The sequence below is a fragment of the Hypomesus nipponensis genome, chromosome 14 (assembly GCF_054491055.1).
Source record: "Hypomesus nipponensis isolate SF chromosome 14, ASM5449105v1, whole genome shotgun sequence".
In the NCBI taxonomy this organism is placed as follows: domain Eukaryota; kingdom Metazoa; phylum Chordata; class Actinopteri; order Osmeriformes; family Osmeridae; genus Hypomesus; species Hypomesus nipponensis.
Window position 1 is genome coordinate 18,046,368 of NC_140374.1, and position 60,948 is coordinate 18,107,315.

Genomic DNA, 60,948 nt, shown 5'->3' on the forward strand with positions numbered 1-60,948 from the left:
CATTGAATTCTGTTTAAAGTTGTGATAAAAACATTCTCTTGGTTGCTCACACAATGCTATCAACATCATGGAGCAAGCAGCAGCTTCATCCAGTCCTGCACCAGATGGTTTCTTTCCAGTTTGTTGTTTATTGGATTGCCTGCAGACTTTTTGCCTTTGGAGTCATTTTCCAGTCCTGGAATTAACCTCAGGATGAACCACAGAGAAACAATCTGCACAAAGGAAACTAGATCATTTAATCAGCAGAAGAACATGGATGGTCTGTACATTGCCCAATCAGAGGCACCGACACATCAACATGTATCTTAGGGCCCCTTCCAGAGGAGTTCCTGGTATTCCAGGTACAGTACGTTAGTTACAGTACTGTACACACATGAATCCAGCCCATTCACTCACAAATCAATTTCAACCAAAACCACACCAACCTTCCCCCTTCTTCCAACATTACAGAGGTCAGTGATAAGACATGGTTCAGTCCAAAAATCAACTGCAAGGAGATGCAGAGATGCAAAGAAAACAGGAGCACTGTGAGCCGACACTCCAAATCGCACCCCAAAGTGTTGGTGTGTCAGCCGCGGAGCCCCATCACACTGTAATCAGAGAGGCAAGGAGCAGAGACAGCTCTATCACCTCTGTGCTGGAAACACAGTGAACCACAAGCGACAGAATCAGACCAGAAGATTGGTATTCCTCTCAGTCCCAGAGAGGGACAATAGACCAGGAAACAGAGAGTGTGTCTCAGGTGGAGCTGAACGGATTGGGGGATGTGATGTGGACGATGGTTTGGTAGGGGGTGTGAGGCAGAAGGGGACAGCTGGGAAGGAAATGTCTAAGAGGAGTGTCAATGTGTGCTTGTGTATCTCTAATGAGAGTTTCAGACGGCATTTCTCAAGGAGCTTGACGCCACCTCTCTGCCCCCCTGGCCAGCTGTGCCCCCAGGTGGTCCTAATGCTGTAGGACACCACGGCTCAACCCACTCAATTAACTCCACATCTATCTTAAACCCCCCATCTCCTGCCACTGGATCAAATGAGTTTGTATCTTGATTTGACACCGACATGTATCCTAGAGGGGACTGTGTTAGACATTCCAAAACAGATTTTGTGTTCAGTGAAGTTATGGAATGTCTCTTCCATCACAAATGGAAAGCCCAGCGGATGCTATATTTTCTCCTGTTTTATTCCATGGAATAAATCTGCAGCTCTCCTTTCCTTCCAACGCTAAGGAGGGACCCAGTCTTAGCTGCAGGACTCGTTCAACCGCCACAAAGAAACACATACACACGCAATCTCTCAAATGTTCCGCCACATCTTGCTTTAAGAGGAGTGTTAAACTGGTGTCAAGTCTCTCAGCACCCACCTTCCACACACACTGAGCCTTGGTGAGCTGTGTGTTGAACTTGGGCAGCCCATACTTCCTGCAGAGCACTGACAGGCACAAACAACATGTCAGCAGCCATGGAGATCTGACTAACACTTCCCCGGCAAGCCTGTGCAGCAAACTTGTGTGGATGAATGATAACAGATTGGTGTTCGTTGGCTGGGTGGACAAGAAACTGAGAATGAGATGTTGGTACAATCTGTCAGCAATGTGAGACTATGATCTGGTAGTGGAAACTCAACTCAGGGTGAATGTTAATGTTGGTACCTTGTAATGTATCTTAGACTGTGGAGTGGATTGAAGGCCGGAGTTAGGATTGAGGTTAGGGAACCTAATCTAACATAGGCTGCGCTCACACAGTACACACTAGAATGAAACGCAAAAACAAAACTATTCTTCTGAATACCAGTATTGATAGGTTTTGAATGGGGATATTGTCTATGTGAATGCCTGATGGTGGAGCTCTGAGAGGTTACTTTACTTTACTACATTGTGGTTAAGGGACCAAACAAATATGTTTTTGGTTGAAACCCGGGCCCTGTAACGTAAACTGGCTTTTTCCATCCCTCCCTCCCTCCCTCAGTCATTCAGCTGTCTGCCACTGGCTGAGGCATTGCTGTGGTCACACAATGAAAGATGGCAGCACAGTATTACTGCTGTGACTGCTTCAGATATGTGACTAACCCGGAATGATCAAAGACTCAGCAACTTTTCTGTGGCTGAACGCAAGCCCTGTTTCACTTAGATTAGCACTTGCCGCGTACACACACACACACACACTCCCGCCACCAACAAATCAAATCAAGAAAGGAGGAACACGAGTTTGGCCTGAACCCAGACACAAGCTCCTCCAGAGGCTCCTCCACATCCGTGAAAGAGGAGACTTTAAAACTCTCATTGAGAAATCAAGCTGAGGGGGAGAGAGCATCGTCTACTCAGTCTACGGCTCGCTCTCTTAATGGCCCAGTGATCCATAGCACTGCAGCTGGGGAATACCTAGCCCAGGTCCACTGGACCAAAATGTCTGGCCAGCATCCCTCTCCTCAAGGCTGGGCTAACAAAAACCTTGGAAAAAGCCAGCTGGACATGCCAGACAAGTTGGTGTGCCATTAGGACACTGCTGCCAACTCCTACAGTACTGTACCCAACTCCACAAAGTCCACTGCTCTTGTACAAACATTGTCAGCATCCATCAGGCTTTCCATTAGGGACATGATTGGTGGGTTCATCAAGGATGTGGGGTCATAAGGCTGAGTGGTGAGGGAGTCGGGCTAGTAATCAGAAGGTTGCCTGTTCGATTTCTCGCAATGCTAAATGATGTTGTGTCCTTGGGCAAGGCACTTCACCCTACTTGCCTCAGGGGGAATGTCCCTGTACTAACTGTAAGTCGCTCTGGATAAGAGCGTCTGCTAAATGACTAAATGTAAATGTCCTGTCATAGCAGGGAAGGAACCCCCTGGTCAGGTCCAGATCAGAGGAGGAACTGCATCTCATCCACCTCCAGGCCCTATCCCAGAATTAGTCAACTGTGTCCACGCATTGTTGAAAGTTAGTGTGGAGAACTTGAATCAGTGAAAGGGAAAGAAATCAAAGTTTCTGAGTACCAGAGTTTTTTTCTGTTCCTAATGGAGCTTGAAGGTTGGAAATACATGGCTAACATTCTTTTTTGTCTAATCTATTACCCCACAGTAAACATTTCTCCACAGTTGGAGGGTGAAAGATGAAGTCAGGATTTGGCTGCAATGAGCAGAGGTGAAAATTGAATTTGCATGCTGTTTATGTTATTGTAGTGTGATTCAGAAGGGAGAGGCAATACTTTCAAAACAAACAACCTCTTTTCTAATCAAAAGCAGGGTTATCTCTCTACCTCCGGCAGCTAGCTTTCTATATCCCCCCTTTTCAGTCCCTCCTTCCCTATCTCAGGCTCATTCCCCTCTCTACCTTCACCCCTTCAGCCCTTTCCTCTTCCAGCCCTTCAAGTTAATGGACCACATTACAGGCAGGCTAAAAATAGCCCTGCCGCAAACTCAAATCTCTTTTTTCCTCTTTCTAATGCTTTCCTTTTTCTGCTCTTCTTTTTCCCAGCTCTCCAACGAGGGATCCATGGATGACCGATGATGTACGATGGACGGGGGGGGTGGGAGATAGAGGGGGTGGGGGTGGGGGCGGGGCGGGGCAGATTGTTGTCAGGTCATACTTCACCCAACGGCCACACCAGACCGCAGTACGTTATCTGGACCTCTGCGCTGTTAGCCTTGGGACCAGAAACTCAGGCTGTCTCATTCATCCCTCCATCATCCCTGCATGTTAGGGAGCAGCTCCTGGGCTACAGGGCTCAGTGGAGGGTTGGTAGCAGGCTGGAAGGCTGTATTAGCAGGCTCGAAGGGTGTGATTGATCAGCGACCATGCTACTGGAGGTGGCAAAGGGAGAAAGAGACAGGGAGAGACATGCAGAGAGAGGGGGAAGGAGAGAAAGAAATTGAGATTTTGAAAAAAAAGAAAGGAATAGAAACAGAGAGCGTGAAGAGAGAGGAGAAATGGAGATGAGAAGAAAGCAAGACAGCATCCCATCCCAGGATCCTCTCCTGTGGGGTTGCGCTGATCATGTACTCACAGCATTAGCTTCCTTCCAGTTCCAATCAGAGGATCTGACAGTGGGAGGCAGAAAGGATGGTTTGAGTTCCGCAGCCCGAAGCGTCGCAGGTCACGAGGTAAACGCGCAGCATAGACAAAATTCAAAATACGCAACGCGAGTTGCATCACAATGGTATATGGATAAGCCAGCAACACACTCATTCGAGGAAATTATATTGCGTATATGTGTGTGTGTCTCAATACATTATTTCCCTACCCGCATTCCTGAAGTGAAATTGATTTAGATTCATTCAAGAAGGAAAAACATTTAAAAAGCGCTGGAAATAATGTCGCTGTGAGGCAAGGGAAAAGCAACCTCTCCCCATCCTCTCCTGACTTCCTTTTCTTCCTGATGGTGAACGTCAAAAGCGCCAGCTCATGCATGTACATGTTGTTTGGCTGACTGATGTTCCATTTACATTTAGTCATTTAGCAGACGCTCTTATCCAGAGCGACTTACAGTAAGTACAGGGATATTCTCCCAGAGGCAAGTAGGGTCAAGTGCCTTGCCCAAGACACAACTTCATTTGGCCCAGCCAGGAATCGAACCAGCGACCTTCAAATTACTAGCCCGATTCTATACATGTGTGAGGTTGTCTCTTGCTGTGGTCAAGAAGTCACGCAGCAGGTCTCAGACAATACACATATAGATAGGACAATGTGCACTTTAACCTCTGGAAAGAGCAACCTGCAGAAAATAGTCCAAACGATGAGTTATGACTGAACCACCTGTGTAGTGTTCTTCCTATGCCTTAAAGTTGTGGAATGTATACCGTTTAAGGACATGGTGGTTACTATATTTGTATGGTCCAGCTCATGCATATAAAGTTCATCTGAGTGACATGTTAGTGAGTCATGCCAACCACTTTGCCTGTCGTGGTGACCTGATCCGAGCAGCTCGATTAATAAACTAAGTCAACTCTCTTTCATTGTGGTGCGTTCCCTGGCCCATCCTCCAACAGAAAATCATCTAACATTCCGTGATCACAGTTCTATGATATAGGCCTACTGGGCACTGTAAGCCAGACTCAGCCCGCTCCACTTGGTACAAACTGACTCTCACCATATAACGTGGTGCAAAGCAGGCAAATATGTAAGCAGGCAGGTTCTGAATCAGGCAGCAAACAGCCTGATGCAGCCAGCCAGGGCAGAACCATTTCAAATCGCAGTTTTGAGATGAGACAAGAGCCTACTGTAGTCGTCTCCTTGGAACAGGAAAAAAAGCTTCCCTCAGCAGAAGGCTGCTGAGTACTGTGAAATGAAGCGTCTGCATTGATGTGACAGGATATGATTGTATTTGTCATCAGACACACGGAGAGCACCTGTGGCACCTGGCGAGCTCAACGCCACCATGCTCAGCAGCAGCAGCACCAGGCAGATGCCAGAGAGGCGGGGTCGCAGCAGGGAGGAAGGGTGGAGGGGCTGGCTGGCAGGGCGTAGCCGGGAGCTGTAGGAGATCCATCTTCTCACCTGGCGACCTCATTTAAAGCCCCGTCAGGCACAGTTAGAGGGCTCATTTTGCAGAGCGGAGAAGCAGAGGAACTGGGAGAGCTGCCTCCTGGCCTCAGATCTAACTTGGAACGTTCTAGATCATCTGGATTCACACAAGAGCGGTGACTCGATTTTTTAAGGCATGAATACATCATACGTTGACGCCTTAGTACATACGCAGCCTGGGAGAAGGGAGGGAGGAGTGCAGATCTGACTCGATGTTTCTGCTCCACACATTACAGTACACATCCAGTAAAAAGCCTACTTAAAACCTTGAAACCGATTACTGTACTGTTACGTTTGTTTCAACATAAGTGGCTGGGAGACGGAGATAGTAACAGCACTTTGACTACGGCACAGAAAGCATTCAAGCTCACCCGCCTTATTTAGGGCTGAGAGCTCCTAATGCCTACTTATGGGTGTGTTAAATTACCTTCACCACAGTTGATGGACAAAAATGGACCCAGATAGATTTTTATTGAATTAAATTGTGTTACGGCTTCAAGCTTTCCACAGGGTTTGTGGGTCGCATCTTGAGGTAGAGTCAGTAAACCCACTTCCTGGTCCCTTGGGACCCACCATCCTTCACAGACATGTTTACCATCAGCTAGTCTCTAATCAGCCCCGAGCAGACTCCCAGAGTCTGATCTGGGGTAGTGTAGACTTCACACAGGGCATGCGTATACGTGTTTCGGTATGTGAGGGTTTGTGTTGATTTGTGTTTTGCATGTTCATATGAATGTGAAGGCTTGCTTGAGTGGGTAATATCCCAGACGCCGCAGGGATCCCACCAAAGCAGCCAATCTGAACCAGCGCTGATCCCAGAGCTGTGGTAACCAACTGTCGCTGGGTGTGGAAGGGAATCAGGGAGGATCATACAGACTAGAACACAGTGTGGTCTCACTTTCGCATCAGATGTAAAATATAGATAAGACACTGTCTTGTATGACCTTATTACCTGTTGTGGGGGATTTCAAAGACTCCAAGGACAAACTGTATCGACACCACCTTTAAGGAGTATGCTGATATTGTTCGGGCTTTGAAAGGGGAAAAGTGCTCTAATTCAAAGCTCTGCTCTGAGACCTCTCTGTTTCTCTGTTGTCCATCTCTCCCTCCCTCTCTGTTCAGTCCTCCTCCAGGGGAACAAGAAGACCTTATAATGTCAACCACAACGGAGGGATCAGCCATCAGAAAAGGTTTATTTTTAGCAGTTTGAGGTCAGGTGTCCTTGGGGCCAGCGCAGACTTCTGTGGCGGGAGCAGCCCTGATTTAACTAGTTGGAGGACAAAGACAAAGAGACAGTTGTGGAGGAGGAGAAAAAAGAGAGAGATTAACAGTGAGACTTTCACCATGAGGGTCGGGTATGATCAAAACCAGATAGATGGGCACGTTAAAAGTATGACGAGATCAGCTGAAGGCCTGTGATGAAGGGCACCTGTCAGGTCATGGTTATGAAGTGAGAGGAGTGAAACTGCTCTCGAAGGGGGAAAACTGTGGACAAACAACATGATGACAGAGAACAGTCAATTGCTGAAGTTTTTGTTGAATACTCACAATGATAAGTAAAATGTTCAATAACTGACATTCAATAACCATTTGATGTTTTTTAATTGTGTAATGACAGGACGTGCAAGTCGGTCAATATTTAATTTGACTGGTTCAATGCTGAACTGTGTTAGGGATATCTGTCTGATGAATATCTCTAGCAGAAAACAAATTAAAATATCTAGACAACATGACAAGGAGGGAAGACTGACAGGCCTGCATGATGGCTGCCATGGGTAAATATTCCCCTATCCCCTTTGGTGTTGTTCCACAGACTAACAGGAAGGAAGCCATGCTTCTCTCTATCCCTCCATCTTCCTCCTGGGAGATTCCTCTAATCTATCAAATGTGAATGTCCATCTCTAATTTGTCCTTTGCCATCATCCTCCTATCTGTCATCTGTCGCCATATAACCCAGAAGGATCATGGACAGCCTCTTAGCTCAGCCTCAGAACTGAGGCTGGTACAGCCCAGACAGCCTCTTTCTACTCCTCCTGTTCCTCCTTCAGTCTGCTTTCTTTCCTTGCTGTGAAAGTTAGGGGAGAAGGTTAATTTACTAATGAGACATCATCAGCGATCACCATTAATAGCAGCTAATTAAACACCTAGCTGGAACACCACAGGGCTTTCCTGGTTCATATATGAAAAAGCATCTAAATATCACCACTAAATACTTAATCAGGGGAGTAAATATTCCTCTGATCTTACTCAGAGTAGCTCAAATAAAAGGATGACTAGTTATTTCCACAAATTTGACTTTGTCATTAATGTTGTCATTCAATCTTCCCCGTCTCCACCCACCCCAACAGAGAGCAACCAGCATGAACCCTTGGTCTATGCTGAGATGCATTTTAGTTGTAAACAGAGATGTCACACACTCATAGCACTCTCCCTACCCCGCCATTATACATTACATTACATTTAGTCATTTAGCAGACGCTCTTATCCAGAGTGACTTTCAGTAAGTACAGGGACATTCCCCCCCGAGGCAAGTAGGGTGAAGTACCTTTCCCAAGGACACAACGTCATTTAGCACAGCCGGGAATCGAACCAGCGACCTTCAAATTACTAGCCCGATTCCCTAACTGCTCAGCCACCTGACTCCCTTCCTCTCTATACCCCCTTCCTCACCCCGTTCTTCGCCAGTTGGTGCTTTCTTCCTGATGCCGGCGATGAATAACTGGGGGGAGATGAACGTGCAAACTGAAGATAATTCGGCCACAAGCCCATCAGCCTGTCATGTTCCTAGACATGTGAGAGTCTAATGGAAATTAGTTGATATTCAGGGTGAATGAGGTACTTTGTGTTCATACTGGCTTGATAGGAGGTAGGGAGATATGGAGGGAGGGTTGGAGTAAGAGAGGGATTGAGGAAAGAAGAGAAAGAGGGAGATAGTGAGAACTAATGAGCTGTTTTATAGCCACATCACCCTGCATACTGCGCAGCTCCTATGGACCATTAGTCATTGAACATGACAATAGTAACGATGATGAACCATGGTCCGTAGGCTACTAAAACAAGCTCCAATCACAAAGTAGCATTCTGTATTTGCAGAAAAGCTGTTTATTTAAACCTCGCCTGCTGTAAAGAGAAAATATACATTGTTGCAAAATTAACAATACTACTGTGTTATAAAAAATATATTGTGAGATAATTGATAGGTAGTGAAGACACTGTCAGATGTGTTGCTTAAGAAACTCAACACAACAATACAGATCATGGTATTCTGTCTTTAATGGTCTGGATCAAACTAAATATTTAGACTACCGTGTTTAACCTTTTAGCGAACGTAGAGCCTGGGGACTAGGCCTACCCTGTTGTAAATCACTTTGGATGGTAAACGACTCTGTAATGAGTCATAACAAACATGGTGAATGCCTGAAGCCTGGTCAGGCTCTGATGAACATCAGAATTACGTTTCCCCATGTGGCCTGATCGGGTTCTCCGGAGGTTTGTGCTCTCCAAATGAAAAGTGCCACCATCGCTCTCTGTGACGGTACCACATCAACAAAAAAAAGAACTTCTCTGAAATGTAGTTTGAGTGTTTCCAGAAGTCTGGGCGGGGGACTGCATTGGTGGTTCTGCCTCCGATTCTCCTTCAACGTCTCAGGCTCTCTGTAACGAGGTGGAGAGCAGAACTGATCACAGCAGACCCAACGGAACGAACTCACTCTGGTGACACGCTGCGCTCCTGATGAAAACAAACAGAGACACACTCTCCATTATGAGACGACTTGATGAATAAAGCTTTGCAGAAGTGAAATGGCTACCTCACTGAGCAAGATAAAGAGGCTCGACTCTTTCAACTGGAAGTCTCCATTTGTCTTTTCAGCTTGGGTGCTGACAGAATTGGCATCTGACCCGATGATCTGACTGATCTGGTCCACAGAGAGATTGCTCAGGTTTTCGGTTCAACTCTGCTACACCCACTAATCCAAGATTGGCCTATTGGAATCAAATGAATCAAACTCAAATATCCATCATTTTTTCTCCTCCATGCTTTATGGTGCTATGGTGCTGTGACTTCATGCATGTCTATGAAAGGTCAAGCTAACATCCAGGACTGGGTCAAGGTTGTAAACCCCAATCTGGTCAAACCACACAGTCTGATCCTGCCAAATCCCTGATGAGAAGGAGAAATCTCTGGTCTTGCACAGACATAGCCATGAAATACTAGCGGAACGCAGGCAGGCCATCGGACAGGCAAGCAGGGTGAAAGAGAGAAACGGAGAGAGAGAGGGGAAGAGAGTGAAAAGGAGAAACACTCTTGTTCTCAGACAGTGGGAACCAGTGCCTGTGTTTTCTTTAATAGACTTTGTCTGTTTTGAGGTCTCACTGCTGGAACAAGTAGGTCACCGTGACAACTGCCTTGGAAAGTGCTTCTTAAAATAAGAACGTGCATGGCTGGTTGGGAAAGAAGTCCTGGAGGGGAAGGCAGCTTGCGTCAGGGGGACCTGGACTGAGCCTCGTCACTCAGAGAACCTCCACCTTGGTTTAGGCACGCCGCACTGCTGCAAAGTCAAACACACTGATTGACTATTCAATAAATGTTTCATCAGAGCCGGGGAGTCCCCCAATGCCCTGCTGACAACGTTTCTCATTTCGCTCAACGTACCAGCAAAGACGGAGTCGTGTTCTGATGAAGCCTGCACAGCCTGTCAGAGCACCAACGGCAGCAACGAGTTTAGACCCAGGTCCCTGCTGTGCGTGGCCTATGAAATATGCATCTACCATAACAGCATCAGCAGTAAAATGCTGAAGAAGAGAGATGAGAATGCAGAGATGAGAGAAGGCTCTGACAAAAAGACCGCGGGATGAGGTGTAAACATGCAACCCTTTTTTTTCTCCCTTCCTCTTTCTTTCCCTCATGCTGTTCAGAAAATGTGATTGCTCATTAGTTCATTCAGCCACTCAATGTTTAAATTCTTTATTCTAGTCCCGAATATCACCACGCCACTTTCTTGTCACAACACATTTTAAAAAGCAGCCAGGAAAAACAACTTGATCCCAAGATAAAATCCTCCTTTCCCATACCTCTCCACCCAGTCATCCTACGGTCCTCCATTTTAGATTCCGTCTTTTTCTTCCCTCCTACCTTCCTCCACCACTCCTCCGTTATCATCTACAGGGACTGTCCTGCTCTGCTCTGCGGTAACTGGTTGGACAAATGGCAACCCCTAACCTCTGCCTGCTCTGTGTGGATGTAAGAATGCAAGTGCGTGCGTGTTCATGAAATTGGACTCCCGCCGGCTCTGCAGTGCCTCGCCCTCACAGCAGAGATGGGGCTAGGAGGCTTATGTCTGTGCAGTGTCATCCACCACTGCCAACAGTTTACACTCATGCAAGATTAAACAGGCATCCGAGGAGTAGAGAGGAAAAGAGCAGCAGTCTTGGAGGAGTGGCTTCCATTTAGTCCACTTTTCTCAGCAGGAAGTGATGTTTGCCATAGGAAGTAGAGGTGACTAACCTGAGTTACGCGGTCATTTCAGAGTCCTGCCAGAGAATCAGTTCGTCTTTGTTGAAGGACTGACAAACTCAGCGTGCCATAAGGGGAAGGTGAGGGCCAGAATAGCTGCATCATGTTGTGTGTTTGCATGTCATAGTGAGCTCAGGGTACGGTCACCATGCTGCCGCCGTACGACACTGCAGTCACACAAATTCCCAGCTTTTAACTTCACTGATAGCTCCACGCTCGTGATCACAGAGGCTGTGACAAGGTGACGCGAGGCCGCCGTTGAGGCTTTCTATCCGATGACAGGTTTGTGAGAAACCCTTCAATTAGGAACAGACTGCTGCTCCACTTGTCTGCCTTCATCACTCAGAGGACGGAACCAAAGAAGACGTTTTCTAAATAGACAGACGTCCCACGCCCCAGAGTGTCGGCGTGACAGATGCACGGTGCGCGTGCGTAGCTGTGCACATGCGCGTACGTAGCTGTGCACGTGCGCGTGTTCAGAATGCTGACGATGAGCTGATGAATGTGACCAGGTTGGTGTGTTCTCTACTGGGTGTGATCCTTTCTGCAGCAGTTAGTAATGAGACTGGAGCCAGGGGCATCCTGTCTTCAAGACAACGCATTCTCACTGCAATACTGCACAACAGACTGCAGTAATGACATCCCCCGAGTAACGTCAAGTTTTTTGCAACCTTAATGAGGTGATGTGGAAATTTGGCCTGCTCAACTTTTTACATGTGGTCTCAAGTTGGAATATTTCAGGAACCGTCATCCACAACTGGTCATGCGATCTCAAAAACGTTTTCCTGGCATTTAGACACATCCCAGTCTTACTGACGTGACGGTCTATGCCTGTTCATTCTCATCCCAGACTGGATGAGCCTGGTAGCAGCTGGATATGGGGCTGGGCTGTGGCGGTTCTATTCTGAGAGCTAACTACACTAGATGGATCATCTGGTAATTATATTTGACTCTGTCATCCATCTCTACAACGACAGCCCACACACACACACATACACATGCACGTTTATGTACAAGGACCAGTACAATCAGATTAGGAGTCTTCATTAATATTGGCCACTCCATTAGTGTTGCCATAGACACCAGTCTGGCTTTATATCAACATGGAACCATTCTTTTCAGACCGTGGTGTGTGTTTGATAGGCGTGTATGTGTGTACCAACCAACCAACCAACAAACACACATCCCTTCTGTGAATCACTGAGCCTTTGATCACAGCTTTTGGTCTGACGCCGGTCATCAGTGCTGGCAGACTATCAGCTAAAACAAACACTCATAGGCTAATTAATAAGGCACATGTGTCCACAGCACACATCAGTGTAAGAAAACTCCAACTACTTCCAACTGTCTATCATCTGAATCAGAGCGAGTCAGCCTCCATACCTTTTGAGGACACTAATCATTTTACCGTAGAGCAGCAAGGCTGAAAGACAAACTGTAGATGCATTGGGAGGGTTGCTATTGTATTGTGGGCTTACTGAAGCTAACTACATTCCAGCAAGGTTGATGTGATCTTTGGGAAGGGCTCGAAAGCTGCTCCATGTGCAAAGCCTGGCAGTAAAAGGGATGTGTTGTGTCTCCGAAGCGACGAACAACAGGGATTATCCGTCTCTCTACACTCTGCGGGAGTAATGAAGTCCCCAGATCCTCTCTCCTTCTGCCTCGTGGTCAGTTTGAACCACCTGCGCCCCCTGGCAGGGTCGGGGTCTGGGACGGGGAGGAAGGTGTGCATAATGGATGATCCAGCAGGCCGTAAGTCAAAGATACATCTCGGTAGGGCTTGGCTCCTCTGCTTCTCCATGCACTTTCTTAAAGATGATTCTCCATTTGAGACTCAGGAGAAATGACTCACGACAAGACTACGAGCTGTATACATGTTATTACTGAGCAGATGGAAGTGATACGTCATTACATCCGGCTAAGTAGCCCCTAATAGAGATGACAGATTCAACATGCCTGTTTGCCCAATAGGGAGTGCCAGAGAAGAGGAGGAAGAAGAAGAAAGGGGGATCTGAGGCACACAACTGGTGAAGGTGACCACAGTACGTGTTTAAAGTAAGGAGCACACCATCTTCAAACCAAAATCCAATCCAAACTGTGGGCTGTCCATCCCTGGGGTGTGGAGAATGAGCTGCCATGACAGTGAAATGGGGGCGATGTTCCAAGCAACCCCAGGAGCCAGTAGGAACCGCATTGTGAACCCGCCGAGGCGTATCACAGGTGGAAAGCTGCAATTTTACACCAGCTATGTCCGACACACAGCACACTGAAATTCCTGTTGGCCGGTTCTGAGATCGCCTTGTCTGCACTCGTGGGCAAGGATGAGACAAATGAATAAGTCTCGAGTTCAAATGAATAATACAGCTTTTCCTTTCTTTTCTTAATGTTGGAATTATTAATTTAAGCTAACCACATGAGGCCACAGACTTTAGTAAATGGAAATACCATTGAACACTCGTTAGGCATATTGCTCTCCAGGGCAGATGTGTGGAAGAAATGTAGATTTCCTGTGTGCTTACATTATTCACTAATCAAGAGAACTAGTCATTGGATACTAGTTAGTATGTTCTCATGTAAGCTTGCTATTAATAAGAGTAGATTGTGTCTATGTGTCAGGGTTAATAGATGTTTGAGATCAGGAGAAAGTACTGGCTAAATGGTCCTTGTCATGACTACAAGGAGAGCTCCAACTATGTGTTGGGAGCTGTGAATCTCCTTCTCTGAGACTGTTGTAACGTCATTACTGCCTGACTGTCACTATCTATGTTTACATTCTTGTGCCCTATAAAAGATGGTCCTCTGTCCTTCAGAGCGGAGAGAGACTTGATTGAGACCTAAGCCTGGTGTTGTGTTGTCATTTATTGTCAGAGGTCTGGTTCTCTCCCAATCTGCAGATTGATAAATACTTATTAAAATCTAGAACTCAACTGAACTTAGTTACTCCGTTTATGAAGAGACGGACAAAACACTTTCTTCGTCAGATGGAGCCGACCTCAAAGCTCGCTTTTCCCACTGCCTTCCTTATGAGCTGTCCGATTCCATTGACTGGTTCGAGTCTAACCATTTCAGAACCTCAGAACACTTCCGGAACGATCCAGCCGCCCATTTCCAGGGAGCTGCTCATTGTGATCGGATTCAGTTGGCCGTCTGAATGCCTCTCAACGCTCTGTGTGGAACGATCCCCCAACAGTGCGTCTGTCGCTGCCTGATGTCCTGTGTGTTCTAACAAGTGTGGATGCGTGCTCTGTAAATGGCATAGGGGAGGAGGAGTGGAGCAGAGCTCAGGGAGGTGAAGTCATCGTGGACCTCGGACCTCACACCAACTGTTTGCGCGGCAGCAGATGGCATTGCCTGTGTGCCGTGTGTAGGTGTTACTGTGCGAGCGTGCTTCCGTCTGGGTTTCAATCGAGATCAGAAGGGATGAAAACGCACGAGGCATCTTTTGCAGAAAAACAAAAGAAGCAGCTTTTGCCATGTGTGACACCAGCCTCCAGTCAGAGCTGGAGATACAAGGGAACAATAAAGTTGTATTCAGTCAAGATTGCCCTGTGTTCTCTTCTAGTGAGTTGTATCCTGCCAGCAAGCTGCTCTGGGCTACTAATCTCCAGTCATTTGAAGCTTTGAGGAATTTGAGCTACTGTACATTTGGCAGGTTCAGAATGAGGCGCAATAGGAAAACAAAAAGGTTGCTCCTTCTCTAGGTGGATGCTAAGATTGGGATGCGGAGATGTGTGTTTTGTAATCTAATCTCCCTGTCACTGTAGCTTGACTGCATAACGATTGTGGTTAGACAAACACAACTTTTGTATTTTCAAAAATGTGTTTGTCAAAACAGTCAACAAAGACATTCTATCTACCCTGGGTCAAACCCCCACAAAAAAACACAGCCACAGGCAGAGAAAGAGAATAATGTACAAAAGGGAAAGCTTAGAGAGAGATACAATGTTAGGAAGCTCCTTGTAAGTAGAAAAACATGTTTATCATCCAAGGCCGATGTTGGTTCTGTTCTATTGACATAACACTTGCAGAATATCATCTTTTGATACCATCCCAGCTTCAATCATCATCTATACTTAAGGCGCAGGATCCTTGGATAATAGCAGTACATAACGTCAACTGATTGATAGATGTCATAGACATAAACAAAGGATTTTGACATAAGGGGTACTCACTGTCCCGGTGCTGTCTATGGAAAGAGAGAGCGTTGTTAAGTGAAAGAAGTTTAAACTTTTGCAAAATGGGGTTGAATTATGCGACGTGTGGAAGCACCAACGTGACAACGCAGGTAAAGATAACGAGGCTGTCAATACTCTGAGCAGCCGCCAGAACGAGCCAATCATTGCAGCTGTGCAGTCGATGATGTCATGATTCTGCCCCGTTTGTCTTCAGTCAGAGAGGAGATGGTGCAGGACAGGTTTAATGGAAGTCGTTCACAGAAGAAAGAGCGTGTATGGATCTGAGGAAGGGAAAAGGGAAAGTAATTGAAGCATTTCCAGCACATCAATCTTAGAAGAAGCTCTCACTGTGGGAATGATGAAGGAATCTGTTGTTGAGAGAAAGAGGAACAAAGAAACCAAGATAGAAAAAGTACTGATATAACTTTTTAGAACTTTGTATTGTCTTCACATCAAATCCAACCAAAACTTCTACTTACAAATGTGGATCTGACAGAAATATATTTTGGGGGGTCTTAAACAAAGGGAATAGGAACAGGCATTATTTTCTCAGATCTTATCCAACACAAATAGCTAAAAGAGCAAAGAAATCGCCTCTTAGAAGCAACATTTAGACCTGGGCCATTTGAACCAGATTTTTCCAAACAACCACCAGTTTCTCAGGAAATGTTCTAAGAATGCAAATACACAGGTTCAGCAATATTTCATGGGATTCATCAAGCCAAAATTACACATACTGTAAAGATAAACGGACATTCACTTGTTCCTTATTGCGACCCATGAAACACAGTGTGTGTGTGTGTGTGTGTGTGAGAGAGAGAGTGTATGTGTGTGTTTTTGTGTGTATGCAATGACATGGACCTATGGTAGCATGAGAGAACATGGTCTGTCTGCTTGTTGCCTGCTGGTTGCCTGCTTGTTGCCCGCTTGTTGCCCGCTTGTTGCCTGCTGGTTGCCTGCTTGTTGCCTGCTTGTTGCCTGCTGGCTGCTTGGAGAGGAGACTGGCTGCCCCCTTTGATGCGTTATGCAATGGATGGTGTGGGTGGCAGAGGAGCAGCTCTTCCAAAATAAACCCATCAGCAAGGGATCCTTAGCTAGCTGAAAGACCAACAGGCAAGTAGTGATGATGAGGTACAGCAGTATATGTGTTACATTTGAATGTTAAAATATTTGGTCGAATTAAGTCAAAGCTACTGTAAATGGACATGGAAGAACTTAGGGGCTGTCTGGTTATATTTATATTTTGGAAGGAGAGTGAGAGATGGGCTGGGGGAGGACAAACCTCCGTTTGTCACACTGAGTGGTCCAATCTGATTCATCTCATGATCAGCTGTGCAGGTGAAGCATCAAGCCGGCCGTGCTGCATGCTATAATTTGACTCTTGTATTGTAACCGGGTTACTTCTCTCATCATCGATTTTTGTTGTGTGTGATTTAAAGTTCAACTTCAACTGTGGTATTCAAGCTCGCCATGGAATCCCAAAAATGGGAAATAAATCAAGCACAGCGACAGGAAAATGACAGTGATTGGAGCTGGACATCAGGAGAGGGGACTGTGAGTTAAGAAGTGTCCTGATTGCCTTAAATTAAAGTTATTGTAATACTCTCATGCGCAGACATGGAAACATGTAAGGAATGATCAAGGACGAATACACCGCAAATGTAGTCCGATTCTGACACGTCGCGGGAATAAGACATATCTTAACGGTACTATATGAAGACCTGGATAAAACTCCATATGCATCTTTATACAGAAACAGTTTTGCAGAACATACATTTGTAAACTGCACCCATATTGTACGGGTCGATCTGACTGTTGAGTTTTACAGATTTCCCATACAAAACCGCATGGATTGCGGAATATGCTCATCTTTATTTTAAACTGAAGTGATGTCAAATGATGAACATTTGCTTTCCAATCTCCAAGAAAGCAAGATTGAATATAGCGAACTTTTGAACTATGGATTCCACAACACTTTATTTTAACAGGGGTAGCCCATTCACCTTGGACATCTCGGAATCTTACGACAGATAATTTTCTTACACGTTTTTTTTTTGTTAAATTAAAACAAGATTAGCAAATTATGATGAACGTACACAAGGCAAAATAACTGCTTTCAAGGGGAATCAAATATTTTAAACGCCTTCATATCAAGTTGTGCAGATCTCGCCGGTTCTCATGGGAATAAAACACTCTTCTCGCTGTATGCTTCTGAGGAGAAAGATGGCGGAGTCAGAGAGCTCTGAGGTAGGTTTGAAAATAATATTACTTTATAGTTCAAAAATATATGTTCCCTCTTATATTTGGCACATATGCTTTGGGGGCTTTTAGATAACCTAGAATAAACAGGCATCTCTTCGAACAAGAATAGTCGAAGCAAAGATAACAGGTCATTCCGGCATAGAGTTGGTGTGCATCAGACTGTTTCCTATCAGTAGCCAAATTGAGTAAAATCGTCCAACAGCCACTGACTGTCAGTTTCTTTCTTCTAGGGTTGAAAGAGTGACACGGGAACGTTCTTAAATCAATATGCCGCGTCTTTGACATTTGATCATTTTGATTGCCTAGTCATTGCACCGTCTCTGCCAGTCAAGTTTTTATCTTGCTCTGGCCATGACGCCGGTACCTAACTGTCTGTTGCTCTTTTTGGAGCTCCGGTGCTGTAGGCGAATGTGCGCTCTGCTCTGGTGCTGCAAGGTGCTCTGTCCATGGTCCTGCAGGCAGGACACAGCTGGCATCCGACGGTCCGCGTTGTTCACATTGAAAGTCCCTTCGAAAACGAGTGAAACGAGTTAATTCACGATACATAGGCCTGATGCTTGTTTTATTCAGAGTGCCGAAGAGAAGTAAATACCAATAGTTTTAGTGCAAGTTTTTCCAGAAGATTCATTTATCTCATTTTCAGTCAGTGGAGAATGTGTTGAAGGTAAGCGTAAGCTGACAAAGTTTAGAAATGGCGCTACGGTGACGGTAACAGATCGCCCCTGGGTTGGACACAATACACACCAGCACACATAATACAGTTCTCTGTATCCCTCTGGTTAATCTGATTGGCCAGCACACTGAGGCGAGCAAGGACATTGTGATCTCTCTTTCTCTCCTCTCTGAGACTACTGAATACTGCCTCTTATCCAGCAGCATTGGAACATTTATATCTTGTTCCACTTGACTAACCCAGACCATCAAGATTTTCTAGAGCATTTCAAGCTTCAAGTGTGTAAAAATATCCATCCGCTAAAATACACCAGCACACACCACGCCCTGGCAGCAACAATGAAACAGCATGACAGTCAGCATGACAGTCAGCATGCAGCATTCTCAGAGCGCCACAGGACCAGAACACAGTCCCCCCCCCCCCCCCCCCACCCCCCCAGTAGTCCTACTCAGGCCCAGCTCTCTGACTGATTGACACCAGCTCATCATGTGTTTCTCATCTCATTTGTATTTAGAAGACTAAGAAATGTTACATTAACATCCACTTGCAGACTTTGGGGGGCAAAAATATTGTCGGATCGATTCCCCGCCGTGCCAAATGACGTTGTGTTCTTGGGCAAGGCACTTCACCCTACTTGCCTCGGGGGGAATGTCCTTGTACTTTCTGTAAGTCGCTCTGGATAAGAGTGTCTACTAAATGTAAAGTAGCGGGAGATGTCATGTGACACACAGGCTTTTACTGTGCCTCGGTCTCCCTGTGGGCTAGAGGCTCTCAGGTGCCTCTCCCACTAGGTGAATTGCAGCTATTTTTTAGTATTTACTGGCAGGACTTCAGTGAACTGGATGCTTCCAGCAACAGCTTGGGATTCTGAACCATCTGGAAATGGTTGTCATCAGAAATGCTCACCGTGACCGATCTTGTTTGGAGAAAAAAAAAAGTTTCAACTTATATTTCGAAATGTGTGTGTCTGAAAAAACCTGCTTGGTCCGAGTGCGAATAGAACAGGTGTTTGAAGGGGCTGCCTACTTGCTACCAGCCCAACCCAGCCTGGTCTTGGCCCAGCCTGGTCTCAGCCCTGCCTGGTCTCACTCCACAGCGTTTACACAAGGACCAGACTAGATATGTGTAGCCAGTGTGTCTGCTAAGCACAGAAAGACAAAGAAGAGTGCCTGACAAAATTCCTTAAAGCTAAATCAATACCACTCAGAGCCATTAGGCCAAAATGCATTGAGTTGGGGCTGTTTCGTTTTTCAATCTCCTGACCTCTCTGTTTGTCCTGGCGCTATGTTGGACATGAGGCGTGAGGGATGTGAGTCACACGTCTCCCCCTGAGTCCTGAAACATGCTTATTGATGGGGCCATCCCAGAAGACATTGCAGGTGACAGTCAGAGACAGCTCCCTCTCCCCGTTCCCTGTCAACAGACGTATTTGTTGTCTCTAGGAATGTGGCGTCTGTGGTTTCACCGGGGCTTTCCCCCCAGGGGCAGCATATGACAGATAGCTGAAAGGCAATGGGAGACTGCGGGCAACAGGTAGGAAGAGAGGGAACTAAACAGGTGCTAAGACATGAGCTGTTGTGTCTGTGTGAAGTGAATGCTAATATTAGTCCCTCTTTCAGAGCTCCCACTGAGGTAAGGGAGAGCAATCCTTTGGCCATCAGCCCTCAGAATGTGTACAAGGGAGGAGGGCTGTGCTCCTCATCCGGTGCTTGTTCTGTTTCTGTTCTTTCATTCTTTGCCGTTCACTTTCTCATTCTTTGTTTCTCTCTCTCTGTCTCTCTTTGTCCTTCCTGGGTTTTTTTTCCCGCTCTTTTGCAGCAGCAGCAGCAGCAGCCACAGCCAATCCGCATCATCCAGTCCCAGTCGACCCAGCCCACCCCATTGCCCAGGCCCGTGCCCTCGGTCCACCATGTGCCCAGGCCATCCCACGCGCCTCACTCTGCCAGCCTGCCCAGCTGTCCCGGCCGAGGGAAGATGGCCAAGTCCCTCAACCCCGAGGACATGACTTCCAGAGACTACTACTTTGACTCCTACGCCCATTTTGGCATCCACGAGGTAGGGACTGCTCCTTTGTGTCCAGAGACCATGTGTCATGGAAGAGAAATAAAGAGTGTTGTCATTACAAAGCTCTAAAGTGGGCAATGACATTAGCGTAAGAAACCCCTAACCACTCCAGTCTTCCCTATAATACTATAATAAGAACACTTTACTGTGATTATACGTACCTACTGTATTGGGCAAGGCCATGTCTATGTATAAGTCCATGGCAGCTCTATTAGCCACTCTGTATTCACAGCAGCCTTAGCTTTGTGGAGATAAGGTTTCGGGAGGTATAAAAAACGCTGAATGGAGGGAGGGAGGGAGTCTGAGAGAACGAGGGGTGTAGATAGAGCTGGTTTAGAGTGTGACCCAAAGGTTGATTTTTGTTCTGTTACATTTTTAGAATGTGTTTGCTCGACGTGATTCTTTCTGCTGCAGTGTACGTGCCTGAATGACTAAAAAGGAATTAAAGGAATACTCACCATTTTTAACTGTTTCTCTGTGCATGTGAGAGGTAAGGCCAGGATTACTGAAACTGCATGGAAGAGACTCATGCCTTTTACGTCACCATCCTCAGACTTGCACCTCGTTCAGAGGGCTGGGCGTGGACATTTCATGCCTCATGTTTTCTGAATATACCCCTAGAGAGACCAGGCTAAAAGAAAAATAAAGGTTAACTTTGCGGCACAACTGGACCAGTTCACGTTCAAAGTAAGGTTCACGTTTGCGGCGGTGCAGTTCCAGCGCAGGCGGCGGCTGCCTGTGTTTCCGCTCCCCCGCTCAGCCCGGTCGTGTGTCCCTGTCAGGAGATGCTGAAGGACGAGGTGCGGACCCTGACCTACAGGAACGCCATGTACCACAACAAGCACGTCTTCAAAGACAAGGTGGTGCTGGACGTGGGCAGTGGGACGGGCATCCTGGCCATGTTTGCTGCCAAGGCAGGAGCCAAGCACGTATACGGGGTAAGACTCTCCTGCCACTCGGGATCCGTGTGTGTGTGTGTGTGTGTGTGTGTGTGAATGCTTGGTTCACTGGTCCCTGGGTGTGGTGTTATCTGGCGTTGTGTCTGGGAAGAGGGGGCACTGTGTGTGTGTCAGCCTGGTGTGTGTGTGTGTGTCAGCCTGGTTCACTGGTCTCTGGGAGGGGTGTGATCAGGCTGTACCATCTCTATGATGCCAGGGGGCTGTGAAGCCTGCCCGAGAAGCTGCTCTTCCAGACTGTGTGTGTGAGTGTGTGTGTGTGTGTGTGTGTGTTACTAGGCAGACGTTTTAAGTGAGATAGCTGATGTGTGTAACCATCAGGTGAGTTGACTGCGTCTGTGTCCCAGCCCCCCACAACCTTGCTTTAGGGCACAACTCATAATGTAGGAGGGCCACGGGGATTGACAGTCCTGAGTCTTTGGGCCCGAATGAGCAGCATATAGATAGGACTGCCAGGGAGAACATGTCTACTCACGCTTGCCTGACCAGAGGCTGTGATAGCTATGCTTTACTGGGCTGGACGGAGCAGGTATGCCCAAGGTGACAGGCCCAGTGTGCTCCAGGGAGGGCAGCTTCATCCCAGATTTACTCTCCACAGCACACACACACACACACACACACACACACACAGACACACTCACTGGGGGCTCTGCTCAGCACACAGCTGAGAGCCAGAGGGCAGGTGAGATACACTGCAGCCCTCTCTCTGCCTCTGTCCCAACACACAGCCCTCTCTCTGCCTCTGTCCCAACACACAGCCCTCTCTCTGCCTCTGTCCCAACACACAGCCCTCTATCCCAACACACAGCCCTCTCTCTGCCTCTGTCCCAACACACAGCCCTCTCTCTGCCTCTGTCCCAACACACAGCCCTCTCTCTGCCTCTGTCCCAACACACAGCCCTCTCTCTGCCTCTGTCCCAACACACAGCCCTCTCTCTGTCTCTATCCCAACACACAGCCCTCTCTCTGCCTCTGTTCCAACACACAGCCCTCTCTCTGCCTCTGTCCCAACACCCAGCCCTCTCTCTGCCTCTATCCCAACACACAGCCCTCTCTCTGCCTCTGTCCCAACACACAGCCCTCTCTCTGCCTCTGTCCCAACACACAGCCCTATCTCTGCCTCTATCCCAACACACAGCCCTCCCCTGGATGATTAGGAAGAGCAGTTGTGAAACAGGCCCTCGCAGGGTCTCGGCCACAGGCTCCACAGAGGCATGTTGGGATGACATCTGAACCCGCTGCATCACCTGGACTTTTTCATGTTCAGTATTGATCTCCATCTCAGTGGTCCTCCACGCGAGGCTCCTCAGAAACACCAGCGTCCACTGTTGACGTGTGGGAGTCATCTTGGCAGGATTACTGTCTTCGATTTCACTCGGCTATTTCTGTCAGCTCAATAAATCGGGAGCATTAGCAGGGTTGTGTGTGTGTCTCTGTGTGTGAACTCCTGATCCCCCTCAGGCAGAACCCTAGGGTCTGGATGGTACAGCGCGCGCACACACACATGCACACTGCACACTCCTACACATATACTGACGCAGATGCGCTTAGGTGCACACGCACACACGCACACAACCAAGATGGGTGTTATTTCAGGGCGTACACTCACTGTGTTTTATATTTGAGCAGTGAGAGAAGCTGTGAAAAGAGCGGAAGTGCTGGATGTTGTTAGATATACTCTGCACAGGGATGCGTGAGAGAGGAAGGAACCCGAGAGAAGGCATCAGCCAATCAGGGAGCGGAAACCGACTGGGTGTTAGCGAGGGGCGAGTGTGTCTCCAGGCCCTGTCTGAGTGGAGATTTTTGCGAACTAACCCTTCTTGAGTCCATTACCTGTCTAAACAGGCGTGACAGGAAGCTCAACCCAGGGACATCACTGGTCCTGACGTGGGCACAGTCCTGTCACACAGATGGGTTGGAACATCCACAGTTACCCAACGGGACTGTTGTTGGGGAGCTACATTATCATTTCTTGTATTGTGTGTGTGTGTGTATGCATGTGTGTGTGTGTGTCTGTTCTCACTGCTTTGAATGTTCTGAATAGATGTGCTTCTGTTTCTGCAGATAGAGTGCTCCAGTATATCTGAATACTCTGAGAGGATCATCAAGTCTAACCACTTGGACAGTGGTAGGTAGTCTAGAAACACACACACACACACTCACAATGATTTCTTGAATGTCAGGAAGGTCCAACACCACAGGACTTCTGAATAAATAACATCAGATAACAAAGCATTGTCATAGAAACCGTCTAGATGTTATTGCCAAGTGAAGACTTACTACAGCAATAACTTGAAACACAGAAATAACAACGCCGTCAACAGAAGCCTCCTCCCTGCAGAAGCATTCATGTAGTACTGAGGGTTTGGTTAAGGTGACAGAAGGGACTGCTGAGGTGAATGCTGGGCTGTGTAGTGTAAGGGGAAAACCATGAGCAGTCTTGGGTCAGTGTGGGAGCTGCACGTTTTCCGCTGAGAAAGACTTCCTGTTATCAGAGGAGCTGCTGAACTCCCAGAGTGTTGCCAGTTCCTCTCAGCTGGAGAGCCATTCTGCCGGGCTCCTCCAGCAGGGCCAATTAGCATGAAGACAGTGAGTTATTTGAGTTATGTTAGCACAGGGACAGACGTGGGGGGGGTGGGTGGAGACTCACAGACACTTCCACCCTGTGCGTCAAAGATCTGGTTGGAGAAGGATCTCACAATGGAGGGCACACATAGATAACAGTGGGATGTGTTGAAACACACATGTAGTTTTATATAGTGTTTATAGGGATATATTGTAGGATGTAGATTTGAATTTCAATTGTTTCTTTGATGTGTTTTCACATGTGACTATTCCATATTTGTGTATTCAGGCACTTTCCATGGGACAAATTGTTTTGGTGAATTGCAGACTTAAAGTTTTCCACATTAAAAGACTTCCCAGTTGGCAATTTATATTTACAAGTATTGTATAAATGGTGACATATACACGTTGGTTTGTACGTTACACAATTAGGCCCGAAGCATACAGTTAGCTTCACAGCTTTCTTGCGCAATCTGACCTTAGCATGTGCTACGATGCCACTGGAGAGCAGTAACTGTCTGCTGTGCGTTGCAGTCATCACCATCTTCAACGGCAAGGTGGAGGAGGTGGCGCTGCCTGTGGAGACGGTGGACATCATCATCTCTGAGTGGATGGGTTACAGCCTCTTCTACGAGTCCATGCTCAACACGGTCATCTTCGCCAGGGACAAGTGGCTGGTATGGCACACGACAGTACTACGAGGATGGGTGTGTGTGTGTGGGTGTGTGTGTGGGGGGGGATGCATGCAAGTGTGTCGGTCTTTGTTGATTTCTTGAGACAGGATCTGAGGTTTTAACCAAACGGACCGCCGGACGGTGTCCTTAACCGCTGGGCTGAGAGTGGCTGCCAGGGTGTTCTGCTCTCCACGCTTGAGTCAGGCTGTTTCTCCTCCTCCTCTGACAGAAACCTGGCGGCCTGATGTTTCCAGATCGTGCTGCCCTGTATGTGGTGGCCATAGAAGACCGTCAGTACAAGGACTTCAAAATCCACTGTGAGTTAGAGTGCCTGTGTTTCGTCCCCCAGTTCCTCCCTGCAGAGTATATTTTAGCTGGATTATTTCAGCTTTGCTAATGGACCGTGAACGTGGAATGCCTACAAGACTGAACCAGACATACGCACCCACAACCCCTTCTCCTCACACACAAATATTCGCACACACATACACATACAGGCACGCACACACAAGCTGAGCATCAATAGGGTCCTACAATCTTACACAAACACACACACACACACGCTCTGTGGGGCTGCTAATATGTTTACCCTTTCCCTCGGCAAAGCGATGATCGATGTTGCAAGATACAAAAGCCTCTTCACCCCTGGACTACCTCACTGCAGGAGGGTGTCATTTCTCCATGGCAGCCCAAAGGCATGCTGGAACAAAGCCTCTCTGCGACACAGACACATACAGTACACACATACACACACACACACCTCCAAACATCAGGTTCCCAGTAGTCTTACTCAAACGTTTCACCCATATTGTCCCCTGTCTGTTTTCTTAGCAGAAAGGTGGCTGTGGATACCATTTAGAGGAGGGTGGCACGCATGGAGGCTGTTGGAGACTATATCCAGCCATTAGTCCAGGTCGTAGAGGCAGGCAGGCTGGCCCGGCCAGGCTCCAGTCTGGGCTGCATGATGGAGCTTCAACCTGTTCATTATCCCCCTTCCCTCCCGGTCACACTCCGCCACGTTCTTAATGCAATAGGATAATAGAGATGCTTACCACACACTATCCTATCCAGCCATGAATAATGCATGAGTTTAGTCAGAGGAAAGTGCCCATTAAGAAACAGAGGGGCATCTTGATGCTTTGTGATGACTGGAGAGAGCAGGACTGAATTGCTTAACTGAGTGACATTCAACAGAAGACCCTGTGCAACTCTGACAAAAGCTTGGGTTATTCGGGGTGAGTACCAGAGCTGAATACATGTTGATGCATGTACATGTATATATCTGTGTGTGTGTGTGTGTCTGTACAGGGTGGGAGAATGTGTATGGTTTTGACATGACTTGCATCCGGAACGTGGCAATGAAGGAACCATTGGTGGACATAGTGGACTCCAAACACGTGGTCACCAACTCCTGCCTGGTGAAGGTAAGCAGAAGGGGAAGAGGCTTTGCTCAGCCACAGGGACGAGAGAGAGGAAGAGACAGAGATGAGTGGGTTTGGACTGGATTGGTGGACGAGAGCTTGGAGAGGGGCTGTTTTTTCAGAGTTTGTCAGTTGTGTTCTGGAGAGAGCACACTATCGGTCATCTGGTAGCATCTTGTAAATGTTGCAGTGTAATGTAAAGAGTCCACATATATAATAAATAATGTGATTGTTGTCACTTGAAAAGCTTGATTGGAGTCTATGTTTTTGGTACAGTAAGTTGACTGAATGGATAACAGAATTAATTCCATGTATCTCGTATACATCTATTAGGCAAATGATCATTCCATTTCAATAATGTAATTACTGAGTGTCAAGGGTTTATAATGAGTCATTGGAGGAACTGGAGATGTCTGGACTGTGCGATGGGCGTCAGTGGGAGCATGAGCAGAATAAGTCATGTTGGTGCTTATGGACCCACTGTCTGGGAAATCGACAGTAGGAGACCATGCTCTTGTTACTGCTGGCGGCCTGATATCAAAACTGTGTATTTTTCGAAAATGTGTTTTCCTTTGGAGACCCAGCTAGCCTCATCCATTACACAACAAACAAGGCTTCAAATGACGTGATTTATGTTTGCAAGGGGATGGAAAATGATGTTGTTTCCCCGACGGGGCTTTTTGTGTTTACCTGTGTTCCTTGGTTGATGTGGAAGGAGTCTAATGGGGTTCTATGGAGACTGAGGGGGGTTGGTGGAGCTGGGGTGTTGATAGTCAGGCCAGGCATAGGCGTGCCTTGATTGTCCCCTGGCTTCCATCAGACTTTAATAGGACCTGGGGTGGGGAGGGACAGACCAGATGGTCTGGGATACTGTCTGCTCCAAAGACTCAACTCTCATTTTCACTTTTTTCCTGTCAGTACCCACACTAGGGCAGGAATCATGTTAGCATTGATTAACTGTTTTTTATTGTGAGAGCCCTATACAGCAAGGTTAACAGGCAACGACCTCAAAATGTGTTGTTTTAAACAACCTGTTTGTTTGTAAGAAGTGGAAATGGGCTAACTTTAAGGTGAAAGTGAAGTCAAAACACAACAGTGTGCTAAACAGATGTTCAATACAGTATGAACGGCAGCTCTGTAATTAGTTTGGTATGTTTCGCATGAATATGTGTACAGGGTTCAGAGCTGGCTCCTGGGGCGCATACAACTTTAAATCTGCCTTCACTTCAAGCACACCTGCCGCAGGACTGATTCTTTACGGCTCTGCTTTTCTCTGCAGGAAATAGACATCTACACAGTGAAGACTGAGGACCTGTCCTTCACCTCTGCCTTCTGCCTGCAGATCAACAGGAACGACTATGTCCACGCTCTGGTCACCTACTTCAACATCGAGTTCACCAAGTGTCACAAGAAAACTGGCTTCTCCACCGGTGAGAAACCAGCTACTGGATCTTGTCTGTCACCTCATCCACACAGACTGGCCTATATAAAGCCAGCGTGACCTTTCTGACTGGTGTCAAATACCACGGTAGGCTGCCTTTACAGAGGACCCAAAGACTGGTAAGCCCTTCAACCCATTGGATATCCAGGAAGGAGTTTATTCCCAGTGTTGCTGGGACCCCAGGTAGTGATTCTCTTCATCGGAAGTGTACTAGCAGTAAATGTGGTAATACTGTATGTGTGATCCCAGTGGTCTGGTTACAAGACTGCTAGCACCCAGCCCAGTTCTCAAAGCCTCTTGCCTTACCAAAATCATGCGGGAGGCTGTTGTCCAGACAAAGACTTTCCACTACTGAGCTATGTATTAAGGCTGTGGTTCCTGCTCTACAGCACAACACAGTGATATCTGAATACATTATGACAACTTAGTGCTCCCTGTTTTATGGTCATGGTCCCCAGAAAGTATAAGCTGTGTTCATTTGGTGATTTAGAAGTGACTGACCTCTAGTGGTGACTTTGTAGACTGTCAGAAAGACGACACGTCTGGTTTGAACGAGGCCAAGTTTTACCTCTATCAAAATTAACACGTGACAGTTGAATGACTGTCTGTAACTGAGTCACCCGTATGGCAACGTGACAGTGACATGTTGGTAAGTAAGCATTTGCAGTCTCCTTTGTCCTTTAAATTGATTCCTGTTTATCTATCACAGTCCAGGGCCGATAGCCAGCTTGCCTGTGATAAACATCTAAAGACCTGAGAACTTCCATTGATTCTCTACGCTCTCCTTCCTGGAGGACATTAGCTGTTATTGAGGTTTAGGTTCACACACACGCACACACACACACACACACATGTATACCCACCCAGTCATACACACACGTACTCAGATACTCAGATACCATTGGCCAGGAAGGTCAGTAACTGTTCCTCAGGAAATGTCATCTCACCTATAACGTTAGCATACCAAATATCCGCGACTGTGCTGGTGTATGGTGCCCTGCTGGCCGGCTGGTCTTTGATCAGCAGATTGCTTTTAAAGCTGCTAGTCCAACTGCCCCTGGGTATCCAGATGAATCTCCCATTGAATGGCTTAAAGCATTGAGTGAGAGCCAAGCTGCCAATGAACCGGCCGGGATGCAGGGTGTGTGTGTGTGTGTGTGTGTGTGTGGGGTGCCCACTTTTGTTGAGCCATGTGGGGTGAGCTATCAGCACTGTGCAGCTGGAGATTAGCATTCCAGCTCCTTCTCACACGCGCACGTATACACGCACGCACTGAAGTTGACCAAGCGCTGCACACTAGGTGGAGGAACTGGCTTGAACCACTGTGTATATGTGGGGGGGGGGGGGGGGGTAGTAGTGGTGTTCAGTTCCACTCTGTCTGTGGGTCTTATCAGAGCTGTCAGACTCATAAAACAAACTTGGAGGTGAGGTTTGTCTTATCTGGCATACAGCAGCCCTATCAAGATAACAGACACTACCTGACTGGCAACAATCAATAGATGAAGTGCTATCTCAATTCAGACTGAGGTGTGTGTGTGTGTGTTTGTGTGTGCATGTGGTGTGTATGTATGTATGTGTGTGTGTGCGTGCATGTGGTGTGTATGTATGTGTGTGTGTGTGCGTGCATGTGGTGTGTATGTATGTGTGTGTGTGTGTGTGCATCCAGCCCCGGACGCCCCGTACACTCACTGGAAGCAGACAGTGTTCTATTTGGAGGACTACTTGACAGTCCGCAGGGGGGAGGAGATCATCGGCAGCATCGCTATGAAGCCCAACGAGAAGAACATAGTGAGTCCCTTCACTGCCTAAGGCTGCCTCACTAACTAAGGCTGCTTGGATTCAACTTTCTGGTTCTCTTGTTTTCTCTCTCTCTCTCTCTCTCTCTCTCTCTCTCTCTCTCTCTCTCTCTCTCTCTCTCTCTCTCTCTCTCTCTCTCTCTCTCTCTCTCTCTCTCTCTCTCTCTCTGTCTCTGTGTCTCTCATTCTGTCTTTCACTGACAGGATGGGAATAAGGAAAGTCACACTGATTTGTTTCTCTATTTCCTTACTTTTGTCTCTTATATTATTTCGCTCTGGCTCTGTGACCGTCAGTTATATATCTTTAATAACACGTCTGCCTCCTTTCCTCCCTTGTACAGCGTGACCTGGATTTCACATTTGAGCTCGACTTTAAAGGACAGTTGTGTGAGGCGGCCATCTCCCATGACTACAAGATGCGCTAGGTGGCCAGCAGGGGGCGACAGTGCTGAGAGCAGCCCGGCCAACCTACACAGGGGGCTGAGAGCATCTGCCTGGAATACACTGCGCCACGAGAGGAGCCATTGAGAGAGGGAGAGGTAGATGAAAGGATGAGACGATAGACCAGATAGGATGATGCTTAGGTCAGAAGAGCATCACAGATGAAAGGCCCGTCAAGCAATATCAGAAATCCTCCACTGGCTACTACTATTAGGCAGACTGTTTTTTCAGAACAACTTTGAATGTAACACCTTTTGAATCAGAGAATGTTCTTCTATGGTATTTATGAATGTTATTCTGTATGTAAGAGATCATCTTGTTTTTGATTTGTATTGAGTTATTGGTCTTTGTTATTCTAAAATAATATAACCACAGACATGAAGGAGGTTCCTTTGCACTTCTAAAGAAATGTACATCTATCACTGTGGAAGAGATGTTAGCTCCTGTGTTTAACGGCTAAATGGAATCTCCACTCATTTGTTATTGTACATGTATTAACTTTAGGATAGACATTCTAAAATTAGTTAGTATTTCCATCAATTAAGCCTTTGCTCTTTTGATTGTTTTGAAATCATGTTGAATTTGTGTGTAAAGTACAGCCATTATTCAAGCCAAGGAAAACTCATTGGGTCTTGTGTCTTGTGAACGTTTGTTTGTCTTTGCAATCAACTAATATACTGTAACTTAAGGGAGTGTGCAATGCAATGTCTGGAGACTCACAAGATGTATGCACAGTTTGCACTCCAAAGTTAGCTTTGTGGTCTTTGTGTGAGGGAACATTATGTGTCAGTATGTCAGGTGGTCTAACTGTCCCTTCTCCAAATACCCAGATAAAGATTTGGACTTTTACAATGACACCCTGTCATGTCATGTCATTCTTACCATAGCACGTCACTGGGAACGATCAGTCATACAGTTGCCATCAGTTATTTTTACTGGACTACAAATCTACAAAACCTGGAAACCTTCATTTTTTACTGTTTGGAAAGATGGTTACTATTCAGCCTAACAATTTTGTTTCAATAACTGGCAAGCAGTTACTTAGATAATACAGCTATTACCTAATTACTGTTTTCCTGTTAATTCAGCATTCTGGAATTAATCAATGGATTAAATACTGACTTTGATCAATCTGACCACAAGGTGTCCTCTGGAACCAAGACTTCAAACTAGTAGAATCATCATTAGTTATTACACGTATTCACAGCATATACTTATGTGCAGATTTTAAATATTCTTTATTATACAGATATTTGTTCAATATTTATTCATATTTACATCTACATATTTGTGCAAACATAGTCTTTAGCGTGGCACATGTGGTGACCCTAGTCAAAAGCACATAATACACAAAGAAAATGTATGTGTGTATAAAAGAGGATTTCTTAGTGTGCCTTATACACTCTATGCACACTACAACACATTTTTTACAAAACAATTTTTTTACAAAACACATTCTAAAGTGTACAAAAACGAAGCATATTGAAATGTTTGATTAGATAACTGGATTAATACACTGAAAACAGGATTATGACCAATCCAAAACATCAACATGCGAAACAAGTGGCAGGTGTAGTAAGAAAAGTAATATAAACGTCGAAAATATAAGAAACATATAATAAACGAATAAAAGAATATTCTTTACACAGTTAATAATCTTGTTGTCAACACATTTTAAATGATGCAACAGTTAAACTTGCTAGTGTGCTGGTATGCTATACAGAATTCCTTTAGCATGTTGTGCTGGTGTTGGCAAGTACTGTGCTCGTGTGGCTGTGTTGGTGTTCTAACCCTGACCCAATCACATGGAAACAAACATGTCTTTTTCACTGGGATTTGTTCATTTCAAAATAATTATGGTCATTTTAAAAACTCTTTCCAAGTGATCGACTAACAATCCAGTACGTTGATATGGTACCCACGTAAAGCGAAAATACATATTCATAAAAATACATTTGTATTTTTTTTTTCATAAAATAAATACTTCTACTTTTTTTGTAATAGTGCAATATCACATTTGTAAGTGATTGGAGCCCCTCTGGCAGTGAGACGAGGTGGGCTGGTCTATGTCTAGAATGAGACAGTGAGACGAGGTGGGCTGGTCTATGTCTAGAATGAGACAGTGAGACGAGGTGGGCTGGTCTATGTCTAGAATGAGACAGTGAGACAGTCTCTAAAATTGTTGTGTACGTAGACACTACAGGTGCCATAATAACCGCAGGTGGACTGAGAGGGAGGGAGTGGGTGGGTGGGGGGGTTATGGATGAGAGGAATAGGATTGGATAACAGATCTAGAGATTCACGTGGACACACAGCAATGGTGCTGGCAGTCCATACATGAGCTCAGGTTTGCTTCAAATCCATTCAGACTTCAAATTCAATTCCAAATCACAAAACAATTTTCTATCAATATCTTCTTTCAAGTTTGTCAATTTGTAGTCGATAAAAAAAAAAACACATTTGAATAAGGAACTAAACTAAAACCCTGGTCCTTCCTCCTGATTGGTTGAGCCTGAACCAGTTCCTTCATCTTGATTGGCTGAATCCAACCCTGGTTAGCAACAGGACCTTTTCTTTTGGGAGGGACTGTTCACCAGGATGACCGTCTTCTCTTTCTGTCTGTCCTCCTGCTCCTTCAGGACCCTGCCACGGGAGAGGAGACACAGGATGGAGCAGGTACATTTACAGAGTATTACTCTAGTATGTCATCGGGTCTGAAGCGAGGGTGAGGCTGTTTGCTGGTCCAGAGCTCGACAGGGTCTCACCTGGCCAAATGCACCATGGAGTCCACCACATTGTGTCCGGAGCAGGCGCTGCACTCGTAGAAGATCAGTCGGTGGTCCTGTCAATCATCACATAGCACCCGCCCCATTATCACCAGAGAAGATAAAGCAAGAAGCACAAAGTCGACATGACATTGTAATACTGGTACGGCACACATCATCGCACATGTGATCAGCTATTCTTGAAGCCTCTCCTCCACAGCAGACACACACAGACCTTGGCTAGTTTCTTTCCTACTCCGACCTGGACCTCTCTTTCACTCTCTTTGTCCGTCTTGTTGCCCAGCAGCATGATGGGAATGTCCTCACCAGCTCCTTCCTGCGAGGGGGAGGAGGGGGGACAAAACAGGGAGAACCAAGGGAGAGGAAGAAGGAGAGACAGACAGAGAGGAGTTGAGCTATATCCTCGTCGATGCTTTGAGTTCTCTTCCCAAACTAAACGAATATTCAAATGTTGTATGCCTGGTGTATCACCTGTACACTGGTCAGCCACTGCCTGACAGATGTGAAGCTTTGCTCAGATGTGATGTCATACATAACAACCACTCCATCTGCCTTGCGGAAGAACTGCTTAGTAATGCTGCGGTACCTGCAGAGGAGGAGGGGGGGAGGGGGATGGGGAGGAGGGGGAGGGGGAGGAGGGGGCCACGGACATGAAGGAGCAGGAAAAGAATGGAAGGGAGGGGTAGAAGGAAGAGGAAACAACACATGCACACCATAGTTAAGTATCATCTTACCTAATAGTAACACAATACTTTAAAACCCATTTCTTTCCTGTTCGCTAACATCAAAATAGGGCCCAACCCTTCAGTTACAGTGGTTGTGGAGTTTCCACACTCATGTGCCCTGTCCATGCAGGGGGGGGCTAGGGGGGGGTGCTAGGGCTGAGGGCTTGGGGCAGAGGAGTCGGTCAGGTAAAGAGGTGCGATGTTGTGATGGGACCGATTTCTCCCTCCACTTTCTCCTCGAGTTGGTCCTCACCTCTCCTGTCCTGCTGTGTCCCACATCTGCAGCGCCACCTGGCTGCTGTCTACGGTAATGGTCTTTACACTGTAGTCTATACCTGGAGGGAGGAAAAACAATCGGCAAAATGCATGTTTACAGTCAATTCAACACACAGTTACAGTAACATATTCTACAAGACACAGACTCTGTTCATTGTTGATGATCTCAAAGTCACAAAAGGGTCGACATGATATCAAATGTTGTATTGCAGAACTCATGAACACCTTGAGGGAATAAGTGGTCAAATTGGAAGATGAAATGATGGTTCAAACATAGACATGACTACAAAGATGGAGAGATGCAGAGATGGACACGTTTTCTGCACATTGTCACCGGTGTCTAGACCCTGCACCAGTCTGAACGCAGTCTTTGAAACATCAAACCATGCCATGACTCCACTGTGCTCTGCATATCATTCAGCCTGTGTTGGTGTCCCCTCGAGCCTGCAGGCCGTCCGTCCAGCAGATGACTGGTGATGTGCCAGGGCTGGGGTACACAGGCGTCGGGTGGAACAGCACAGCAAGGCTGTGACTTCACAAGACACGTCATGTGATGCTGCCAGGCAAGCTCTCAGACAGCCCTCAGCAGTCCCCATACCCACCCTGAACAGCACACACTTATCCTAGGACCCCATACCCACCCTGAACAGCACATGCTTATCCTAGGACCCCATACCCACCCTGAACAGCACACTTATCCTAGGACCCCATACCCACCCTGAACAGCACACTTATCCTAGGACCCCATACCCACCCTGAACAGCACACTTATCCTAGGACCCCATACCCACCCTGAACAGCACAAACTTATCCTAGGACCCCATACCCACCCTGAACAGCACAAACTTATCCTAGGACCCCATACCCACCCTGAACAGCACACACTTATCCTAGGACCCCATACCCACCCTGAACAGCACACGCTTATCCTAGGACCCCATGACAAACTGTGGCATCTTAAGCCTCATCTATCTAGAAACATCTATCTATTGTAATGTATAACATCATATTGTCGAACTTGCATTACGGATTGAAGTAGCAGGCGTTCTAATATAGGTCACAGGTAACATAGAAAACGATGCTATCTGGCTAACACAGGCCCACTACTTCTCATGAAAGCCCTTGGAGCTGTGATGTGTGGGCCACATATGAGCCAAGCCGGGTGTGTATTGTGTGTCACTGCCACCGCCCATGCAGTCCAAGAATGTGGAGCCGCCGCGGCCGCCACCCCTGCCTGAGATTAGCTGTAATCAGCTTTTCACACTGCTGAGTGTGAAGCTGAGCTGGGAGAGGTTAGGAGGAGGGCCACAGGGCTGTGCCTGGTGTTGTTTGTGTGTCTGCGCGCGTGTGGTTAGATATGTGCAAGTGTGTGTGTGTGTGTGTGTGTACTGACCTACGGTGGCAGCGGTGCCTGGGTAGAATAAGTCATCACAAAAGCGTCTGAGGAGGGAGGTCTTCCCAACGCTCGAGTTGCCCACCAGGACCACCTTAAAGAGCCGGTCAGGGGGCAAGCACGCACCCTCCTCCTGGAGAGAGAAGGGGGAGGGGGGCGGGTTAGAGAGAAACAGAGAGAGAGTCAGACAGAAAGAGAGAGACAGCGAGCATGAGAGACAATTGGAGCAATGAAAGCTGTGCCCAGAAACCCCACAATTTCTTAATTTGAAGTAGATCAACATGATCTCAGAACCAGGGTCTGCTAAGTTACTGAGAGAAATCAAACCAATCCTTAAGCCCTCTGGGAGATAAGCCTCCAGTTCTCAGCGAGGGCAGTCGCAAGGTCACAAGCACACTGAACTCTCCCTTTCCGAGTGAGAAAGTCAACAGCTGTGACCGACTGCTCCTATCTCTGCCCTGGTCTTGTGGAAAAACAGCACGGCCAAATGAACTCTTTGTCCTGTAAAGCACAGGCAACCCGGGCTGCCAGGCCAGACCCATGGACAGATCATCAGCTCATCTCTTAGGAACCTGATCCCATCTGAGGACCACTGTGGCCCCGACCTCGCACAGCCGATGCCTGCATGGCACACATGACTCGCATGTGTGCGAGGCTTTCAGCGTGTACTGAATGGCCCCGAGTCGTGTCAACGCGTCTGCGTGTAATGAATCCGACGGCACATGCTTACATTCTGAACCGTCTCCTTGCCAACGGGCTGACCTCGGGGCGAAGTGGGCGTCGCCCTCTCTCCGCTGCCCCCCTCCTTCTCATGCCACTGCTGCTCGTCCGGGGAGGCGGGGCCAACAATGGTCATCTCCAGATCTGTCTCCTCCCCCTCCTCCTCATCCTCCTCTGCCTCCACCCCCTCCTCCTCCTCCTCTCTCCAGTCTCGGAGCTCGGCGTGGTAGTCCTCCTGCAGGAGATAGGGGAGGTGGTCCTCCTCGATGGAGATGATCCTCTGGAGATGACGTCGCTGGGGGGGCTGGAGGGCCCCGCGGCCCCCGCACACCTCCTCCTCCAGGCTGCAGCCATTCACCCCCGCCATGCTCTTCTTCTTGTGCGAGGCCCCCTCCCCTTCATCTTCACTGGGGGGAGGGAGGGAGGGGGGGTATTAGCTACATCTTCTCTAGCAGCAACATCTGACATGAAGTAACACAGTAACAACTGATGGAGAGATCTGATTGGTCGGGGTCGCTCCACTCTGTGAAACTAGACTTGAAAGCATGTTTGTCATTTCTAAGAAGCTCCATCATTTTCCATTGACTACTCCGCTTCCAAAACGACTCAGCTAAAAGGGATGCTTTTAAAGCAGTATTTAAGAATGGACTGCAGGTTGGTTAGATCTTTCCATGGCTGTGCTAGACCAGACTCATTTCATTAGGCAGCGTACCTTCTGAACGCCTCACTGTCTGTGTGTTTCACAGCACTGGATCCAGACCTCTGCTTCCATCCTGGCTTTTTAATGTTCATGGGCTTCGAGGAAAAAGACAAACACAATTAATGACCGGTCAGGTTAAGTAAGTTGCACTTTCTGGATTTCTGAGAATTTCAGACTCCAGAGAATTTTTGTTTCAGACTCCTGACTCAGGGGCTCAAGGATGTCATGAATATCACAAATTGAAAAAGCAAATCCGCAACACTTTGCATTAGGGTCACATTAAAAGAATAGCAATACCTATTAGAACAACATTGCAGTCACATAGCAACTGCTAGGTTGTGACAGTACACTTCATAATGATTTCGAAGTTCAAGTGAAATTCACTCTGCTGGAAAGTGTTTACATGAAGTGTTAACATTTGTTTGTGCAGTGGACAAGTATTTTACCTGTTGGAACATGTCTCGCTCGTCTCGTAAATGCTTGTTCATCTCTCTGAATACAAAAACAGAAATACAAGGATTTATTAAAAGCTAAATCTTGGACCATGGATAAATAACAGTTTTTTTTGTGCATTTGACTCTCAATTACTGCAACAGCATGTAAACTGCAAAGGTGTGTCCTTGGTCTGAATACGTGTATTGTTTGCAGCCACGCTCTGCTCTAGATGAGAACGCCCGTGTCGTGACAAACACGGAGCAGAACCATCTTCTTTTAAACACACAAACCACTTGAAATGACGTCAAGCATATTATGGAGAATTGCTGCAGCTTGCTGGGAGTTTAAGTGCAGTACATTCAGTGGGGCTCAGTCTGACTCCGAGACACAATGAGTTACATGGGCTTTTTGCATCCAGCACTTGACTAACCTGTAGCAGCGGTAAACCGTACTTACCTCAGGAGATCCAGCTGTTTCAGCAGGCTGGATCTCTCTCTCTGCAGTCCCTCAGTGACCCGGTACATCTCCCTGAGGTGAACATTATACATTCATAGAATAAACAGTAGTTTTACAGTACTTTACCAGTTGTTTTTTTATTGGTGGATATACTGTGGACTGGAATAAAAGCCTTGGTTTCTGGTGGTGCCATGAAGTGGTTGAGAAGCGTTACATCTCCCTGTCGTCATGCAGACGAGAGGCCTGCTCCTGCAGTAGGTCCAGCTGCTGTTGGGCCACCTGCAGCTCCTGGCTGGTGTGCTCCAGGTCCCTGGCCAGATCCTCGTTGGTCTGCTTCAACATCACGTTCTCCACCCTGGTCACGTGCTGCTCGCTGTGCAGGTCCTGGCACTGGTGCTCCAGCTGAGACAAGGACCAGGAGAACGTCAAGACAAGGTCGTGATATGGTCATGGGGTAGTCAAGGTATGGCCAATGAAGACGGGTTTGAGATAAATGGGAGAAAGATTTGCCTGGAAATGCTCATTTCCACCAGAAAGCTTAGGATTTATCCCCACTCCCGACACAATTTTGAATGGGAATGAATTGTCGGTCCTCACTAGGATGGAAAAACGAACCTGTGTGTGTGTGTATGTGTGTGTGTGTGTGTGAGAGAGAGTGAGTACATGTGCATGTCTGCCTAAGTGTACAGTATGTGTGAATACAATCAACAGTTTTGAAAGGAGAGATGCAGCAGAGCTGTGAGACAAAGCCAGAGCAGGAGCAGTACACAGACATTTACCTTCAGTAATATGTTTTAAAAGACTGAGAGCAGTTTTGCCCAGATTGAGGTGTTACAGTGCCAATTAACACTTGTTTGTTGATATTAAGGCACACGCTGCACTGTGCTGTTAGAGCTGATTGAAATCTGGAAACAATCAGTGTTTGGACAAAACTTCAGTGCTACTCATGACTGTGGTGTAAGCAGCTGGGGGGCGATAACTGTGCCGTAAAAAGAAGCGATGTCAGTAGGGCTAAGGATCAGCAGTGTTTTGCCGTCACCCAAACAACCCTACTGATCTCCAGACTCCTTGAACACTTGCTTAGATCTGAAAGCCGGATATGTGGGGGCAAAGCTATTGCCTTTTTTTGTACTCTTTTCACTTGGAAGTTAGGACAGGGGGTTGGGCTTTAGCAGGGCCTGGTGCCTGGTGTTTTCACTCTTTCTCCATTACCCTCTACCCCTATGTCTATAGTTTACCCTCTCTCACCCTCCTCTCTTTCTGGAAGAGCTGCTCCAGCTCCCGTTCCTTAATGGTCAGCTGGTCTTCCAGGTCCTGACTGTAAGTCAGGAACTTCTCAGAGTCCTGCAGCACACACAGAGACAGAGAGAGAGAAAGAGAAAGAGAGACAGAGAAAGAGAGACAGAGACAGAGACAGAGAGAGAGAGAGAGAGAGAGAGAGAGAGAGAGAGAGAGAGAGAGAGAGAGAGAGAGAGAGAGAGGAGCGTTCAGTCTGACTCAAGAAGAAGGGCTGAGGACAAGCCCAGGCCGGGTTGAGGACAAGCCCAGGCCGCGCCTCCTTCCAGCCAGACGGTACCTGCGTCAGGATCCGCTCCTTCTCAGTCTTGATCTGCTGCTCCATCTCCTCATACAGTCGCTGGATCTCGTCATCGTGCGTGGCTGCTTTCCTGTTTCAGAAGGAAGATCAGCGTAGCGCTGTCAGCCTGTTCTTCAGCAGGTATGCATGTTAACGTTTGCTGCAGCCAAGCACATGTGGAGTATGAGCAGAGCCTGCTGATCCTCAACACTACCCTTCATCAGACACGTCGCACCTTAGCTATACTTTGAGGCCTGATAGGTCTTCTTAGTCTGTTCTGTGCTTTGAAGCTTCCATTGTAAAATAACCCACACTCAAATGTTTTACCTCACCAGACCCACAGACCAATTCTTGAGCAGCCAAATTGAGTTAATTCCCCATATTTGGGGATTTCTAGATTAAAAAACATTCCAAGGAGGATAAGTGATTTTACTTGTCTACAGAAATTCCTGTCAAAACAAAGCATGAACATTTCCCTGACATGTTATCGGACGTTATGTGCTTTGAAAGAAAAATCTGTGGAGCTGGGTGGTTGGGTAAAGTGTCCATAAACATGTGAACTGGGCCCACACTGTAAAACATAAACACTGTTTCCAATAAAACACTATTTTTCAGTGTATAGAACTCTGGTCTTGTCGGGAGGAAAATCAAGTGTGGAAAAAGATATGACTGAAATGAAATTCTATGGACAGTAATGTTATGGTGAAATAACAGAGGCACAAGTTTGCATGAACAATTGAACTTTCACGACGGTGTGCTCAGAGTTCTACCTCTTGAGGGCGGTCTCCATCTCCCTCTTCTCCTGGTTGACCTCCTTGATCTGGAAGGTGACCCGGGCCAGGAATTCTTCAAAGTTGGAGAGGAGATGCGGCTCATCTCTCCTTAGCTGAGCCCACAGGCTACGCACCTCACCAGGTCTAAGGAGGCAAGAGAAGGAGAGGAGGCAAGAGAAGGAGAGGAAACCGGGATAGGACGAGGGGAGAATAGAAGGAGATGGGGAAGATGAGACATGAGGAAGAAGGGAGGACAGGAGGAGAGGAGACAGGAAGGGAGCAAATGAGGCAATGTGGAGATCCAGGCTTAATATGAGACAGGAGGAGATACAAGGGGAGAGCTCAGTTTAATATCAGCATGGCCAAGGCAAAGGTCTAAATATGAAAAAAATGACTTCCTCCCTTTTCATTTGGTACATAAAATGTCAAGGACAAGTTTATTAGAAACAACTAAAGTCATGTATAAAGCCAGAAAGGACTACATTCACATTCAAGAGCCACAATCACTGTGTGTGTGCTTAGGTTCCTAAATCCTCTAAATCCACATGTGGTCAAGATGTTCTTGCCATTCATAATATGATTTCCTTTTATTAAAATACTGACGCACTGGATGGCAACCACTGCCAAAGTATTTACGTCACCGCACAGGTGCCTGAATCTCTGAACCTAACATTTGACAGGAGGCACGATGCACGTTCATGTGGAGAAAACCTTTGACAGGTGAATAATGTATGGCTGTATTAAGCCCAAAAGGTTGGTGCACAAAGTGATGTGATCAAAACTGTCTGCATTCCTTTCCATTTGTGGACTGGGCTTGTCAGAGAGTCAATAGGATGTGCTTCTTAGTCTGACGTTTGTCTACACCAATGTTGACCTTCAGTGAGCAGTCGTGTTTGCTAAAGGTGAGTCTAATCAAGCATTGGACCAGGCCCAGCTTTGACTCTGCTGAGCCCAGAGTTTAGAAGGCCAGACCAGAGACAGCAAGCCTGTACACCTGACAGAGCTCCACAGACACAATGTCAGCTGAACCGTGACACAACATGAAGATGCAGCTTCAACAGCATCAATGCAGGTTTCCTTCTAATCATCTTTGCTTCATGCTATCTCCCGTGCAGCCTTCACAGCTAGGAAGCTGAGCTCTCTCTTTTGACCGCAAGGCTGCTGGCACTCGAGACAGAATGGAACACTGTAATCAACATTGAGTTGGTTTGTTCAGCTGTCTTCCACACAGCTCCACACGAAGACAACAGCAGCAGAGGAGATTCGGGGACTTAGCTAAAGGCGGGACAACAGATTATAAGTAAACAGCTTAGGTTTCCACACACCTAGGGCAATTACAGATCCAGATATGGACAAGGAAAGAGGTGTGTTTGATTGGCCTAACAGCTGATGCTGTAATTATGGGGGCTGAGCCACTGGTTTACTCACAGTGGCAAGACAAAGGAAGTGCATTTCAGTACAGGACTGTACAGTATTTTCATATGGCAATGAACACTTTCACCCACTCCTCAAAGACATTGCTGGCTCCAAGGCTGTCCATCAGCATGCAGAAGTGCCTCTCCTCATCATCCTCACTCCCCGCCAGCTGCTCCTCCCACTGGCTCTGGTACAGGGTCTCCGCCGCCGTCTCACAGGGGCTGGCCTCCCCCGTCCGGTCCCCCACTGACAGTCTCTGTCCAAATATGAACTCACCTGGAGAAAAACAGGAAGACTCAAGACAGGTTCCGGTAAACATTTTCGTCGAGGTAAATGCTCGCTGGATTCAGAGAACTCGAGTTGTTGAGAACCTACTGAAGCCAGAGGAGAACTCGTCCAGAGTAAGGTATCCGTTGCCGTCCAAGTCCAGAGTGTCGAACACATTCTCCAGCTCGTCTGCACTCAGTGGTAGCTCTCCATGGAGCCTCTGAAGAGAGAGGAACACAGGTGGCATTGACATGATCGTCTGAAAGACTTAGTATAGATCTATTGTGAAAAACCCTTGGAATACACAATGAAGCCGCATGACTGACACTGTAGCAATACAGTTGGCTATATTACAATGATGTCCAAAACTATAATGTTCCCCAATCCATCCCTTCAACATCCAACACAAGCAGAATCAACATCAAGTGTGCTGTCCCTATTTTGAATTTATATTTAGAACCTGGTTTACTTACATGCTTTGTGCCGTATCTGAACAGGGCTTTGCAACTAAGAGTAGTATGATGTGTGCGGTGTGTTTTTAGTGTACTGTAGCTCAGTGGCCGTTCCAGACACTCATAAAGTACTTTGGTATTCTGATACTACAAGATGGGTAAACATGAGAGAGCCACTGTGTTTCACTGCTTGTTAAAGCTGTTATCAGTCTGGAGCACAGGCCTTGGGTCAGCAGTTGCCTGGTTCATGGTGTGGTCATGGTGTGAAACGCTTGACAAGTTGGCATCAGCAGAAAAACACATCATATCTATCAGTTAAGCATTTTTGGCGATGCTTGAGTGGCTAAAATAACAAAAAGGACATTCACAGTTCCTGAACACTAACATACCAACTGTCCCACGCATTCTACCCGAAGATTACCAAGAAATAGCTTTTCGATAATGTGATACTGTTTTAATAACATATTATTACATATTGGCATGTGCTTGAAAAAAGGTCAGCAACATTATCTAGCCAACACATGTCCCCCGACTACCATACCAGAGACCCTATCTGAGAATGATACTGAGCAAAGCTATGCTTATTTCAATACTTTTACCGCCTATACAACAACAACAAAATATATCCAGCGAGCAGCATCCCTAATCCCCAAATCATTTCCATAACCATGGGATGGATCAAAGAGGTGCTCCTATTGAGCAGCCCTCCAAAGTGCGTGGGCCCGTGAGGGCTTCATCAAAGAGCATCCACAACAGATGGCCTTCTGACAGAGACAAGGAAATCTACACAATAATGCTGCTGGAGAAGGAGTCGAACAAAGCTGCCGCCTGTCTTTCTGCTCCCGTTAACGTACTCCTCTCCCCTCTCGGCTCCTCTCCCCACCCCTCCTTCATGCTGTCCTCCAGGATGTGTGGAGCTGCGACCCTATGAGCACCTCTCGGAAGAGCACACGCAGTCCCGGTCCGAGGAATCGTGTGAAAGGACCAGGTGGTTGCCCTCGAGTCTTACGAGAGAGGCCTACGGGTTATGGCTGATATTAGGACACTGACCCAGATACTGACTGTCCTCATTGTCTGTAAGCTGAGGAGAGGCACTTGCATCATTCATATGTTCTATAAAAAGCCAATGCTGACCTTTATGAGATGAAAATCAGTGACCAATAAACAATTCTTTTCAGAACATTGCCGTTTGTTCCCTGCAGTATTTTGCATCCGTTTCGCTAGCAAAACTCTCCAAACTCAATAGATTAAATATTTTCTTACCTGCATGTCTCTGCGCGTGATGAAGCCCTTGTCCTCGATGTCACAGATCTGGAAGAACTCATGAGTTTTCTCCTGGATGGTGCTGCCCTCATTTTCCTCACCTCCATCACCTGAACCCCCCCAGAGAGACCCTCTATTGGCCCCCTCAGGGATGTCCTTTCTGGGTCTAACACTCCTGGATCCTGGGGTTAAAGACGCAGTATAGATACTGGTGGAAGCTGCCATTGGGGTGTGTGTCAGTCCGTCCGTCCGTCCGTCTGTCTGTCTGTCAGCACCTGTCTGCCTGTCTGTCTGTCTGTCTGTCTGTCTGTCTGTCTGTCTGTCTGTCTGTCTCTCTCTCTCTCTCTCTCTCTCTCTCTGTCCCTCTCTCTGTCTGTGCCTCCAGGTCTGCTTATCTCCTCGTTAGTGTGTCTGTGTGTCTGTCTGGATGGCCCAGTCTCCTCCTCCTCCTCCTCTTCACATGTGTGTGAGTGGGCTGGGGACGAGCAGGCAGAAGGGACCCAGACCCAGGACTCTCTCACTCAGCTCCAGCCTCCGGCACATCACAGGCTCTCAGCGATGTCATCGCTCGTCATCTCTTAGCAACCGCCTCTCTTTAATTAGTGGATAATGCCTAGGAGAAGAAACAGGAAGGCCGATAGGTAACAGGGCCATGTGAATGTAGAACCGTCATACATGCAGCATGTGCCTTGTTTTTAGTTGATGAAGTCCTTTTTTATCTTGAAATCGTACTAATAACAGAGCTTACGTTTTTTTTCCTTCATAGTTTCACGCATAATCGGAGAATATTGAATTCAGAATGGTATTGAAAAGGCAAGGAAACTCAAAAAGCACCTAGAAGAACAAGGGAAGGCTAACAAAGAAGGATCCATTGTTGAAAAAGTATAGGGAGTGTCACTGCACAGCCTGGATTAGACTGCATGTAGTCGTCTAGTCTACAGACAGAAACTCCCCAATAGTAAACATACTCACAACAGATGGTCAACGTTCAATTGTCAATTGCCACTTCGATTGGACTAGGCTCAAGCTATGCCTACATTAGGGTTGGGCGTTTGAGGTGATTCTTCTTTTGAATGAGGTGGTCAGAAAGGAGACTTTACAATGCCAATCAAGTCTTTGTCCCCTGTTTTTCAGTTAATCTACCTATCTATTAGGGTGGGTGAAGTCTGTATTTTGCGAAAGACTGAAGTCATGGTGGGTTAAATAGGCTAAAACCGAAGTTAAAAAGTAAAAACTGCAGAGTGCACTAGTGTGGAAGACTGCCTTCAGCGTCAGTCACCTCAATCGACTAGCATAGCCCCAGACTGAGTCACCGCAGGAAGACAGCAGACAGAATTCACCCACACGAACAAACACTCACGCTGCCATATGCATGGATGCAAAAGCACTCAAACAGCCACATGTGAAAAAAAGTGAAACCACCACAAACCACAGCAAAAGCATCCCGCGCCTTTTAAAAGCAGAACAATTAGGTCAAGATAAAGTTGATGTGAGTAACACATAGCCTAGCATGACACATCCCAACACAACCACCAACGAAGAAATGAATTGGCAGGGGTAAGCCAGTGCTTCTTAGCAGTGCCAGCATAAAGAATGGCACAGTGGGTAGTAGGTACACCAGTTAGTATCCTGTCTTCTCGGAAAACATGTAGGCTAGAGGGAGATACGACAAACTCCAAACTCAAACTTGTCAGCATACCCGAGTCATTTAAATGGCCAGTTTAGGGAAATAGGCTATGGCCTGAAGGCATACTGTTTTGAATACTGCATCTTATCTGTTAGGGCAAGACTATTTAGGATGTACACCAGTCTAGACCACACAAAACAAAGGCCATATTGCATCAAACAACTTTTTAACCTTGTAACCTAGTTCAGAAACTAGATTTTGTTTTCTCTGTTTGAAAGTCAAGTGTTTATTTTTTCAGACTGACCCTACCCTGACTTAAAAACTGAACAAACCCGTTTAGAGTGCTAGTCTGGCAAGGCATTCTGTAAGAAGCACAAGGCTTATAAGTCAAAACAGAAAAAAATGTAAGGTGTGCTGTATCTCATAGTCTGATGATGGTTAGTAGTTGGGCACCTCACCCAGCTACCATCTCTTCATAACAGGCCAAGGCTAAATGAACTGTCTAAAGGAACTACATGAAGTTGCTCTTTTCACTCACCAAAAGTGCAACATGTCTATACATCAAAATGTTCAAAGTCTAACTAGAGGTATTTCAGGTCTAGCCTGTCCAGCTGCCAAGAAGAAATATTCCTTCCTGCTTACAAAGCCGAAATGTAGTGTTTGAAAGGCAAGCTGTGTCAGAACAGTTTTTGGGGGGCGGGGGCGGGGGAACATTTGAACGATTCTTCAGTTATACTTGCAAAACCTCACACTCGAAAGTTCAGTTAAAGGTACACGTGTAGCAACAACCATACTTCCTCATCACAGGAAGTGACTTTAACTTCCTAAAAATAAATAGTGCTAGTGCCTAGCGCTACTGTAGCTATCCGATCCGTTACTTTCACACATCAGACAACATACACACCTGTGGTAAAATAAAACTACAAAAACACAAATCTGACTATAGGATGTGGCGTCTCTTATATTGGTGTGATAAAAGTAACTAGGGGCTACACAATTGATCTACAGCAGGCCTATGTTTTATTAGCCTAACAATATTGTTCGCGGAAAAGCAGTGACATGAACCAGAACTTAGATTGATAGCGAAATAAGTAAATTACTTACCATGAAGTACAGTATATCCAAGCAATCAAAAGTCAAAAGTATCATTTAAACGACCTGCGGTCGCACTGCTCTTCTCAGTACCGGAATGTGACTGACACTTATTCTCCGGTCATGGGAGGGACTACTATTAAAAAGACTTGCATCGTCTGTAGCTAAGCAACCTGCCGTGCTGAAGTGTAGCTGCTCAAAATTAAGACTAGACTTTACCGGAGCCGAGCCTTGTGTCATGGCAGGGCACGTTCTTGTGGCCACGTAATCCAAATTTTGGGATTAAATAACTTAATTGTGATCTTGACTAAAGATCCTTGTTCTCATTGATTCCCATTCTTTTGCAAGGTTTGACTCTTTCAGTTTTTGCAAACCTCCCCTAGATGGCAGGCTTAAGCTATGACTGAGCAGACAGCAGCCGTTTAATACAGCACCTGCCGTTGGACCAGCAAGAACTACCAAAGAAACAAATGGAAGTCATGAAGTCACTTCTCCCAGAAGTTAGCAGTCTTTTGAAGGTAACGATGTATGTCCGTATACACCGGATCACATTCATGTGACCCTAGGAACATCGACATTTTAAGCCTGGCAATAGTTAGAATCTGTTCATTTTGCTGTGCTGTTTTCGGGCAAGTTTAAATGCAGGATGTAAAGTCAGTTTCGCTTTGTATTCATGACCTATCAACAGGTGTGTGGATCTGTTACAATGTGACCCGTGCCACAACCACTCTCTTACATTAGTATACAAAAACAACTTGTTTTTGTGTACTAATATTGTTGCAGTCTACCAATGTTATTCCTCAGGCTTTTAACAATTTCACCGTTGATAGATTTGAACCAACCTTACTTATTTTCCTATAATGTAGTCATGATTGGCATGCGTTCATGCAGCAAGGCCTAAAAACCTATCGGTGCTTGGCTGATGGCTGTATGCAGGGTAGGGTGCTGCTATCCACTCTTATCACACAGAGTCTTATTGTGCAAGACAAGCTATTACACGCTCCATTTTCAGCCTGGCTGCAGATACTGGAGTGGAAGTAGAGGTTGCCAGATGACTTTGTGATATGGAAGCAAAGCTGCCACAGTACCCATTACACCCTTGTCACCAATCCATCCCCAAAGCCTGGGCCCCATTAAGATTAGCAGACCTAAATTGCTGCTAATTGATTAGTCAGGTTGCTAGGCTAAGCTGGCCTGTGTTGGTACAGTACTTACCCATGCAGTTCATGTGCATCAGGGGTTTCCACCACTTCCCCGATTTGGATGTGAGCCATATACATGATTGCATGTAAGTACCACTTCTTAAAGGTCTCTCCCCCAAGAACATGTGGTTCCCATTGCTCTCGAAATGAGCACACTGGTCTCTCAGGCTTTCCACTTTCTCATCTCCCTCCCAGAGTTCTGCTCACTCCGGTGTTCCAGTGCGCCAGTAACTACAGTTACAGTAGGAGTTTAGCCTGCCACAGTGACTATTGGACATGTCGGACAATGTTAACAAACCCTACTGTATTTTACAAAAGTGTTTCAAAGGGTTACTATGTTGTGATTAGCAACTTATAGTTGATCAAATTCATGTGGATTCCAACATTCTTAGGAGTTAATGTGATCTTATGACAAACTGGGTCTGAGGAAATCCCGTAAGGGTTCTTTGTTTCTGAAGTGAGCATTACAGCCTCATGCAGGTGATTTTTCAGTTAGTGTGCCGCTTTTAACATCTGCCCGTGTGCCTTAAAATCCTTTAATTTCAGCTCCCAACCATAACCTGGGCAAGTGAAAACATTATCTTTTTATCTTTTTTTGGCTCGCCAGCTCACAAGTCCCTTTAAGCATCCCACAGGAGTTTGAGCTCACTTTCAATGGAGGAGAAAAGCCAACGTTGGGGCCTGTACAGCTTCAAGATACATTTTGCATGTAGAAATGTATTGCAGGTGTTATTTCAATCATGCCATGGTCCTGTTTTCAGTATAAATATGTTAAGGCTTTTGTAAAACTGAACTAAACTTTACCTTGTGTTTTTTGGCTATCAAACTGAAGCAAAGCAGTGAAACTGTATCTACTCTCTTCAGACGGTAACAAGGTCATTTTGGTTCAAACTTTTCACAGAATGTGCCCCCTTCATATCAGAATGTATTCAGGACATTGTACAGATCAACTAGTGGTGTTGGAATGTCACACTAAATGTCAGTCTTTTGGCAGTTAGTTCTACAGTGTAATCACTTCAGACTTCTCTTGCAATTTTGCCAAACTTTGTTGGCCTGACTCGATGAATACCATGACTGGTTCTCCACAAATAACTGAACAGATCATCGGTGGCTGCTGTTGCATGATTGGAAAGTTGGATGGTATGAATGTGTGGCTGACATTGGTGCTTGGGGTCATAGTTCAATCCCATTATGCCACTCAGAAAGAATCAGAACCACCTGCACTATCATCTCACCATTGCTGGATCACAGTGACATCCTGCAGTATTTACAAAGCTATTCTTCTCTCGGCCATTTGGTGTGGAAATGTGACAGTGTTTGAGGAGTGGGGATTACAAGTCACATGTTTTCCTCAGTAAAAGAACATCTGTGTCCCTCCTGAAGGGGTATGTAGAAACGTGAGTGAATTAATAAAGTAGCACTTTTAAATGGAAAAGCTTGAAATATATTGCCGGCTTAGCTAAGCTACCTGGAAATGTGTTGGTTATTTAGCCGATATTGTATTTAAATTGAACAAATGCTACAAGGTGGCATGTCAATGTAATGTGGCTCGAGTGAACTACAATGATAGTACTGAAAGGTCTTGGAACACACAATACAGGAGGTGCAATCTTCCATCTCATCACTTCCTGTCATCTAGTCTCTGTGGACTGCTACTAGCCAATCTTTCCATTGCCTCCTCATCTCTTCAAGCTAAGTCAAAGAGGTTGCTATTAAATGGAACTGCATTTAAAGTCTAGGCTCATGTAGAAATGAAATTCCCTGTCTACTCTCGTCTTTATAGCCATGTCCATAAATAACTGATTGATTTATGAACCTGAAGGAGAGCCGAGCCAGGTGAAGTAGTCTTGGTTCGGTCTTGGAGGTCATACTGGTTGAAAATGCTATTTTAATCACACTTGGTCTTGCCTCATTAAGGTTCTGCTGGGTCCAGTTTCTCAGATGGCTGTCTGAAAGTTTCACCTGGGTCAGTGGACTCAGGTCTTTGTAAATCGCTTCTTCAACGGCTCTCTTTTTCAAGCATTTCTTTTGAGTTTTTCCTATTTATTACACAACTGCACACGTCTTCCGTCTTCTTTTCTATCAGAATACAGTGTTAGTATGATACTATATTTCAATGTACTATCATGTATAATAACAGTGGCATTTCTGTGATAGACACTCAACACAAAGTTAAGGAGAAAATCATTAACTCTTTCAGTATGTGTCAGCAGTGTCATTGCATTTTATGACTTTCCTTTTTAATACGTTTTAAAAATGAAACCTGGCAAATAAAACGCTTGAGTTGGCTTGTATTAGATACAGTATGTCAACTACCTGACATACTGTCCCTGTAGATACCTTATTGATCCAATTATAACTTATTGTCCTTTCTCAACGGTATTATTGTGTTTACTTCAAAGTGTATTTTCTCTCCTAGTTTCCATGAGTCATAAATCCGTTCAATATATCTGTAATTATTTGGGAAGTAATATGTGTAGGGCCATCAGTGAAGTCTACTTGAAGATCATGACCGGCTATAGTGAGATGTTGCTCAGGAGAATTATCAGAAAATCTTTAAATGAAAGAATAAAGATTAAACCAATCAAACGTAGGAGGCCTAGTAATTAACTAAAGAGGTACAATTGAAGTGAGATGGCAAGTATCTGCTTGTCTGCACTGTAAAGTGTCAAATCAGTGTGTGTCCCCCCCCCCCGAAAAAAAAAATGATATCTAGAGATTTCTACATATCCGTCTGTCGCGAGTATTACTATTAAAAATCTTGAACTGATTCAGTGTCTCCCTTGTAGTCAGCAGTCTGTCAGGGTCTCTGTGCTCTGTAGTTAACTCAGTCAACACACCAGGGCCGAACAAGCCTCCTGTTCTAATAGGGTGTGGGTGATCACAACTTGAAAAGCTTGTCATTTTTCTTTTAAATTTCTCTGGTTAAGAGACTGCATAGAAATTTTGCTTACATCTGAGGGTTTCTGGACGATTTATTCAGTAACATTTAGCCAAAATAAATACTTTATAAGATCCCCCACTCTAAAAATGTCCTTGGAACTTAGAGGTGGGGTTCACCTCGCCTCACCACTCCAGTGGGAGAGGAAAGCACTCTTTGTGAGGGGTATTTCCAGACTCCAAGAGCTGGTTTCCCAGAAACAGATTTAGCCTAGTCCTAAACTCTAATTCTTCATGTTGATGGAGAATCTCCACTGAAAGGGCCTGTGAGTATCAGACTAGGATTAGCCAGAGTTTGCAAGACTAACGCCCACTGGATTGATCCCATAGTGTCACATGATAGGAGCTCCTGTAGAATCATGGTAATGGAGGTCTCCATGGGTTTGTCTGAATGGTGTCTTCGTCTATTAGACAATGTTGTGTCAGGGTATAGTCCCCAATCTTATTGGAATGTATTTAGTGGAAATGTTTTGAAATGTGGTTTCTTTGAAGTTACATGATCACAATGTAAAGAATATTTTAAGAACAAGGTTGTTAAATTGATGTGCATGTACCGAGATGATCACTTGTGCTGAATTGTATACAATTACATAGATTGTATGGAGTTATGTATATTCATGTGCTGTAGTGAATGTTTTCTTTTTCTGAAGGAGACACACACACACATGCTTTCTTTGGCCATGAGACAAGCTAGCCACGCATACTGTTTGCAGCTAAATGTGTTAGTGAAATATTTACATTTCATTATTTCGACCCCGCAGATGTATACAGGAAAAAGAACATGAACTTCAGTAATGATTATTACTCACAGTCACTCAACTAATTGTTTTGTGATTTATCTTGAGAATTGTCAGTTAGACGTCATTGACTTTCTTGGCATTTTATTTTCATTTCACAAGCTGTACGGCAAAACTGTTGCAAAAAGCTGTAGAACTTTTTTTCTTTACTCTTGTAGTGTACCATGTGTGGATTCCACTCCAGTCACAATACATTTAGCATCGCCCTCAAACTTAACAGGATAAGAGTGTGGTAAGAACCCCATCTCCCTTCGGGGGGCAGGGAATGTTTTAATTCAGAGGTAGAGCTTCTTCTACAGCCAGCCTTCTACTGATTCTTTCCACTCTGACCCACAGTAACCACAGCTGCCAAAACCCACCATTTTTTGTTTCCCATGGAGAGAGAATGTGCAGGCCTGAGAATGGTGCAGCTGAGACAGCATGTGCAGCAGGACTTCACAGCCTCTCAGGCCATGGGGAGGATAGCAGCGTTTGCTCTAGGATGTGTTACTCCTGCTTGATCTCTGTTCGTGGTTGTCTGAAAGTTCTCTAACTAAGTGATGGGTGATGGGCCAGTCGGCACAGAATCACCGTGAGTATGATGTCAGCACCCAGCTACCTGTGTGGTGCTGGGAGAAAGAGGGAGGGACAGAGAGAGACAGGGAAACGCCAAGTTGGTGAGAGAGAGAAACAGAGACAGAGACAAAGACAGAGAGACAGAGAGAGACAGAGAGAGAGACAGAGAGAGACAGAGAGACAGAGAGACAGAGAGAGAGAGACAGAGAGAGAGAGACAGAGAGAGAGAGACAGAGACACAGACAGAGACACAGACAGAGACACAGAGAGACAGAGAGACCACCCACTGATGGCAGGAGCTGAGTGGACACTGCTGTCTGTATGGGTGGCATGCGGTACCTTGAAGAGATGACCTCATGCAGTCAGACAGCTACAGCCAGGCCATGCCAGGCTAGCACTTTGCATCGTGTCTGGTTAGTTCCTGAAAGCCAAAGAGCCTGAAAGTTAAAGATCCAGAGAGTTGCTTAACCTCCAAACCTCACCTTATCCAAGGCCAAGAGGTCCGCTTACATGTTGACTGTTTTATTAAACTTGTCTTGGAGAAGTCAATGAACGTTTAAAGACATGAGACTACATAATTTCCATAATAATTCATATCTGTCAGACAAGGATACATGGTGGTATTAGCTGTCTCCCTGTCTAACTCCCTTGCAGCTTTGAAAGGGCTCACCTCAGATGTGAACCTGTATATCCAGGTTAGGACTCTCCAAAATGTTTACATTACATAAATTGAAGCAATTCAATCTAATCTGCTATTCTAGCAGTGGTTTAACTGTGTGATTTATTTATCTATCAATTTAACAAGAACACAGTCAATGATGTCACAAAATCTTTCCAGATATGTATTTCACCGGGAATGTTTTGTTATTCACACCAGTCATGATTTAGCATACTGCCCTTTTGTCCAGTTGAGAACTTTAAAGATTATTTAAAACAATTGGATCTATTAACTTTTGGCTGGGGACTGTGACTGTAAATGTCAACCGATAAGCTATAACTCAGGACTTTTTTGGATGAGCTTTGTGAAAGAGGTATGTAGTTTATAGTGGAGAGAGTTGCGCTGAATCCTTCTCGGTCTTCTACTGCACCTTGGAGACAGGACTGGTGCTCTCCCCATTCCCTGAGAACCTGGCTCCTATGCCTGAGGAGAAATTGGCTAAATCTAACCCCACATGACCTGTCTTGGAGAGAGAGCTGTTGTGCTGTCATTCTGAACGTGGCGTGGTTCAGTCACAGTGAAGGCCATGTTAGAGGAATACCAGAGGGGGGCACACTTCCCCTCCTGTTGGATCAGCTTCCTGTCTGACCTGGCACAGTCTACCATATCCGTCCTATCAAGTCGGTGTTTCTTCAAACAGTCCACTCTGAGCTGCCTGTTGTAATATGGCAAAGTGGTAGTGTGAGTGAAAAAAAAAACATATTTAACAAAATAACAGTTCATTACCACCTCCAGCTTATCGACTTTTTTTATCTTTGATGATGAAAGAGCAAAAATAAACTGTCCTTAACTCACCCTGAAAGCTTTAAATACTGAAGTTAGTGTTGGCTGACAGGAGAAGCTGTTGGCAGTCAAGGGAGGTGTGAGTATGAAAATGTCTCTGTGTGTGGCATGGCAGAGCTCATCCAAGAGTTGCTGTACAGAGGTAGCTGGAACCACATCCTAGTGCAGATGTGTAGAACATCCACCTCAGTTAATCCGATTTGACAAAACAATACACAGTGGTTTGATCTTGGACTACTGGTCATCCAGACCAGCAAAATTATGTTTTTTTTTGTTTGCTATCTGGATGGCAACCGTCAGAAACCACGTAGCAGTTTCTGTTAGCCCCAAAACAGATTGTGACAGACTTCTCCTCCAAGCCTTAAATTGTGGAGTGCTGCTCTGAGATGGGTATAGTACACTGTACTCGTGTTTTCAGAATCTACTGTACATCTGCAGGGAATACTGTATAAAGTACTGTACAAACTGAATCACGGTGTGGAATACAAATGATTGTATTTAGTTTTATTTGACTTGAAACTGACAATAATGTGAGACAATGTTGACAATTGTCCCAGATACCACTCTGTGATTTCATAGTCCAAGAGGTTAATATCTCAGGTCACCACGGTGCTTCACTCTTTCAGAAGCAGCAGGAACTCCATTTGATTTGGTTGGTTTGTTTGCCAATTTGAATTAGAGGCATTAAACACTATAACTGAGTGAACATAGCACAGTCATCATCTGTGGCCAATTAAATGGACTTGATTTTCCATGCTGGTTCACCTGCTCAGACGACCACTGCTGCCTGGGCTGATGCATCGCTCCACTAAGGCTTTGACTCTGGTCCAGAGAATGAAATGAGGCATTTCAAACATACGTCTTACCTTGAAGTTGTATAAATGAAGTGTGTGTTATGGATGTATTTGGGCAACCAAGGGAAATATGTCAGGCTGTACACAGTGCACAACCAACTCCCTAGTAATCGTCTTATATACATATATATTTTAATCCATGATGGATGAAATGTTCTTGACCGCAATTTCTGTTCCAAGAGTTACATTTAGGGCAGAGATGTGAGCAATATTAATCATGCTGAATGTTAGCTCATGGAATGCTGAGGAAATGTCCTCAAACAGGCTCTGGCTTTGGCAGAGGGAACACAAATACTGTGAGAAAATAAATTGCATTTACAGGAGTGAATGCAGCAGGAGTCAGTTTGGACTTGATCAGCAGAAATGTGTTGTTAGTCATGTACTGTATCTGAACATGACTGTGCCAGAAGGTCAGAAAAGCCACTGTGATTCTGTTGGAGCTAAGCATAATTCTGTATTCCACGGGTCTATTGAAGTACCCAGCTCAGTCCTTCTATGATTCTGCATTCACCTCATCACAGATTTTTCACATTCCTCTGCCATGGATGCACAGTACGACCGGCCAGAACCCCATAGTATTCCATGTTTTTGCTAACAGTAACTGGACCAGTTCTTGCTGTATCTCATGTCTGCATCTCTGAGAGGTCCATTCACTGAGTTCTGCTCCCATTATCTGAGTTAGAAAGGCTCTTCAAGATGCCATGATGCCATAGAGAGCAGTTCAAATGTTCATTTCCTCAGGTGGACTTTTGAGGAAAATAGCTGATAATAAGAAGGCCTCCCTCCTGGTGAGCTGAAGTCATAGTTTACAACCTTTTTGCATTTGTGGCTGCTGGATCCATCCATGGATCCGACACACGGGACTACATGTGATCTCTCTCAGCCTCTCTGTCAGACACCACGTTCCTGCCCTTATGGGTAAGTGTTGCAGTTGGAGAGACCTGAGGCTTTTTCATGGTTTTTAGTGGCTGGTGATCTTACCACACCTGTTACTTGACTTTCTATGATCCCCCTTAGACCTGGTGCCCTGCACTGCCTCACAAAAGTTTCCTGTCTCCTGCCTCGTCACCAATCAGATGGCCCAAGGTCGACCAACTGGGCATTTTAAGGAAGACATTTGAATATTGGTCTTCATGTCCACAGCCTAATTGTGCTGTTTTGTAAATGAAGAAATTGCTTTACTTCTAGCCTCTCTTTGCCTGCTCCTCACCTTTAACAATAGAAATTCAAGTGCTGATTAACTGATGAAAAGCTGACATTTTATACTGATGTACTTCGTACTAGAACTTGGAAAACCAACGGGGGCTGTTCTGGTGGAGTTCCAGTCCAACATGTGTTTCCAGTCTTGGGTTTTTTCTTCCTCTTTTTTTTTCTATATTTTATATAATGGAAAATGCTCTTGAAAGAGATAAGAGATATCAAGCAGACTGAGACAGCATGAATCAAGTGTCCTCTTGTTCCAGGTGGAAATCTGGGGGCCATCTGCTCCATAAATCCCCCGTACCTGGGTGGAGAGAAGAGGCCTGGGGTGACTTCACCTTCCTGCTGACTCCATCTGCACAGGGAGCTCCTGCTCTCGATAGTTGTTCAAATCAATGCCTTCATACTTCAGAGTCACTGACATGTGGATTAGTGTTGTGTGAGTTTTCCTGAAGAACCATTTTGTTGTTCTGCAGCCTGCAGTATACATTGTGAAGTGTCTGAGTGTGATCTATACAGGTGTGCCAAAAAGCTGTTTATGTTATGACATAGCTCAAAAACTCCAAACACCTCATTAATGTCTGGCTGCTTTTGAACAGAAAGTCCAGGGACTGTTCATATAATGTTGCCAAGTAATCCAGTAAAGTGACTGAGAAAAGATCTGTAACATACTTCATTTTTGGCTGCCTTTTAGAGACATCACTAGGTTGTCTTTCAGACTACACTTTCAGTGTGTGTGTGTGTGTGTGTGTGTGTGTGTGTGTGTGTGTGTGTGTGTGTGTGTGTGTGTGTGTGTGTGTGTGTGTAAAGGACACCATTCACCCTACAAAAACCCTCTAACCCTAACCCAAAAAACTCCCTTCGGTTTTCAGGTCTCCAACATATTGAACCAACCCATCATGCGTTTCACATGTAGGAGTTTAATAAGTGGCCAGATATGTGCAAATATGTCTTTGTGATTGTGTTTTTATATTCTGCTATCCAGAGACATCCCCCCCACTTTGTGTGATTAATCAGGTAGCCAGTCATGTGTGAACATGTTGATTTTTTTCAGTAGTTCATTTAGTAAACATTTAAGTCAATTCCCCTGTGTAATATCGCATTTACTCATTAAGCTAAGCGCTCTCAGACTACTACAATAACAAAGAATTCCCCTGATGTACAGAATTGCTATAGCGAAACCCCAATGGATCCTAGCATGTTCTGAATGTATGAATGCAATAAGATCTTTATTTTTGTTATCTTTCCCCTATTTTCCTGAAGTGAGCATTGGGCTGAAACAATGCCAGATTGAACACATCCATCAGCAGAAGTATCAGAGCAGGAATGTGTTTGGCTAACTCTGATTGACCTGTGGAGTGCGGAGCTTTCCTTTGCCACGACAGCTCTTTGTGCTTCTAAGTATTATAGGGCTGAAGATGTATTTGAAAGGACTCCAGCCAATGTGATGAATGAGCAGCAAAACATCAATCAAGTGAGAGAGCTCTTGTGTTCTTGTACAGAACTTCTTCCCACACCAACGGTTCAACTCCCGGGGCCGAGTGCTGTTTATTTTGTCTGTGCCAACTGTCCTTAAGGACGTTATTAATGATGAGACTGTTGCTTAAAGAGGAGTTCAATATGAACATACTACAAGGCTGTCTTTCTCTCCCTCTCCATGGAATACACTAACAACTCCCAACTCAGCTTCACACAAGGCAATATCAGTGTCCTTGTGCCTGGGTCACCTGCTGCAGCTGGTAAACCTGGGGTGCCAGCTGTCTCTCATGGCCAGGATTAGTGGCCGTCAGTTTGAAACAGTACAGCTCATTGGTCTACACGTTCTAACACATGGAGTCAATGCACATGCCAGTGTCCATCCATCTAAAGCACTGTACTTGTGTTTGACTTTGGGTGGTGCTCTGTAAGTGGTGCGTCTAGGACTGGCCTTTGAACAGCAGTTCCTGACAGCAGTACTTACATTTTCATGTATTCATTTAGCGGACGCGTTCATCCAAAGCGACTTCCAAGAGAGAGCTTTACAAAAGTGCATAGGTCAATGATCATAAACAATGTACTTGGAGGAACCCGACCCATTTGTTTTTCTGATGCAATATTAGTCTTCATGTCCAAAAGACCTAGAAGAAGACTCCCACTAATGTGCATGCAGCTGCACACAACCCATTTTTCCCCTCAGTTGTCATCAAGGTGAGAACTTTGCCAAGCTAGTCTGGACTGACGGATACCTACAGTATGTGTTTCATGGGCCAATGTTTATGATCACAGGCCTGCTGTGCAAGCAGCACAGCTGGGAAGGTGTCTGTGTTATATCAGGATGAGCTGCTTGAAAACTAGAGGCACATTTCTCTCTCTCTCTCTCTCTGTTTCTCTCTCTATCTCTCTCTCTCTCTCTCTCTCTCTCTCTCTCTCTCTCTCTCGCTCTATCTCACACACACACACACACACCCATCCACACCCTGAAAGGATGGAAATATCACTGATCTCTGTACAAATCTAAATTAATGAATGTAATAGAGCTGCTGCAATGCCACAACATGTATAGAAATTGTATATTTTTTCAATGTGTGTGATTAATGTGGACTAATTGTGTGGTTACTTGAGATGGATTTAATGCAGTTGCACACATTCACACACACTCACACTATCATGATTAACCAACATCCCTTGATTTATAGCTCTGAACTGAAAATAAACTAACAAGAGGGAAACGTAGTTATATAGAATAATCAGTGCTATGGATTCGAGCATTATATCATTTAGCTCACTGCCCTTCTTCTTTGAAAACATAATCGGAAAATGGTTTGACACTACTTGTTTCCAATATTTCCATCTGATTACAGAGCCCCGGTGAACAAGCCTAACTGGAGGTCACCTGGAGGTTCCTGGTTTATTAAGGCTACATACATGACACAGCGAGCATCCTCAGACAAGGACAGATGCATCAGGCAGATAGCAGGAGGCATGTACACCACTGTAATACAGTACATGCTTTCAGATCTTTGACTGTGCGGTGCCCCTCTCACGTCTTCTCACTGCCTCTCCTTCTCACTGCCTCTTCTTCTCACTGCCTCTCCTTCTCACTGCCTCTCCTTCTCACTGCCTCTCCTTCTCACTGCCTCTCCTTCTCACTGCCTCTCCTTCTCACTGCCTCTTCTTCTCACTGCCTCTCCTTCTCACTGCCTCTCCTTCTCACTGCCTCTCCTTCTCACTGCCTCTTCTTCTCACTGCCTCTTCTTCTCACTGCCTCTCCTTCTCACTGCCTCTCCTTCTCACTGCCTCTCCTTCTCACTGCCTCTTCTTCTCACTGCCTCTCCTTCTCATTGCCTCTCCTTCTCATTGCCTCTCCTTCTCACTGCCTCTCCTTCTCACTGCCTCTTCTTCTCACTGCCTCTTCTTCTCACTGCCTCTCCTTCTCACTGCCTCTCCTTCTCACTGCCTCTTCTTCTCACTGCCTCTCCTTCTCATTGCCTCTTCTTCTCACTGCCTCTCCTTCTCACTTCCTTTTGTTTTCTTTTGTATCTGCTTACTCTACTCGTCCTCATTCCCTGCACAACATAGCCTGATGTGCTGTAACTACAATCATTTTGCCCTATTTACACTGTCTGTGACCTAAATACTGGCTCAAAGTTTTTCATCACTGCAAGAATTTAAACTCTGTAGAATTCAAAACTTTTTTAGTTCACCAAAGGGTTTCAACAAGCAGCATTATTTGCGTGTTTGTGTCAGAGAGAGAGACACTGTGTGTTAGTTAGTGGGTAAATGAGTGATGCGTGACGATGCAGTGTGACTGATTGTATCCACCTGCGTGTAATTTGTTGTAGCTGTACAAATAGAAATGACATTTTACCAGTCGGTTGAGATTTAATTGAAATCAGCTTAATTTTTTTGATTGAATGCCATGAAAACACAGGTATGGAATATGCGAGGGAAGTTCACAGTCTCTTACTTTAAAGTTACTAAATCTTTACTGAACAAAGATGTATTCATTGGTAAGTACCTCCTCTATTTTTCTCCTAGGCCCTACTCAAACTGGACTTCGGCATGGTGGAAATCAAGTAAGGAAACTAAATGTCATGTTCTCAAACAACAGTGACACTCACATGGAGTCATTCAGCCATCAGGACCTGCATTGCAGGCAGCTTCTCAGCTTCAGCATCCTGTCTTAGAGACCACTACCCCCCACACACATTTGGATTCAATTTATAGAAAGTCTGTGTTGTTTGACAATTATATTTAATAATATGTTCATTTTTTTTCAGGGTGGTCATGTTGTTGTGGGAAGAGTTAGGAGCTCTCTGGGATCCCATGTCTGGGGAGTTCTGGAGGAACGTTGTGGCGGGCTTCATCCCAGCTGCAGCTGCCAGGACCAGGGCTGCAGAAGAGGAGACACCTGCACCTCCACCACCCCCTCATCCCCCGGGGCTGCTCCGCTAGATCCACACCCTCTCCTGTGGAGGATGGATGGGGGGGCTGGGCCAGTGGGATAGACAACCACATGGATGTATCGTTACGTCCTCTGTGTTCAGGTCGAATGAGTTCAAGAGGAGAACACTACTGCTCTGTCTGTCTGGGGTGTCAGACAGTTTGGGAAAGGAGAAATGTGAAGTTGAAGGGAGTGTAGGATTATACCAATACTTATATACAGAGTTTTGGACGCGCCAAGACAAAATACAGGGAGGTTGACTGTGTGTGTTGTTTTGGATGAAGAATCTTCAGTCTGAATATTACACCATATGTTTGAGGCCCTGGGGGCTTTAGATGTCACATTATTATGGGAGCTTCTTTCTTTAGGGATAGGAACCTGTTAAAGAGACGAGCTGTTGTCTGACAAAGGAGAAAACATATATGAAATTTGGGTTCCCAAAAGATTGAAGTTGAATGCATCAAAACTTATCATGTTCCATAAAGTACACTGATTGTAAGTCCATGTAAAATATATACCTCATCTACTGTATAAATCGTGAGAATAGGCCTGCCTTATTATTCTGATGACAGGTATCAAAATATGTGACTTCTTGTTTCCAGATCCAGATGTTGACCAAACCGGTGATTGTCTTTTGTTTATACATGGCAAGGACAAATGAGTCACCTGAGATGGTTTGGTTGGTGTGTCAGAAATGTTCAGCCATGTAAAAGGGAGGTCACATATTCTGACAACAGCTATCAAGTCCAGATTTTGGGGAGAAAAGGTTCATTTCACGGCAGTGTGTGACCTCTTGTTTCCAGGTCCAGATCTTAACCAGATGGGTCATCTTCTTCAGGTTAAACATCACAAGGACAGATGTGTCACCTGAGATGTTTTGGTTGGTATGTCAGACATTTTCGGCCATGTAACAGGGAGGTCACATAATGTGAACTTCTGTTGAACTTTATCTAACAGCACAGATAGACCTCTAGCTGCAGTAACTCCAGAGGGGTGCTGGGGGTCAGGGGAGTTTCTTCTTGTCATGTTTTTAGTTCATAAACACTCGGAACCAGGGAACTGGTTTATTCAAGCCTGCTGGGAGTAAAATAGATCCCCCCCCTAGTGCCTTAATGGTCATCATATATCCTGTGAGGCCTCTTGGAGGAGGGGTGTGTGTGTGTGTGGGGGGGGGGGGGGGGGGCAAAGTGAGCTCTACGGCATGAAGCATACTAAGATCCAGGGAGACTTGATGTGTCCACCAGGATTTTCTCTATCCCGTATGTTCCTGCTCAGTGTTTTCACATCAAATAATCACGATACCAGGAAAGTTGCATCACATGACTTACATGGCCGTGATTGTGGGCTAAGGCCAGCAGCCGAGGGCTACGAGGCTATGGCTGTTAGAAAACATGTTGAAGGTGGAGACCGCTTGCCACCATATTCACAGATTTGAGGTCTGTTTGTGTCTGTCCTTGTAGAGGAAATTGCTCTGTACTGATTTTTAGTCTGTGATGCTTTAGCTTTGTGATCGTTGTGATAGCATGGGAAATGTGTAGATAATGGTTCCTCTATGCACAAGCTCCTACCAGAAAGACGTCACATTGAACAGGATATATGTCCACAGACCACCTACAGAAGTACACACACCTGTTATATAGATTTCTGTTGTGTATTTTGCTCTGTTTTCTTCATATATCTTGTTTTAAGTGTGTCCTATGAGCACAATGGTAACACGGCATCCAGCTATCCCCTAGCAGTGTAAATTGGGCAGTAAATCCGAGTGGGGAGCTCCCAGAGTGCAGGCTGAGATGCAGTAGCCTGTGTCCTTACTGGCAAACAGCCCAAGTCCTCTCTCACAGCCCTCTGGCCTTTCTTTATAATGATCAAGGACAGACAACACTTACATTGCACGCACACACACACACACACACAGAAGTGTTGGATCTGAGGTGGGGTGAGGCTGAGTCCAAGGTTGAGTCAATCCAAATATTCCACACATCAGACCTCTCCAGCAAGGACATCAGCTCATCATTGTCTCCTCTG

General features: G+C 45.7%; 2 protein-coding genes and 1 long non-coding RNA gene across 3 annotated transcripts; 2 read left to right on the plus strand and 1 right to left on the minus strand.

Moving 5' to 3' along the window:
* Positions 1–19,832: 19,832 nt before the first annotated feature.
* Positions 19,833–30,333, plus strand: LOC146258935 (protein arginine N-methyltransferase 8-B). Its single transcript, XM_084672057.1, has 9 exons — positions 19,833–20,191; positions 20,983–21,138; positions 23,221–23,284; positions 24,256–24,398; positions 24,625–24,712; positions 25,704–25,819; positions 27,096–27,246; positions 28,924–29,045; positions 29,395–30,333. Exons 1-9 carry the CDS (start codon positions 20,111–20,113, stop codon positions 29,476–29,478), a joined length of 1,005 nt encoding a protein of 334 aa, XP_084528183.1. The 5' UTR covers positions 19,833–20,110; the 3' UTR covers positions 29,479–30,333.
* Positions 30,334–30,720: 387 nt separating this feature from the next.
* cracr2aa (calcium release activated channel regulator 2Aa) lies at positions 30,721–45,602 on the minus strand. The gene is made up of 18 exons (XM_084672950.1): positions 45,464–45,602; positions 42,733–43,345; positions 41,126–41,237; positions 40,840–41,026; positions 39,332–39,478; positions 38,562–38,652; positions 38,234–38,329; positions 37,200–37,387; positions 36,986–37,057; positions 36,541–36,586; positions 36,107–36,189; positions 35,405–35,801; positions 34,675–34,807; positions 33,259–33,340; positions 32,752–32,866; positions 32,495–32,596; positions 32,260–32,336; positions 30,721–32,137 (listed from the first exon to the last, which is right to left on the minus strand). The coding sequence occupies exons 2-18, from the start codon at positions 42,955–42,957 to the stop codon at positions 32,050–32,052; spliced, it is 2,241 nt and encodes a 746-aa protein (XP_084529076.1). The 5' UTR covers positions 42,958–43,345; positions 45,464–45,602; the 3' UTR covers positions 30,721–32,049.
* Positions 45,603–45,829: 227 nt separating this feature from the next.
* On the plus strand, positions 45,830–59,929 carry LOC146258937 (uncharacterized). The gene is made up of 4 exons (XR_014729798.1): positions 45,830–45,969; positions 57,341–57,459; positions 58,518–58,555; positions 58,760–59,929. It is a non-coding gene; the product is annotated as an uncharacterized LOC146258937 (long non-coding RNA).
* Positions 59,930–60,948: the final 1,019 nt, after the last annotated feature.

Excerpts from the sequence above, each read along its gene's own strand:
- cracr2aa (XM_084672950.1), bottom strand. The coding sequence starts at position 42,957 with ATGGCAGCTTCCACCAGTATCTATACTGCGTCTTTAACCCCAGGATCC. Across the intron at positions 37,388-38,233 it reads TCTTCCAGAAAGAGAGGAGG|CTGGAGCACCAGTGCCAGGA; the intron begins GTGAGAGAGGGT and ends TCCTTGTCTCAG. Across the intron at positions 36,190-36,540 it reads AGCGAGACATGTTCCAACAG|CCCATGAACATTAAAAAGCC; the intron begins GTAAAATACTTG and ends TTTTCCTCGAAG.
- LOC146258935 (XM_084672057.1), top strand. The coding sequence starts at position 20,111 with ATGGCCAAGTCCCTCAACCCCGAGGACATGACTTCCAGAGACTACTAC. Across the intron at positions 21,139-23,220 it reads GAGCCAAGCACGTATACGGG|ATAGAGTGCTCCAGTATATC; the intron begins GTAAGACTCTCC and ends CTGTTTCTGCAG. Across the intron at positions 24,399-24,624 it reads TCGCCAGGGACAAGTGGCTG|AAACCTGGCGGCCTGATGTT; the intron begins GTATGGCACACG and ends CTCCTCTGACAG.